Source organism: Sander lucioperca, chromosome 3 (genome assembly GCF_008315115.2).
Source record: "Sander lucioperca isolate FBNREF2018 chromosome 3, SLUC_FBN_1.2, whole genome shotgun sequence".
NCBI classification, from domain to species: Eukaryota; Metazoa; Chordata; class Actinopteri; order Perciformes; family Percidae; genus Sander; species Sander lucioperca.
The window spans coordinates 13,293,868-13,353,867 of NC_050175.1; the positions used below are offsets into that span (position 1 = coordinate 13,293,868).

Below are 60,000 nucleotides of genomic sequence, written 5' to 3' on the forward strand. Positions count from 1 at the left end.
TTTGGTTAAAACCTGCTTCTGCATTAATGACAAAATATATACGAAAGAGATGAAGTTAAGATTGTGAGCTGGATCCAAGCCCACAACACTCCATGATATCCAAGATCTGCAACACCTGCACACTCTGATAGCTTTGCAGCCATAAAAGAGAAGTGGAAAAGGAGTTGAGAGGTAAGGGTGAGGTTGGGTGATGGAAATTAATTTGGTGCAGAACCTTTTACCGGCTTGACAGTTTTGCAGCAGCCGGCCTTGGTTCATGCTGCTGTCTGTCATGTCTTTTGGAGGTTAGATAAGCCTTGCATCTCTAGCTCACTAACAGCCTCTGAATGATGGACAGGATGCTGTGATAAGCAGATATTACCACTTCTGCAGCTGCTGGGCTGCTTTCTAATGAATGGATGTAAAACAACCTCACATCCGTACATGGTACTTGCACAAAAATGGGCAATGACACCTTTTTCACAATTTATTTCCTTTCCTCTTTGTAAGGAAATCGCTTTACATCTCTATCAAAAAGACCCATTATCGTTGGTGCTTGAAACTGAGCTGCTGCAGAAAGTGGAATATGAATAAGCAGCTTGAGATGAAAGAAAGCAGGACCGCAGCCGACTAGATACAGCTGACCACAGGAAAGAATACTGTAACATATCTTATTCATTTATGATTGTCTGTAGACTCTGTGTCTTGACAGCTTGTGTCATTTGCTCAGAGGCCTCTAACAACCTAAATTATGTTTGTGTTTACCTGAAAAGGACCTCTTGTGGCCGTGTGAATTACAGTATGACTCTTTTCTGTTGGGACCAAAAGTAGGAACAGTGTGACACCAACACTCAACTTTTCAATGATGTAGTACACCAACATTATAGCTAGTTGTATTCTCATACTTCTCACACTGCAGGTCGAAGCAGTGACACATAAATGTTAAATAATTGCTAATTAATGGTCTCTTTTCTTTACGATTCTCTTTTTTTATGCCTATGTTAAATACATGCCACACAAAGAAACTTGTAGTCATTATACAGTATGGCATTGTTTGACTGAGGCATGAGTTGCGAAGTTATGGGAGTTATCTGATCTTGACAAAAAACGAAAAAATATATATTGTATCTATTTTAAATAAAGTCAAATTGTGTATGTTACCAATATTTTGTTGAGTTATTTTGACTTAATCAAATCAACCAAACATTAGTTAAAATGTTATGTTATTACCTGCTATGCATAATAAGAAAATAATGGAGATATCGTTTTTTTGTAAATTAACCCTAAACATAAATTAAGATACTATCTTGTTAGTGCGAGTAAAACAACAACTTTCCAATGTTTCAACCAGGGCATTAAAAATTGTCAAAATCAAAAGTCCTTTTGATAGAATACCTGAATAATTCAATCTAAATGTACTGTAGGCAACAACTTAAACACTTAGCTTTAGATTAAAATTAATATATAAGAGAACATCAGAATTTCAGGAAAGAAGTTAAAGGTGTTGTTGTTGGTCTATAATTATTTTTGTTTGCATTGTATGTTACAGCATACAAATTGCATTATCTAGTAGGCTTTTAGGTGACATCTCTAACAATGATGGTGAGGTTATGAATGAAAAAGTCACAGATAAGTTATTTCAACTTCTACAACCGTTACATTCTTTACAAGGCCAATGGTGAGGAGGTCGTGTTTCTAGAGACCATGAACCTCAGTGGCAATTTCCAAGAAAACGGAAAGATTGAGTGTGATAAAACAGGCTCACGAGCAAATTATATCATTTCACACTTGCAGATATTACTCTGTGCACACAAATTCCACAATCGAGAGCTGTACAGGCAGCTGCGAGCATGAAACAAAACATAGGTAGAAGCAAAGAATGGCACCTGCGTGTAAAAAACTAGAGCATCACATGCACAGAGCAGCCACCACGCGCCCGTGCTGCTCTCAAAGTTGATTTCTGGTCGCCCGAATGAAACTGACTTTTGACATTATGGGGGCAGAAACCAAGGGAGGCACTGGCCCTCCTATGATTGGTCAGTTTCAAGGCGATCTCACCCACAGAACTACCTAACGTTACTTTGATTGACAGCTATCGCAGCACCTGAGGTGAGGAGCAGAGAGTTCGCCTGGAGTTCGCTCAGTTGCTGCGAGCAAATCACTCCGCCCAAGTAGCAGAAGTAGCAGTGCTTCGCCTGAGAATATAGTTCCCAGTATACGGTTAGAAAATAGCTGTGTCTCATGTGACCTTGCTATTTGTACACGCTGTGACTATACAAATCACAACATGTAAATAGGAAAATTATTTTTTCACTTATTGGGAGCAGTAGGCTAGATGGAGCCAGTTACCTCCAGGATCTGTGCTAAGCGAGGCTAGTGGTGGGTGCGTCAGACAGAGATCTGACACGCACGGAGATGAGAAGGGTATGTATTTACTTATCTAACTCTGGGTGATACGGTGAATAAGCTAAAGTCCCAATAAGTTGGCATGTTCTTCTGCCGAATCTGAAACCGAATACCGAATCCTACTCCCATCCTCAGTCCATTAACACAGTAAACACATTAATGAAATAAATAATGTCCACAACAGTGTATTGTTGCCCTTTTCTGTTCTTCCTTTGCCGTACCTGAAGTTGCTGCATTTTGGCTGCTGTCTGTAGATTCCTTCATGCACAACTCGTATTCTTTCGGATGTTTCATACGCAAATGTTTTAACAGCGGCGATGTGTATTGTTTAGGGTCCTTGCCACCACGAGACAAATCAGCATTGCAAATTGAACATGTAGCTTGATTTGAATTGCCTTCTTTTGGCTGAAAGTACTGCCAAACAACACTTTTTCTTTGTCACAGCCTACTGCATTGAACGGTCCACCTACGTAAACACCTTCCCGTAATTAACGGCGGCGTCATTATGTCGACCAGCGTAGCGCGCGTAGTGCAAGCGTAGGGTCGGGTTCTGTGGAAAAAAATTCTCAAAAAGCCCAATATTTGGTCGAATCCGAAGCCGAATCCTGGATTCGGTGCATCCCTGAAATAAAGGACTGTATAAGTGTCTCTGATCATCAAAGCATGACTGGGTGGATCACATTGCTCAGGCACACATGTCGACATGTCTCATTGCCTGGGTTTAGTTCAGTGTGAATTTCATTATGGAAAATCTATTTTCTGTTAAGGGGTTAGATTAGGTCAGGCTGAATATCCAACCAGTGTGGATCAGCTCAAAAATGGGTTCGGAACAGTTTATGGCATGTCATCATAATAGCTGTCATTACCAGTATCATCACTGTCATAACGCCATTGACGCGAGCAGAATCGTCAAGTTATTTATTGTTATTTATTAAATGGAGTCAAATCATCAATTTCAGGACTGTGAAATGACGAATATATAATATAAAAGGAGATGATGCTGCTGCATGTGATCTGTCAGCCTGTTGTTGAGTCACAGGTGTATAGGCTGACACACAAGCCCTTTCAAGTGTGCCATTTTAATTGGAAAATGAGTTTCTCGCCAGACTGAAGCATTTGCAATTTTTCAAATTCTCAAAACAACCTGTTATGTTTTCCTGACATGTGACCTCTTGCAGTTGTGTGAATAATGGCAGCCCTTTCTTCAGTTGCAAAGGTGCAAGATGCATAATGTTTTAATATCATCTCAGAAAGACTTAGAAAGGAGATCAGTGTTGGATGTTTGGATGTATAAAGCATTTTGTTTTGACACAGATCATCCCACCCCCTAACAGTCAACTTTGGTTTCTTTTAACTGTGTAGGTGATCTTTCCTTAAAGTGGCCATATTATGCTCATTTTCAGGTTCATAATTGTATTTTTAGGTTGTACCAGAATAGGTTTACATGGTTTAATTTTCAAAAAACACCATATTTTTGTTGTACTGCACATTGCTGCAGCTCCTCTTTTCACCCTGTGTTCAGGTCTCTGTTTTAGCTACAGAGTGAGACCTCTCACTGCTGTAACATCTTTGTTACAGCACATGCGCAGTAGGTAGGTAAGATCACATCATCTAGCTAGCTGTTTGTTTCTACAACTTTAGTAGTACAAGGCAGGATTAGCCGGGAGACTTCTTCTAAACAAGGGCACACTTCCAACTTTGCGTGGAATACCTGCAGAATAGGGACATGTAAGTAGTTCTTTTGTATATTATGGTGAACTAGTGTGTTGTTGCAGTGTTTTGCCATTCAGAACGAGCTAGCATGCTAGCGCTAACATGCTACGGTTAGCCACTTCGTTTCGGCTAGTGACGTAAAAAGCTCTGCCGATTTTTAACAGCTCACCTGGAGACTGAAGGTAGGACACATTCAGAAATCCTTATCTCACTCAAAACAGCATGGATGTTTTTTTTCTCCAAGTTTGTATGTGTGTGGAAGCACCAGAGACACAAAATAACACCCCAAATCCCAGAAAAAGTGATTTTTTTCATAATATTGGCACTTTAACCTTAATCAAGTAGTTTTAGTTGCTTAAAAAGGTTCCGTGATAAATATTTTTTATATTTACAATGGATCAAATAACCACACGTAACTATGTCAAAGGGCTTACTCATACTGACAAACCCACAGAGAATTATCACCCGACTGCAGTTCTCCTCAGCTCAGTGTCTTTAAGTTCCGTTTTGGTTTTGCTGCCCACAACTTTATTGTTTTGCTTCACTCTCACTGCTCTCACCAGCTGTTTCCAGTGAAAAAGCTAAAAGAGCCAAATATTTCCAGAGTGGATGGACACCAAAAAGACCCAAACGGAGAGCGAGTATTGGACTTGCATTCCAAAAGTGGAAGTGTGTCAGTGTTGTCTTTACAACCTGTTTCAGCTGCCCTGAGTTGCTAAACAAATTATGTGCGAATGCATGTTTGAATTTAAAGTGGACATATTATGCTTTTCCGTATTTTCTGTCATATCTACAATGTTATAATGTCGGTATTTCATGTTAAACGTGGCCAAAACTTCAAATACTGAGGTAAACGTATTTTAGACAAATCCCTGTGAGCTAAAACTTTCAGATTTCCAACTGTTCTGAACGCTCCGTTTTTTTCTACTCTCAGCTAAGTGTTACGCAACTCTAAGCTGGCCTTCTATGATTGGTCATCTGCTCCAGGTAGGCAGGACTGGAATGATTTTTTTTAAGCTACTGCGTGTGTTAACATTGTCGTATGTAGCTACGTGCTAACGGCAGTAAAATATGTCATCTTGGCTGCCAGTGTTGTTAAATTCTATCCCAATTCCAGGTCACATTACTCCTGAAACATTTCCCGTCATGTAGCTAGTATTAGATTTAAAAGCCTTTATCTATCCTTTATTAGTGTCCACTGCTAACTATAGTAGCTACATGCTAACGGCAGTAAAAGATGTCATCTTGAGTGCCAATTTATTAAATTCTCCCCAATTTCAGGTCACAGTACTGCTGAAACATGTCAGATTGAATAGTGTTTGGTTCAGAAGCCTTTTGACGTTAGAAAGTGCTGCTTCGTTCCATTACAAACTAACGTTAGCCTAGTGCTAAATATTAAGTAGCTGCATGCTAATGCGAGATAGCTGTAATCTTGGCGGCCAATGCTGGTCATTTCTCCCCAATTTCGGCTCACTTTACTGCTGGGACGTGAAGCCTGGTGATTTTTCACGGTACAAACTCCTGCCTGAGCCCGTCTACGGAGAGCCTGTTCACTCCCTATTAAGCCCCATTGTACCAAATTTGGTTGCAGTTCCACCAGAGCTCCACTGGGGGCGAGTGCAAAATGAATGGGAGTCTATGGAGCTAGAAGGCTAAATTTGTCTCTTTCGCTAATTGTCGTTGAGAAATCTCAGATTTGATTGTAGTTTTTGCAAGTTCAACATGGGTTATAGGTCAAAAGTTGAATGAACAAGTACTTATGTCCTTTTCGATTTGTCCTTTCGATCGAGCAAGAAAAAAAGAAAGTCTTTTTTTTTAAACATTAAAGCATGTAAACATGTTCTAGTACAAACACAAAATATACGTATTATCCTGAAAATGCTATATAATAGTTGCCCTTTAAACATTAATAGAGGTAGCAAATAGCAAACAGCAATTTGGGGAATTACGCTAATACGCTTTCATGCATAGAGTTTGATGACAAGATTGATACCATTCTTATACCTGTCTGTTACATATTAGGCTACTGCCAGCAGCTGGTTAGCTTAGCTTATCATAGAAACTGGAAACAGGGGGAAACAGCTATCCTGGCATTGTCCTAAGGCAACAAAAAAAGCCTGCCAACACTTCTTAAAGGTATCTTAACAAGTATCTTCTATTGTCAGTCCATGCAAAATCAGAAGTGTAGGGAGTTATGTTCGGGACTATTTCTCGACAGGGAGCTGTTGCCAGGCAACCATCCATGACTCTAGGAAGTTGCTGCTCTCTGGCTTGCTAGACGTTTGACTTTCTTCAGCAGCTGGTTTAGTTTGGATCGCTGCTATTTTGTGCTGAGCTGGTAGCAGTCAAGCTTAAGTATATACTGTATATGAAGAATGAATGTAGAACTTAACATTTTTAGGCGACAAAAATGTTACAATCAACTTTCATGAATTGAGGAGGGTAGAAGTTGAAGCCAAAAACCAAGTTCTCTCACAAGATCAGTCCCATATTTACATTGCAATTTCAATTTGCAGCACTTTGTCTGTAAAATATCTGAATGACATGCAACTCACAATGCTGGAAGCCCGAGTCAGTTCTGAATTACTGTAAGTGTGTGGGAGGTGAGAAGCTGACTCTTTTGGGGTCAACTCTCCATCATGGGACATCATCACTGTGCCTCAAGCGTGTTCCTGGTTAGAGGTGACATTTTATTTCTTCATTATTGCCGCCTACACTTCCTCAACTGGATAGAAGGAGATTTAAGAAGATTAGAAGTGATGTTAACGTCTTGTGACATCCTATCCTCGACAGCATCACCCGGGGTGTAGGCCACAAATACGAGCTCCAGTGCAATTACTCTCACACAAATACACTTCTGGGAACCACAGTGTCAAAACACAGCAATGTGAACTATGATGAATAGGAGTTTTTGCAAAGCACAGGCTTGCACGCATTACCACACCAACCTACACTATTAATATATTGTATACAAGTACAAGTAATCAAACACACGGCAGTGGTAAATCACACTTCCCTAAAGGACATGTTTTATTTTGAATAAATAAAACATATTTGCACCACAGTTTATTGGCTTTATATTTAGCATCACATACCCACATTCAATTTTTAAACTAGTCTATTTTGAAATTATACTAAACTCGTGATGAGTTATGCTGTAGGAAATCACAGTTCTAAAGGCAAATGTCAGGACTGTCACTCTGTGACCTTACACAATGTAATGTATTTGAACGCAATACATGTAACCTAATCCTAAACTAAGTTGTAGGATTGACGTAGTTCCTTTGATTCATGATGCCTCCGCTGACTCACTTTAGTGACAAACTAAACTGTAATGCAGGTGCATGTTACAAAGTTTATGCCTACTCCTCAGACAGTTTGGTCATAATTATCCGATCAGCACAACTCGCTAGTTTTATTTCTCGCTCTCTTTTGTTGCACATGCTGTAAATTAAAAATGTAATGAATCATGATAACTTAATATTTTTGCCCACATTGGAATGATAGTTCGAAAAAGTAAAACTTTACAATACGGTACACTAAACGAGTGAGGAATGAATTAGGACTATAATATAAATCGTTAATGAGCAGTTCCTGAATAACTCTGAATCAAGGACTATATAGTAGATAAAAGTTACTAGAGACCCAATCACAAAGTTTGATTTTAATAGATATTTTTTTCCAGATAGACAACTCCTGCGTCCTGCACATACAATTTAACGGCACTGAGCAAACGGGCGAGGAACAATGTGATATACTCTCATATCTCTTTCATCTAAAATGCAGATTATTTAATGCTTTGCTGTCATATATCAACACTTTTCGCTAAAACTAGGTTGGAGACCTAATTTGCCTGTTGGGCCACAGACTTCAAAAACTGGGTGACACCACCCAAAACTAGCAGTCAGTTCGACCGTTGGCGAGATGTGGCTGTTCGTAACACTAGATTTGGTTAGCAAAAACGCTAGCAAAGCAACATTGTACAGAAAATAAGCACAGCAGAAATATTAGGTTGGGCACCAGTGTTTAACTATATATCTGTAAACGTTACAGTTAAAGCTCAAAATGACAACAGGAATAAACAAGTTTGCGAATTCACATATCTCCACAATTCAAATCAATGCCAGTTGTCTACTCGGAAGTGGGTTTTGTGCCACAGTGATTCGGACTATTGTTTTGAAGCCAACCATTGAGTCTCCATTCGACTGTTTAGGTCAGAGTTAGGGTAAAAAACCCTGTGCCACTTCCACAAAAAGGGAATCTGACCTTTGCTGAACATCTTTTTTGTCATATGATATTTAACTGAATATGAATAATGAACTGTCCAAACCAAATGCTACCATAAAAACACTGTTTCTCTCTCTTCACAATGATCTGTGAGTGTTTGCTCCACATTTAGGTCTCTCATGAGACATTACTTTGAAGTAGTGATGGTCAAATGAAGCTTCGTGAACCACTGTCTTTATTTTCTGAGCTCATTAGATGGCGCTCTCTGTTCAACAAAGGGTTGAAAACACACTGAATTGCATTCCTTTAACCTTTTTCTTTGAACAGAGAGCGCCATCTAGTGAGCTCAGAAAATAAAGACAGTGGTTCGCGAAGCTTCATTTGACCATCACTACTTTGAAGGTACTCTTAAACCTGATGAAAAATATGCTGTGGTAAATATAGCCAACTGATTTATTTAAAAAGACACAAAACCATAGTATTGACTTTTATCATCCCCCCCCCGTGGGCCGGCCCAGTGTTGTGTTATCCTGGAAATCAATATTTGACCCTTGGCCCAGTACTGTATCTCACATTCAGCATGACTTTGGGGGGTAATTCTATCTGCACAGCTGTTAATGTTAAAAGCTCCCTCTGCTGCGTGCACTCAAACTATAAAAGATAGAATCAGCAATGAGAAGTCTGGTTATTTTCAACCTTACAGCTTTGCTTAAGAGCATCCAGCAGGCCAACACAATCCTCTACAACTAAACTAAAGGTCAATTAAAACCCCAAACTGTCAACACAATGACACCAACACAAACATATGCCAGATTTTTATACTCATATTTGTGTACTCCACTTACCGAATCTGGTTTGCTATGCAGCACTATATCTGTTATATTCACTAGCGTTAGCAGTGGTTACAGGCTGTTCAAGTACTCCAGTGCTGTCTTCATGTCATAACAGATTTTTCTGATGTTAAATTTCACTGAACTTTAAACGATAAAAAACTAAACATTTATGACAACTTCTTTTGAGTTAAATGTAAGAAATATATGTGGGATTTTTTGCAGGCTATGACATCTCCTATCTGGCATTAATAAATTCCTTAGAGTGTCAACAAACAAATCAGTAAATATAACAGTAAAATCCATTGATGTCAGCAGTCTGAGGTATTTACACCAAACTGGATGTGAGCGTTCAAACCACCATTTAAAGGTACAATATGTAATATATTTACTGTAATAAATCCAAAAATGACCCCAATGTGTCATCAGATATTAAGGAAACATGCTAAGTTGAAATACTATCTTTTCTGACAACAATGCTAATGCCAGTATTTTCTCCTTTTGAAATTTCCGTTCCGTGACGGAATTTCTGTTTGTGTTTTGGCCTGTTTGTTGTTATCAACTGCCCAGTTTGTCAGCCAGGCTGGGTTGCCAGATATACCTGTAAAAACGTAAACCCAGCGCGCTACAGCTGTGAGGTTAATACAGCCATAAACGCAGCAAACAGACAAACAGGATCAATGGAGATGGATTTTACCCGACAAAAAAAACGGTTTCTAATAGTTGCGTGACCAGAGACGTAACAAACCCGTCTGGGTAAATATTGGAGATGTATTTGAAAGATGGAGACAGCTTAGAGCCCAAAAGGACACAGAGTTGGCTAATTTCCTCCTGAACAGGTAAGCATTAGCTTCAGGCTAATTTATCACAGCTACTAGGGACAGGCATTTTATGTCATTTCAACATTTGTGTAGCTACTCACATTGGATTATATAGCTAGAGTACCCGAGTTGGTTACTTGCAAAAACAATTGAGACACAGCCAGTGAAGTGATCCCGACTGGTCCTGGCTAACACCGCCATGCTAACCCTGCTAACTGCTAACGTTATCAGGACCAGGCAAGCAGCCACGGCTGTTTACAACGTGTAAGCAGCTGTAGCCGACAACGGTGAGTTATTTGAAGCCAAGAGAGGGGGGTAAATCGGAAAGCGAGGACCTTGAGTTTGCAGTGTGTTTAGCGATTGTTGCTGTAATTCTAAGCCAATAAAGTGTGTTCAGTCGGTTGGAAAAGTACGGCAAGGTAGTGGTATTTTTAGCGGTTCCTATCATAATTCTAAGCTGAGGAAGTGTGTCTGTCTGGCGTGTGGAGAGGATGGTGAGGTTGTGGGATTTTTAGCAGTTCCTACGGTAATTCTAAGCCGAAAAAGTGTGTCTGTCAGTTGGGTACAGAGCTCCACGTGAGCACAGGCTTTTATGACTGTCAATATAGCCAGCATCTAACGTTAGCTACTCCGCTGTGCTGTGAAGTAATGTCTGGCTATGTGAGACAAGCGTCTAGCAACATTGTTGTGGATGCTCCGGTATCAGCCTGGCAACCAACGTGAACTTCGAGTCTGGGGAGGAGGGGGCGGGGGAGACGACTCTCTCCAGTATTTTGAATTTGTACTGCAGTAACTATTTTAAACACTAGCTGTCAGTATTACATATTGCACCTTTAAGCAAGAGCAGCACCATTGTGTTACAGTAATGCAAAGCTGTACTGTGCAACTGTCACAATTTTGAACCAAATACCTGTAAATTGATTGTGATGAACGCCACATATGTGACTGTTGCAGATAGCTGGGATTGCCATTTATCATGAGAGAAAGTGAGAGTAAGTATGTGAATGAAATATAAATGTACAATTAAGTACAAGAAAGAAGCATTTTGTTACAGAGCAGAGTTGTAGTAACACTAGAGGCAGCACAGCATTTGCATAGTCAACGCTAATGCATACAGTATACACACACACACACATCATCTGCCTCACTAAATCAATGTGAAGAGGAAATGACTATTCATTCTCAAGTATCAATAATACCTCAAAACAGAGACACAAAGCTATCAATCTGTCCTTTCAATCACGAAGAGACTCTGAGAGGTGTCTACTGTGTGAAGGATTTACAGCTTTAGGTTCATTTGATAGAGAGGATTCTCTTAAAGCCTGAAACAGGTGGCATCGTCTGAAATTATTACTTTCATTCATCTGTAGCTTGTGGTATTTGGAATACTATGACAGAGATGAGGCCTACAAGTGAGAAGACCATTTGACAGGTTGGGAACAGAAATTATAATATGCATAGCCTTTACAGACTACTCTTTATGGGTAAAGGGAGGGGGAAATGGCAGTTTATTTGCCCATTACACCATCTCTCCTGTCAAATCAAAATAAATCTTCCAATCATACCTGAAACCAGTGAGCTCTGAAAATAAAGGCCAAGCGCTATCTTTATGAAACAAATCTTCCTCCCACTCTGATGTTAACTGTAAACATGATGTACACCAGCAAAAGCGATGAGAAAGATTTGATTATAGCATCTTTAAATTTATTCTAATCTTGACATTTTAGTGTGTGTTGCTCAGTTATCAAAGTACAACTCATTCCTGCATCTCGCTGATTTTAAGTGAAATGCTCAAAAGCAATGTAATTATAGGATAATTAATGCAGCAAATTTAGATATTACCTTATAATTTTGTGTGCAAAAAAAGAATCAGTGGAACCCTAAATGTTATTACACCATACAGTATAACAAGTGTTAAATCCTTTTCTTTTTTTTTCCTGCAGAAATAAAGTCTGCAGAACTGAATTCAACAAATCTACATTACCAATCTGTATCTATTTAAAAAAGGGACACTCCTATTTTACTCATCAAGATCAGTTGTATTAAATGACTACTAGTGAGCCATGTCTTGTGTGAATCTGGAGGGAGCTTTGTCATGTCTGAGAATGTTACTTAAAGCGACTATAATTTATATTTTGCTCCATATCGAGTTTCAGCTCATTGTCAACTATTGCCGGTTCACAGTAAGTGACATCTTCCATGTATCTTGGTTTAGGCTTTTGGACTAACACAGGCTTTGCATTTAATAATTTGTGGATGTGGAGTTTAAATTAAGTGGCTGTTGGCCAGCCTGTGTAACTCTAACAAAAAACTATTCTGCATTATGGAAAGTGTAGGAACCAGCATTCTTCTTGGAGCTTACCCACATGAGGAACTGCTGCATCGGTTTTGACATTTTCTTTTTCTAATCTCACCCTTGCCAGTCCACCCAGCTTCATGGAAGTTCAACACTAATTTGCTGGAATACCCCTTTAATCTATATCCTCAAGGATAGGATTTTTGTGAGCCTAAGCGAATTTCACTAATACCGTTAACCGTGTACAAATATGTTACTTGGTTAGTGTATATTTAAATCCAGCCTGTGCAAATATCAACTCGTATGAACAAGCAATAGATATATTTAACTGTAACCGACACCTACTCAATCCAGAAGTGCATTCTCCATTTGACCTCAGCTAAACACTACAAACAAAGTAAGAAAAGCTTCAGAAATAGGGCACATCCGTTGGGCATGGTAATCGATAACAATTACTTAAAGAAGACGGTATTGTACATGTGCAGCACACCACCGTCTGCATATCGAACGCCCACAAAGATCTAAAGGAGAAATAATCCAGGGACATTAATCCCACCATTCCTCTACAAGTGTGAGATGTTGAGTAATTTCAACAAACTGAGGATTTGCACTAAAACCTACAAACATGTACACATACAGCAGCACAGCCTACTGTAGTGTACACTTGCATGCTTAAAGGATTACGCACACACACATGCAGACACACACACACACACACACACACACACACACACACACACACACACACACACACACACACACACACACACACACACACACAAAAACACACACACACACACACACACACACACACACACACACACACACGGTTTACTGTAATCTGTGGCTAGTTGCCTCTGGCACTAATGAAGTCATGCTGCTTCTCCATCATGAAAACACTGAAAGACATAACACGAATATACCTCACACGTACACACAGAAATATTCACTGTATATATGTAAAGCCTTATTCCTCTTTAGTCCTCGTCTGATTTCTGTGTGTGTATTATATTTATATTTATTTATTATTATTTATTATATATTTATTTATTATTTACATCATGTCCACTTCTATCTTTACATGCATGCATAAGTGTGCCCGCTTGTATGCCCCAGCCTCCTGGGTTTGTGTGAGTAAATGTCCCGGAGGAGCATTCTGGCAGCAGATAACAACAGCTAAATTATTCTCACTCTTCCATCAATCCAAGGCAGAAAACGAGAGCTGAGAAAAACCTCATCCTCTGACTACGTTATCACAATGGGGTGGAAGTGTGGTGGAGCGGGAGGATTTCTGTCTTAATCCTTGACTTTTATGTGTGTGTGTGTGTGTGTGTGTGTGTGTGTGTGTGTGTGTGTGTGTGTGTAACATTGAAATGTATGCATTAATGTGTGCATATGGTATCAAGAGTGTGCCATTATGTATCAAAGGTATAAGGAGTGACTTAGACACGCACATACAGACATGCAAATACAGTATTTGTTCCCACATTATTTTTGTATTATGTGTGTAGGCACTCATGGCGGCTGTGTGGGTGTGTCTGAGTATTTAAATATGTGTGCGTACTATATGTGTGTCCATGTGTCTCTGCTACATGTGTAAAAAACTGTGTGTCTCCACATATGTGTGGTCAGGCTTGTTAATATTCTGCACAGTGTGCAGACAGCCTCCCGGTGCAACGACACCTGGTCATGCCTCAGAGCGTCAGGCCGCTGTGGGACACTCCCGACAGCCTGACACTGACACACAAACAGACATGCACACACACACACACACACACACACACACACACACACACACACACACACACACACACACACACACACACACACACACACACACACACCACCACCACCACCACCACCACGAGATCTTTGTCTTTGGTCTGGCTCCTTGGTCCAGATTTTTGGGCATTTTTCCATGAGATTAATACATTATCAAAATAGATCAGCTAACTGTTGCTCTGATATATATTTGTATCAACACATGAACCAGGGGTTTCATCCAACTTGAAGACTCCACTGAAAATCAGTCATTTATCAGCTATTCATCCCTGGTAGACTTGGCAAGTGGAGGTAAAGAACAATGACTGTGATCAACTTGAATTCATGTTGGTTTTAATATATATTTCAATGGTGATAAGGTTTTAAAAGGTGGAAGAATTGTTGTTTTAGCCGTTTACATTTACAGGTTGTGACTATGTTTTATTTGCGGCTAATTGAGTTACAGTCACATTTTAAGCCTACAGTGATTATTTGATACTAGAAAGCTAGGTTTTGGGTAGAGTATCACTTTCAGTATGTGCATGTATGCCACTTTATGTCATGACTAAATTGTTTGACATGGCCATTACATGCATTTTGTATGGCTTGCTTGCTATTGGAAGGAATTCAGCAGTGAATATTAAAAACTCATGTTCGTGAGAAGGTGACAATCTTGTACTACAGCAAAATTGTCAGCTACGCCTTCAGAACAGGTACATGTCGCTAATTCTAATTAATGACACTAATGTTACTCAGGCAAGTCAGTCCTGTCACTTGGAATAACCCAGGTAGAAGTTAGAATTAGCCTTCAGCCAACCACTGTTTACTTTGGTAATCGTGCAGACAATGTTTAGTTGATTTTAGTATTGATTTGAGATCAAATGATCCTTCAGATAAAGTGCAGACAGGAAATGAAAACTCTGCAGCTGCCACCACTCGCTGTGTGTTTGTATGACTAGGCTGACTCGAGAAATTAACTAAATTGTGCAATATGTTATAAATAACATTTCAATTTTATTTTATTTTTTTATTTTTTCCCCTTAAGTGTGTAGACTTCTGCAGAGAAAGAACAATAACATTACAGATGAAAGCATCCCCTCTCTCTTGACAACAGCACGTATGCCTCAGAAGTCATCTTCAGTTGGAGGGGGATTGACATTTAAAACAAAGGAAGGACATAATTAATATTCTCATCACTAAGAGAAAGTTTGCCAAGTTGCAGAGCATCAAAGAAGAATCAATCTGCACCTCCACTGTACGCATGCAGGTTCCAGGGCTCAGCTCCAATGTAATAAAATGGAGGAGGTATTTATCACCCGTGTCCTTGCTGTATACCCTCTGGTGCTCAGTCCCACACCAACAAATACAAGATAGCCCAGATGATCGCATCATGTTGTAAGGGCAAAAAACATTTCCTCTTTCACCGTTGTAGATTAAAATAAACTTTGTATGCTGTAATACACGTAATCTGTATTAATTATTGTGTTTTGCACTCTGAAATGTACAGTGATATCCAGTACTACAGATCTAAATAGCTGCATGATGTTAATGCTTATGATTGAAGAAGAGGAGGATGGACAACTGGACAGCTTGTGTATATACTGAACTCTCCGTACACACAAGTTAGGTCCCGGTCGGCACCTAGGAAATCAACCACAACATACTTTATTATAAACCTTATTCTTCCATTTTAAAACCCACTCGGAAGACTGCATTATGCATGCATTATGTACACAAGCGATGTATTTTTCATTAGTTTCAAGTATAATAGTCATAATGAAGAGGAGACAATAAGACAAGTCAATCAATTAAACCTATTGATGCCCAATCCAACTCAGTTTCAGAAGTCGGACTCCAACATTTAACAGATACATGTTTCAGTGAACAAAAAGGCCATTTCATGTGCTAAAACAAGCATGAATTCAACAATGACAGTTGTAGCCAAGTCCATGAATTTATTCTGAAAAAAAACACACAGACAGACGATAAGGACAGAAGAACATATGGGACAGGAGAAATAGAGTCTGCACACTAGATAATGCTCCCATGAAAACTATTTATTAAATAACCAACAAGGTAACGTTTGAAGCTCTTCCTGCTCTTCTTCAGACATGAGTTTACTCTGCACATGTCCAGCACAAGAACTGCAGGGGATTTTGATTTGTAATTTATCTCCAAACAAACTATGTTCCAACAGACACTGTACCTTGCGTTATAGATGAAGACGAGCAAACTTCAACATTCCATGCAATTACTCATCAGGACAAAGACCAAATTCAGCAGAAATATGACTACTACTGAGACCTGTGCTGTAGACAGCTGAACTTTTAATAGAAGGAAATATTGACATTCATACATCTATTCTGCCTACACCCTTTAATTCAGCTATTTTTCCTCACTCTCTCCATCCTCGTCGTAATTGCCTCTTTTTCTTCTACCTGCAGAAATAATCTTAATGCTAATTTGGAAACAATACTGCCCCAGGTTTTACTCATTATTGCTGTGTGTGTGTGTGTGTGTATGTGTGTGTGTGTGTGTGTGTGTGTGTGTGTGTCAACTTAATATGTACAGTATAGCAAAGAGATAGGGTAACACATCTAACCCAACACATCTGTAGTATTCAATATATGGCCTTTTAATGTTTGAATCAATATTGTATCATCCATTTTTACTCACCATCAAGAGCAATAAAATCAAATGGCATCTTGTATCTGTTAATAGGTATGTGGTAATATTGATATCTGTAATGTAGTACTACCGCGCTTGTGGAAACGATAACATGGTTATATATACTGGTTTAATTTGTTTGGTTCCAGAGGCAACAGCTAATGATGGTTAAAAGTATTTTAAAAGCTTTTTGGAAACGCATGCCAATGTTGACTCCAATGATTGTGAGTGACATTAACCTCAGAGGTCAAACTACCATATTAGGGATGAGTAACATAAATGTGTTTTTATTTTTTTAAAGACAAAATCTGCAGTATATCATACTTCATACTTAGCCAACTGAAATATTTTTTCTTTTTCTCTAATTAGAAGTAGAAAAAAGTCAAACTTTTATGTTATTAAAGTTAGACTTTTTTAATTACCCAAATTGTGTTATAATCAGAAATAGAGTGGCTTGTTACCAAATTGTAGTTGTGCATTTTGACACAATGGACAATGTATCAGGTTGGTGGGTGGGTGTGAGGCAGGTGACCCAGATGACAATTCAGGCTGACAAAAACAGTTCAGTCACTTTTGAAGAACTGAAGATGCATATATTTACAAGCAGCTGAAAAGGTTCCAGGTTTAGAGGCTGGCAAGACCAAGATATAAAGCAACATTGAGAATCTGGATAGAAATGAGTGGAAATGGGCTGATGATATACTGCAGGGCTGATGAGAGAAAGTGGAAACAGGTGAGCAGGTGGGCGGGAAAGGTCATGTGATGGGAATGGCTGGAAATGGGTTACTACAGGGCAAGAGGGAGTGGCTGGAAGTGGGAGTTAGGTGACAGGGACATGTGGAAAAGTCTGAGGGCATCTGGTGAATAGTTAAGCCTGGTTCACACGGGACAATTTTAAAATTGTCGGCCGATTTTCCAATCCTAAGAGACCCCACACACGGCGATAAAAAATCACGGGTCTAACAGTTTTGGTCGTACAGTGTGTGGTGCGCAGCACACGGAAAATCAACACATCACACACGAACCGATTTGACTCCCGAGCATTCCCAGGTCAGACGGGAAATCTCGCAAAATCCCTCGAGATCAAACGTGACTTCAGAGTAAACAATCATGGCGGACGAAGAGGCTGCAGTGGCGATAGTTTGTAGTTTGTTTTTAACCGAAAAAAAACGTTATCAAAAGATAATGCGATGGTCAAAGAAGTGGAGACAATGCGAGCATGGACTATACTTGCTATACTTATCTCCGACGTCCACCGGACTTTCTGGTGCGCCAGCTGTTTTGATTTTGTTTCCCGGTGCTTTCCTCGGCGCCTCGTCACCTCGCTTTCTGATTGGCTACACGCCACAGTCCACAGGCTGCTTGCTTGTTTGTCCCCGGGGGGACACCACACACGAGGAGAAATCGGGCCAAATAAATCCAACATGTTGGATATCCCCGATTTGAGATCGGAGCGGTCCCGACGTCCTTCCGAGCAGACGAGAGCAGTCTTAACACACCACACACGGCAGGAATATTTGATCAGATTATTTTACGATAATCGGAGCATCCTTAAGATTGTCGGAAGGGGTGAATCAGGGCTAAAATCGGCCTAATTATCCTGCCGTGTGAACCAGGCTTTAGAGAAATGAAGGAGCCTGGGGAAGTGGAAATGTGGCAAAAATGTAGGGACTAGGGATGAGCGAGTACAGCATTATCTGTATCTGTATCTGTTAACCATATGAATTATCTGTATCTGTATCTGTACTCGGACTGGGCGGGGCCTAACCCGGAAGTGGGCGGGATTTAACCCGGAAGTGGGTCGGTTTGTCTTGAAATGGGCGGGGCTTTAACCGGTATGTTATTTTAAGCATGCAATTGATATGGGTTGATCAGAAATTGTTATATTTATTGCTGATTAGAAAACTATTTACATGACAGCATCAGCATTGAGCTTCAGATCAATGGTTTTGATCACGATAACAAACAAACTATATACAGAACAAGAACAATGAATACAACACATGCGGTTGCAATTATGAAGTACAATGTAATGAACAAGAGTTTTCATACTCAACATAACTTTCTTTTTTTTAACTTTTAATTTTTTTATGATCAGTGTGATCAGTTTTTATTTCCACACCAGGTATGTGTGTGTGTGTGTGTGTGTGTGTGTGTGAGAGAGAGTAAGAGAGAGACAGAGAGAGAGAGAAAGAGAGAGAGAGGGGGCGGGGACTGTGTTCTACGGATCAAATAGTCCGACGCTGTTTTTCAGATCTGTTTAGAGCCAGCTGACGGTTTAAAAAAGAAAAAAAATCTCCGACAGGCAGAGACGCAACGCGAGTCGCATTCTACCAAGCACCACGTCTGAACAAACCCCACGTTTACCAGAACTCTACTGGTTAATAAGTAAGTACTACACTTATAAACCGAAGTAAAAAACAAACCTGAAGCTGAAAAAACCCTAAACGTTAACGGAAAAGACCGGCGAACCTGAGAGAGAGAGAGAGAGAGAGAGAGAGAGAGAGAGAGAGAGAGAGAGAGAGAGAGAGAGAGAGAGAGAGAGAGAGAGAGAGAGAGAGATGTTCTGTGTGTGTGTGAGTGAGCAGAGCGGGACACAACAACACAATACATCTGTATGTGTGTGTAGGGGAGGGGCGCTGTGACGACTAGCCTATCACAGAACGCAGACACAGTCAACTATCCAATGAGGACTTTTATTCAATCCGAGCACAGATATTGACTCGTATTACTCGTATAATACTCGTACTCGGCAAAAGTGCTTTATCCGTACCGGATACTCGTTTCAGCCGAGTATCCGGCTCAACTCTAGTAGGGACAGAGAGGCAGCAAATTTAGAGAGGCAAGTTTATTTGTACTGCATAGCACAAACAACAAGGTAATTAAATGTGGTTTACATAGGACATAAAATGCATTAAGAAGAGACACACAAGGCAATATAAAAATACACAATTAAAAGAGTAATATAAAATAGAAGGGGAAAAAAAGCTAAAACACAATATATAAATATATGAGACACTTTTACAATGTGTTTGATCCTTCTGCAAATCAAATGTGAAATTATAATTCAGGTGTCAGTGTCTACAAAGTCCTGTACGTATACTAACTGGGGACATGAGGAGACAGGTAGAAAGATACAGACAGAAACACAGGCAGACACATAGGTAGACAGAATCGGTTGTACAGTATTCACACACGGACAGAGACAACTGTCTCTGCCAATAGCTTCGCAAAGTAGAGTAGACTTCCCATCAGTTTAGTCCTAAGGGAGTGGAGAACAGAGAGCAAGAGAAAGACTTAGTGAAACAGAATGGGAAGAGACAATAACTCTGTCTCAGCTGATCAATACACTCTCAGAAGATCGATCATCATCGTCCCTATCAGCCACTAGATGAGCAACCTAAACCAAAGACTGTGATCACAAGCCCTGACTCAAGAGAGGCCTCAACCGTGACCCCTTTGATGACTCATTCTGGACCAGATACTGCAGTCTCCAATCCACTCAAGCATTTGGCAGAGGAGTCAGAGATACTTTCAGTAGGCAGAGTTGGAAAGAAATACCAACTACTGGCCAAATGCTGGTAAACGCAGTTAAAAATTGAGTCTATGATGTTTTTAATTAAAACACTTCAGATGGATCATGGATTTGATGTTTAGATTAATTATGGATTTTTTGGGTTTGTGGTATCTAGTGCTGTCCTGCTTGATAAAACACTGCTCTGTCCAATAAGTAGTGCTGCTACTTGACAGAGGCAACCACTGCCATACACAGGTAGAGCAAGAGGAGACATTGAGAAGGTTTACATGCACACCAATATTCCACTATTATTCCGAATATGACAATATATAAATCGACCGGAGTTTAAAATGCCAAAACAAAGGAAGCCCAAGGCAACGGATATCTAAATGAGTGAAATCCGGCGTATATCCCCGCGGCAATGGAGCAATCCCGGAAGTGGAACGTCAAGGATATAGCCAACAGTTTGCAAGCCTGCAGACCCGATAAGAAGGAGAAACACAACTACTTATGTATTATATTATTTTATAATATAATATATATACATAATATATTATAGTATTGTATTATGCAAATTATGTGCATGTACGTAGCCTAGAAATCTAGACGCACTTTAGTGGCGCAGCCAGGGTCAGTCTAGCAACTCTCCGTTGGCTTGCGAGCTGGAAAAACCAAACTCTGGCCGGGCCAATCATATAGAGTCGGTGGGCGCGCTTATGGCTGCTGGCGAACAGCGGTCTTTCGAATCGGTTTGGGCGTGACTCTGGAAGACTTGGAGTTAACCTTTTCTTTGAGAAAAGAACAAAGAACGGCACTAAAGTCAATTCTTAAAAAAGGAAGATGTGTTTGGAGTTTTGCCGAACGACAAAAGTTTAATCTATCAACTAGCTCCACTACCTTCTTCGTTGCTCTGGTTGGTTGTAGCGCTATCCTATTGGGTGTGGGGGGAATTTGACAGACAACTGTTTATCCCGCCCCTTGGATTGAGCCCTGCCAATGGTGAGTTCCCAGACCCAACATCTTGATGTGGGTCTGGCTTGTCAGGCAAGCATGTACGTGTAAACGTAATCATTGTGGAGGAGGATGACACGCAACCTGTGGATTATGTGTGCCGACTACTGTCTTTGTCTTACCCATGTGCTGAGGGGCTAAAGAGAAAATAGCGGATAGAGGTTCAATTCCACCTGCGGCTGATCATCATGAATCTGGTAATAGGCTGATTCTGAGTTTCTCCATCAAGTCCATCAAGTCGTTACTGTACGCCATCAAGTCTGTTTGTTTAGGCTCTTGAGAATTAAAGCTTGCTGTGATGCAAAATGGAGTCAGGAGTGGAGACAATGAAGGAGTCACCTGATCTGCTGACACATCAACAGCCCCAAAGGAATATCCATAATTAGCTTGAAGAAATGCTCTAAAAGCATTTTAATTAAATCAAAACAAAGATTCCACACAGGGATCTCCAATCTGCAAAGTAATAAATGGAGCTACTGTATAAGCTCACACACTCACACACACACACACACACACACACACACACACAGAACACGCATACATAATTTTGATTATGTTAGGTACACGTTTTGTTGATTTCTATAAAGATTCTCAGTCAGTTCATAGAATAGGTAGGTAAAGCTTTAGTGCGGAACTTTTTGATAGTAATGAATGTCCGTTACATTCAAGCCATTGCCAAATGAGTTGTTACAAAGCTAATTAAGACTATCAGCTCCACACAACTCTCTCTGTATTTCTCAGTATGGCTATGTTCAGGAGAGATTTTCCTGCGCTGGTCAAGCAAGGCTTGTATCATGTGGACGCGCCGACAGTTTTGTTGTCATTACTTAGAAATACTCATGGGGCGGCAGAATCTACGTACTATAGCTTTAAAAACTTATTTTGCAAAAAACTCGTAAACTCATAAATGTTTTTCATTTTTTAACATGTATTTAATGTGTTAAAGTGTGAAGTGTGATCATCCTCATCCTCTATCAGTCAACAGGATATTGCATTTAGATTTTGTTTTCTTTCAGTCTGACTCATTTTGAAATGATTCATGTAAAAATCTGGTGTATTTTAAAAGCTGAAGGAAGCTCATGCAGCTTGCCTTGATATACTTGGGTTTGTCCTTGTTTCCTCTAAATACTACAACAGAGGTGGCGAGTACAGATCTGGCATTATCCATAGAGTCACAATGGCCACATTTATGGAAAATATACCAGGTTAAAATATACTTTTCCTTTAAGGTCGGAGAACCCTGGTTCAGCATTGTTTAGATACATGTCATAAATCAATCGACTTATACAGGTGCAGGTCAAAATGCACCAGCTACACCTGTATTAAAGACTCTATTGTCAATGGTCAATGGGTCAAACACTGGGGAAATCTAAGGGCTAAATTTGGGACTGTCAGAGCCTATTTCTGCTCACTGAGCACATCTACTCACACTCATCGACATATCTACGCTTTCTCCTGGAACAGGCTTTCCTTTGTCCTCAAACAGTCATACATAAAACCACACAAACAAATATGCACATGTACACATACACACTAACACAACAGGACCCTGAAGTGCGGCTTTCCCATTGCCCCTGCCCACATAAAGTCGCATGTCAGCTCTGATTATCAGCACTGTTCGCTGCTTGCTTCAGGAGCTTCTATTTAAGATCTGTTTTTCCTCTTTGCAAGTGAGCACACAAACACAGGCTTTGCTTAGACTTGTCATTTTAATATTATCTGCTGAAATCTGTCCATATATCTGCGCCATAATAAATGCACTGCTGTGTCCACACACTTGGCCTGCAAGTGTCTGTTGAGTGTGCAGCTTCTGTGGTAATTTAAATGTGTCAACATAATGCATGCTTGGTTTTCCACCCATTTTTTAAGGTGTATTGTGTAAAATTCAGAGACTCACCATTTGTCACACCAGCAAAGTATGCTATCTTTATATGCTTCTGAACAGATAATAACTAATTGTTCTGTGTTGAGATAGCAAATGTGCCACTCTTTGAACAGCAAAAGAAAATGTTCCTTATTATTGATCTGATAAAGTACCTGTTTGTTCTACTACGCATCAACTGCAGTAATGAGACCCAGCAGTAAGGCAGGAGCAGACCGAGAAACCGAGACAGGCGTAAAGACACAGCGAGAGATAAAACAGCATGTGGCAGGAAGAGTGTATAAATGTGAAAGCAGTGACAAATGCACTTCATTTCTCTCCGGCACATCCCATGTTGCAGATAGTTCTCTGAGACAGGTACATGTGACAGTGGAGAAACAAACAGAGTAAGAGAGAGAGAGTCACACGGACAAGCTGAGTCCCAAAGGGGAGAAAGAGGAAGATAAAGAGCAAGAGTAAGATCTACAGAGAGAGAGAGAGAGAGAGAGAGAGAGAGAGAGAGAGAGAGAGAGAGAAATGGGTGAGCGCTGTGTGATTCATGGGGACTTTTACTGCTTCAGAAAGGTGTCACCTCCCATCACAGTCTAGAATCAGCTTGGTGTAGCACATACAGCAGCAGGTAATACTGCCTCCTCCTCACTTTATCTCGCCTTCTTCCTCTTTCACTCTCTCATCTGTCATCCTCTCCCTCTCAGAAATGCAGAAACACACACAAAAAATAGAAGACTGAATTTAACAGAGAGATCCCGTAAGTAAGACAACCTCAAAGATTGAGACCTGAAAAGCACCCCCTCCTGCTGTGTTCTCAAAGGAAAGACCATGAAGTGACAATAAAAAAAATAGCACTGACTGATGATTATAGAATAAACAAAGGCAGTGTGTGTAGCCGGTGCATCAAAAGTCAAGGACGAAGATTTAACCCTTTATTAAAAGAAATTGCCTTAAGGGCGAATTCAAAGGAATTCCAATTACTTTCACTGAGTGACAATATTGTACAACCCAACAATGGTGCACACCTCCATTGTTGACAATAATAGTTGAGAGATTCTAAGACATTGTTCAACTTTAATATACTGTACATATCTCTGGCCCAGCAAAATGAGGTTCTAGCCCTTAATGATAAAATCAATCCGGCTCTGGGCCTTAAGGGCAACAAACACACTGGCAGTGACATTTACCACAAGCTTATTGACCAGGAACAAAGTCACTCTCCACATTGAACTAGGCATGGGCTGGTTACTAGTCTCAAGGTATACCGCGGTTTGGGGCGACCTCTAGCTCACCCAGTAAAGGTAGTTACACACCAACCAGACAGCCGACCGTCGGCAGAAAAGGCAGTCGGACTGATCAGTCGGGTCCCCGAGGTCCAAAAAGTGCATACATATTGTACTAAAATAGTTCACCGAAACGTGTTTCTGAAAACATTTTAAGCGAGAAATAGGCCATGCAGTTGTTGAATCTGTCTTCATTTCAGATCGACAAAGGTTAGTTTAAAAGATTTTCGTCAGATTTTGAGCGGCTCATCCGTTCGCCATTTCCGGGTGAGTCCCGACTGCCCTGTCTCCGACTGAACATGTCGGGTCGGCCAAAATGAAGGCCGACGGCTCCTTGGACGGACGACGGCACGGAACACACGGAACAGACTCGAGTCACCGACCTCGCCAGACGGTCCGACGGCCGATAATTGGCTCTGTGTGTCAGCACCCTAAGAGCGTGTGCCCCAGAGTCCTTTGCAGCGGTGCGGGTTTGAGTCTGAACTGCTGTGTGTCACCCACCATCTCTCTCCCACCTTTCCTGTCTATCCACTGTGACTATCTAATAAAGGGAAAAAGCCCCAAAAAATAATCTTAAAAAAAAGGTATTCAGCGGTTTGAAAAAGGAAAAACATTTCCGTCATACCATTCCTAAGGTATGAGCTGTTTTTTATGAGTGGTCAAGGAGAGAAACTGCAGTTTAGTAATCCCTCTCCCTGCCAGTGTGCAGTGTGTTTAAAAATAAAATACATTGTGTTCAATGGAGAGAAAAAAAGGTTTTTTTAACCATACATTTAAAAAAATATATATACATTTTAAAGCTGTAATTGCAATACCGTGAAACCATGATATTTTTCCTGAAGGTTATCATACCATGCCTAAATTGGACCGGCCCGTGCACCCTTACCTTGGCCGTCCATTTCCTTATTATGAATGGCCATTATGCGATAAAGCATAACTTTTAAAAACATAATGATGCTTCCCAGCTCCTTAGGTCATCTGACCAAAGACTTTTAGGTGCCCTAGCATTTACACTGAAGACTAAAGGGACAACGCTTTTTCAATCAAATACCTCTTTAAAATAATCAAAACTAATCTTTTTTTTTTACTTTTACTGGAGTACATCTATTTAGCTTTGCTTTTACATCTACTGGAGTATAACTTGATTGATTTGTATCTAACTTACTAATACTGTGTAGATTTTTTAAGCTTTATTGGCCAGGTTTGCAGTACAACACTCACTTAACATATAAAGAATAAAAACAGAAATGATAGTAAGAAATATAAAAATGCTGTTAAGTGTACAGTATAACAATACAACACTATTTTGTAAACATAGCCATACTGAGAAATTCAGAGAGAGTTTTGTGGAGTTGATAGGGTTAATTAGCTTTCTATCAACTCATTTTACGTTTACACGTTTATTTATATAAAATAGTCACACACTATAGCTTAAATTTTTCTTTATTTCATTTTCACAATGTATGCTTCCCGTTTTCTTTCTACATTTATGGCCAGCATATTCTAAACACGGTCATAGAAAAGAGAAAAGGCTGTTCATTTCCAACACAGAATAAATAATAAACATTACAGTACTATGTGTGAATTCTCCTCCACACGGTTGCTGTTGTTTGTGGCTGCAGAGTTTCTTTAGGCTATATCTTTCACAGAGCGGTTAGGACCCAGAGAAATTAAAAGGCGTTAAATTACAACCTATCAACACTTATTAAATGATTACTCCTAAACCCTCGATGGTGTTTTAAGCCCCCAACGTCTCCTTCCAGGCAGCGCTGCGACTGTTGACTTCAAGGCACCTAACCCTAACCCTAACCCTAACCATTGCCTAATCCTAGTGCCTTCCAGGCAGCGCTGCCTGGAAGGAGACGTTGGGGGCTTAAAACATTGATAAACCTCTACTAAAGGGACTCTTTTTATCATGTTTATTGTACAGTGAGTTTATAGTTAAAGTTAAAGGACTGTCACTCATTTATTAGTTTCAATCAGAAACATATGCACAATAAGGTGCAGATTTTGTATCTCCAGAAATTTCTATTTGTTTTTGCAGTTTACCACCTTCCGTATGCTAATGCTGTTAGATGCTAACACTGTGTAACTGAGAAATATTTAGTCGTGATTCACTTTAACTGACGAGATAGTCTTGACAAACTTTCCTTCTCATTAAATATTTTGAATCGTTTTTAATCAACCTTGAAAATTACAGCAATTTATATTAGAGGCAGGTTTGTGAAAGAAATGTTGCGCCTCATTTCCTTCCATGTCTTTGACTGGGGGGGACACACATTGTTTATAATACATCAGAGTCCTGGGAGAGTATCACTTCAATCAATCAGAGGGTAAAGTCGAGCTTTATTATCAATGTTTTGTTAATGTTGCTTTGACCAAGGAAGATTTGTGACCTGTTAATAGGCAGAAAGTCAACATTTACACAGAACTCTATTTCTTTACCGTTCATTTTTCTATCATTACCTTTTAAGTATCACAGGAAGTCTGTACTTTTTACCTCTGTAGTGATTTTACATGTTTAAGGGTCTTTATTTACAGGAGTTTTATCTTTAGGTGTCATATTTTTGCAACACCTATGTGACCCTGGAACTGTAGTCGGCAGTGTTACAAGTAGCACTAATGTAAATGCTTATAGTCCTCTACTCCTAGAAATGGCACAGGAAAAGGCATTGCATTGATTATGTGAGTTCATGGTTTTACTGCCACAATAATTCATTAATTAATTACCTACAGCTCTTAATCGAACCAGTGCACTTTGGAAAAGTAATTTACTGACAAAGGAGGAGCAGTTTAAAAAGCAGACAATTCCCCTGAATGTTTCACCGCAGATTTAAGCAGGTAACAACCTGCAGAGCATATTGCATATTATTTTTATCATTTGCTACTACTTTCATTTAATTTTTTAATTATCCAAATGTATTTTCCTTCAGAGTGAGTGTGACCTTCAAAAAGCAGATGGTGGGACCTTTTTTTCCATTTATATGCAAGAAAGTATTTTACTATTATTCCTTAATTACATAGAGTATGTAAGAATCATCAAACTAAACTGTTCAAATGAAATGGGCCTGTGCCAGTTATATACAGTAGTAGGGGTGGGCGATATGACCTAAAATTTGTATCACGGTTAAGAAACATTCTTCATCCTACAACAAATAAAATCAATGATGGTGGCTTCACTGGATAAAGTGTTACTGTAACTGCTGATATTACAACAGTCTGATTTGCAGGCTCTAGCTTTCTTTTAATTCTCCCTATCATCCTAAACAGACTGAAATCTTCACTTACACAACACATCTATCTTAACTTGACATCAGAATCCTAGTATTTACAGGAGTTGCATTGAGATGCTGTCAAGATAGGGATACAAACAAGTATAAATATCCAAAAGAGATTTGAGTCTGACTTCTCTATATGGGAAATGTTTCCAAACCATACAGCACTGCACTGTAGGGTGTTTACGCATGTCCTGAAATTCACTAATGTCCTATTTAAATGTAATTTCTATTTTTTTTCTATTTAGATGTCAGGTAAATGTCACTGCTCTACTGTGTGTGTGAGGTGGATTATATTTTGTCATATATTACATTATGTTAGATTAGATCAGATACAATAAGATTAGCTGAAAACATAATTATCTCCATGACCTTAATGATCTCCATTGGGACGTTGCAGCAAAGATTATGATTAGTGCTGTTCTGACTGTATGTACAGTACAGTAGGTGCAGAGCAAAGACAGAATAAATCGAGTGTGTGTGTGTGTGTGTGTGTTTGTGTGTGTTTGGGTCGGGCATACACACTTGACATTTATGTCAGACTGAGAGATACCTAACTCATGTTCAATGGTTAATCATATGTGTGAAAAGCAAGATGTGGTGTGTGTCAACAAAGAAAAGGTTAACCTCCCCAACTGACTAACAGAAACAGGACAGAAACAGATGGATCACTACAGAGAGAGAGAGAGTGTGTGTGTGTGTGTGTGTGTGTGTGTGTGTGTGTGTGTGTGTGTGTGTGTGTGTGTGTGTGTGTGTGTGTTTATGCACACACACACACACACACACACACACACAGAAAACAAAACACAAATAACCTGGGGCTACGCATTTATTCCTGTTCCAACTATTTGTGACAAGGCTGAAGTGAGCCTTTTAATCAGGAGACCTCTCGTTGCTTAAAGGCATACAGTGAATAGTCTATTGCAATACATTTTGCTTGGGCATGCAGCAAACCTAAATCAAAACAAGGGTATGGCTTTGTAAATACAGTACAATCCTATGTGACTCAGGTTTGGAGATAATAAATCAAAAGCAGACGTTCGTATAAAAGATCAACAAATAGGTTGTAAATATATAACTGTGAGACATAAGAATAATAATTCATAGGATGCAATTATTTCATTTTCAGAGAAGATCACTTCATTTTTGTCACAGTTATGTTATTACAGTATTCCACTTTTAGGACGCATAATTTCATTGTTGTTACATTGTAAACATGTTTCTCAAGTGGTGCTGGTCAGTGTAAAGAATATATAGCTAGTGGTGTAACTTGTTTTTGTTAGTTAATCATGCGGTAGTCTATATTGACGATTCATTTAGGGGATTGCTCCGGTGCCGCCAGAAGATCCGCCAGATGTCCCTCATTTTCGACTGGATGTCCCTCACCTTCCGCTTTCTTTGTGTTGGCATTCTAAACTCCGGTCGATTTATGAGGACTATGGTTAACTGCTCATCAGATCTCTGTAGGGTAAATCCAGACAGCTAGCTAGACTATCAGTCCAATCTGAGTTTTCTGTTGTACGACTAAAACAAGTTCAGTCAGGACCACTGTCAAAATAGATTAATTCATCTGCGATTTGTATTTGGCGGTATGGCTCTGTTCTGGGGCCTCCCCACACTTCTACGTGCATATGTGGACAGCATATAGGAGAGCACACCTCCCTGCCCTTCCATGTGCATACATGGAAAGCCTTAAGCGGGGAGAGCAGCAGTGCAGGATCCCCATAGGGTACAGAACAGAGCAGCATCAATGACGGACACGACATTGATTAAGTCAGACAACACAAATTTAAAAGGAGGAGCTGGGGTCGAGGTGGGTTGCAAGCGTTAGCAGAGATGCAGCAAGGTAGGCTGGGAAAAACAGTTTAAATAGAGCGCGCTATTTGGAAATCCAATCAAAAGAGGGAATCAGCTGAGCCATCAGCTAGTGTGCTGGCTTAGGAACTATCAGCTATGAGCTGAGATAACAGCCGAGCTTGATTCAGTGACCTGCCAGAACTTACGCTATGCTTAATTTTTAAACGAGCACATGTTCCACCATAACAAGGTACCGTTGTTGCATCTAGCGCTTAGCACTACCCAAGGCGATTGTGAATGGTTTAAAGGATCGCCAATAAACCAATGCATGTTTTTCTCCTATTCCGGAATGCTTTGTGGACTAGCCAGACCTTCCTCCGCAGCGCTGTGGAGAGGTCTGGCAATGCGAGACTAATCGTGCGGTGATCTGTTGGTAATGCCTAGGGGATCCGGTAGGTGGGATAGTACCACTCTCTTGCCAACCTCGCCTCCCCCCACTATTTCCCCAGTTTATTTAGGGCACAATATAACCAGGTGAAAAAAAAACATGTAGCAGATAAAATAAATAAACTCCTGTAAACAAATTCTCTTTCCAGCTGTTCACACACATTTTGGACAGCAAGAAAGGATGTAGTTTTACCTTCTCTCTGAAAAGTACCTCACAGTATAAATGTTGGTGGTCTATTAGTCACGCATTTCTTTTAACGGGAAAATAGGTGCTGCTCCTGCTCACAGTGAAAGTTATGGTTAGATAATACTCTTTTGTGAAGGGAATATACTGTATTCTGAATACTGCCAAAAAGTTGCTTAGTTATTTTCTCACTGATAGAAATATGAGGGACCCTGAGGGTCGAAACACAACATTTCAGAAAACACAACAGGAATTCCAGAAAACACAACTACATTTGAGAAAACAACCTGACATTTCACAAAATACACATACAACGCATTGAGCTGAAAGACTCTATAAAGCCTCTCAGTGGATTCACTTGATTTTCTCTTTCTCTCTTTAGCAGAGGGGCTGAAGGTTTCTCAGACAAGGATGAATTCTGTGAAACGGAAACGGAAAATGTTTGTGAAGGCTGGCCTGTTTTGTCAGTACATCGTTTATCTCATCGCGTGCACTGAAAATTAAGTAATATGTTTACACATACGTATAAGGCAATATGTGGTCAAGGTTACAGGGATTAGCATTTTTTAAACTGTATTAATAATTTCACTTTAACTTTTTTAAAATTCATTCACAAAAAATAGGACAGAACAAGAAACCAAGGCAAAGCGCACAGTGGTTCTTCCAAATCCCTGCGCTGCAAGGAAAGAAATACGGACTCAGCAGGTGCCTGTGCTCTATCGGATTTATTTGGAGAGACATCGTCTCAGCCCAAAAGGCAGGGCTCTCCTGTGTCCCTGCAGGATCAGGCTGAGGATAAGGTCAATAAATACAAACAGGCAGAGCCATTGGGCCCTAGTGGGGATCCAGTCAGCTGGTGGAGAAAGCATCAAGCTGTTTTTGCTTATTTAACTTGAAATATACTCTGCAATACAGGTCCAAATGTAACAACAGAGAGAGTGTAGAAGACATAATGTATTGCTCTAACTTTCTGCCTAAATTGTACAAGTTCATTATAAAAACACCTACTGGCTGTCGCAATACAAAACTTCTTTTATTCCAAAATCAGTCATCTGACTAATTGATGCAAATTTTATAAAAAAAAACATTGTAAAAAATAACCAGTGTAAAATATCCCCCATCTTCAATCTTCCAAAAATGCAGTCTAAGCACCACCGCCATCATTTATTGTACATGATCATCATCGACTCCCATCATCACAGTATAGGCAAGGTAATTTTAACTACGATATAAATACAAGAGTTCTACACACAAATACGCATCATAATCAGACCCAGCAGTGTGATGAGGAGTGTGAGACATAGCTGCTTCCTGAGCCTCCAGTGTGTCAGGAGTGGGAGGGAGTTTACAGTTTACAAAGGCAATACCTTGTGCTGTTATGCACCCAGCACCCGGCCTGTACTATAAGCACCCTGGCCTGGGAAAACGCCCCGAGCAGTGGTGGGCAGAATGAAGCAGACAGGGCAATATTGCCCTCTGGTGGATAAGGAGGACAGCGTTTCAATTGAATCACAACTGTGGTCTTTTGTAACACAATCTCTTGCCGATTCTGGTCACGGTCAGCATAATAAATACTTGGGACTATTCTCTTGCCTTCCAAAGATGCCATTGCTTATACAAACCACATTGTTTACAGAGTACAGAGCTGGTTTAGTAGTATATTTCATGCTAAATTTGAAAACATTTGTGTATCCATATTATAAATAAATGAATGTATTAATCAGTAAATATGCCATAGAATGTGATATAGATAGCAAGATTATGATTGAGGTGATTGAATATTTGAATAGCTTTCTAGTGATGCTACTATTGCTTCTTCATGCTGATTTGAATTTCATAAATTATTGATTAACCTTGTATGTTGTGATGGTTTCCAGGGATTAAAGGACCCAAATGCAGGGAGAGGCAGGCAGGCAGGAGAAGGGTTGAGCTTGAGGATTTATTGATTGAACAAAAAACAGCAGCACAGAGGCTGGAAAAACTCAGGGAAAAAACTCACAGGAAAAAACTTACAAAACAACGCAGGGAAGAATCAAAAGCAAAGGCACCAGGCTTAGACACACTGACAAGGAACGAACAGACAGGGAGGAAACACAAACGGATGCAAAACGATCTGACAAGAGACAAGGGAAACACAAGGACTAAATACACTAGGTAATGAGGTAACGAGGGGCAGGTGACACAGCAGGTGAAACACATTAGGAGAGACAGGGTAATCAACAAAGGCGGGAAAACACAGGAAATAAAACTAGACAAGACAAGACAAAAAAACAGGACTATCAAAATAAAACAGGAAACAGAAATATACACAGGGAACATAAATATACACAGTCCAGAATACACAAAACAGGATAAATCTACACAACAGAACAGAAATATACCAAATAAATATACAAGACAGGAAACAGCAACAGAAAAATACAGTCAACAGAAATGTCCATAACCGTAAAAGTATTTATGTATTATACATACATGTATTATCATGTACATAACATCATAAATTGCTACAATTTGCCACGATCACAGTTCCTCTAACCCATCCTAAAGGGAATGACATGGCAACAGTAAGAAGAAATGAAAGAATTAAAAAAAGGATGTCCAGATTTGCTTCACTATTGCTTGTTTTTCTCTCTATCCTGTGCCTCACATTGCACTTACACCATCATCGACAGACCTGTTGTAATGCAGCTTCTTCGCATCATCATTAGCAAGCATTCTTTCCCACCCCCGGCTCTCAGTGCGTGATTACAATGGTTCTTTCTTTCACATTCCTATAAAGGCATACCACTGAGCTGGTAAACCCAACCTATCCCAATTCTAGCAGATAAACACAATCTGTGGCACATTTTATATTTACATTTATGATAATTGCCCAGAGCAGTTTGCAAAAAGAAAGCAGCTCATGGAGACAAAAACACAGGACATACCTCATGATGCACGTGTTCCTTTAATTACAGAAAAATCTTTGGAAACTGTTAATCGTTGCAATCCAATTCAATTTCAAATTATGAAAAGACATGAAAAAAGAATGTAGTACTGAAACACTTGCAAGTACATTTGCAGTTCAAATACAGCAGCAGACAGAACATCTCTTCATGACCAGTATTACTGTTGGTCATTATATCCAGCGGAGAGAGTGCTTGGTTCTGCAGTATAATAACCAGTGTTGCACTTTCCTTTGAGCTCCTCCAGCAATTACGCAAATGCTACTGCAGCAAGGCCAACGCTTCTGAGGCAAACATACAGTAACTTCAAATATAATAGTAATAATAATAATAATAATAATTTGTTTATTTAATATAGCACCTTTTACAGACACGATAACAGTAAAATGAACAAGCAAATAACAATGGCAAAAAAATTAATACAAGACCACCACTTGTAGCAAACATAAACCTAAAACATAGCAAATGTCCCCCTTTTATTTTTCTCATTAGTACAGTAGAGTGGTTACTGTAAATGGTTAATGACACCGTCCTCAGAGGCATTTACCTAGAGATCTAGTGACTGGGGATAGAGGGGGGTTCAATATCTTTAGCAGCTTACCCTGCACTCTGATCTCCCTGGTTGGGAGTGATAAGGTTTTTTTCCCCTTAGGGTATCACTGCAGTACCACATTATTATTCATTATAAAAAAAAGCAGTCATGATATTTAGAATTCAGCCATTACTCATAATACGCTCTACACTTGCCAAAACCCCAACAAAACAAATATCAACTGTTGTCTGGATACGCCATTCTGAACGTATTATTTTACTGTTTTGCTGTGTTTCCTCATGATAACCGTAGGTGGCACTAACATACTGCTTACTGCTGTTTGTTGCTTAGTGTACTTCCTCGTATATGGTAACTTGCATGTTGCTATAAACACTGAAACTCAGGAGCTGCTGAGTAAAACCTTTTTCATACCAGCAGCAGAGGTCTGAGTGGCTTGACAATTACTAATACCAGTCATTTTTAAGTCAGATGCCAGGGTATCTATCCTGGAGCAAACTATCAACTTGTTAATTTACCAGTTTTGCCCTGAACAATCATTTGCAGGCTAGACCAACCCTAAAAATAGCAAATAACCCAAAATGATCTTTGTCTTTTGAGTTTTACAAGAAAACCTACACTCACAGCCCAATATACTGAATAACAATTGTCATAGCATAAACAGATCATCAACTAAAATGCTTTGTTCTCTGCAATATTTTGCATACTTCTTCTTTTTGTAATGAGATCTATAGACATAGGCCTAGATTAATCAATCCTGTGCAAGAGCAGAGTAAAGTTAAAAGGTAAACCGTGGCTATACACACTGCAGGCGTACAGTTGCATTTACATTCTAATCTCATATACGCTGACATTTGCACAAGAAATTAATCATGCATGCAGAGAGCCATGTATATTCACAAAACCATCAGGGATCCATTCCCAGGGAGTCCTCAACATACAGGCAAGGTGCACACTTGAAGACAAGGCAGTCTCAGGCAAGATAATTACACACACACAGACTCACACACACACACACACACACACACACACACACACACACACACACACACACACACACACACACACACACACACACACACACACACACACACACACAGTCAATTACTCAAGTGCACTTTGTGTCAGTGCCTATGAGGCAAAGAAAAAATGTTTAACATAGACATTCACTGCATTACTAAATGTCTAGATTGTGATCATGTTATTTAGGCCTTTAACACCCTACAATTAGTATGATAAATAACAGCAGCAACTGTGGATATGTTTTATGTTATACATTAATCCAGAATTGTATTTTATTTATAAATTACAGTATCACACTTTTTTCAGGTGGGGCTTTTTTTACATTCAGTGTCCTGAAAAATAAGATAAGGTAAGATATGATAAGATAATATAAGATGAGATGAGATGACATGAGATAAGATAAGATAAACCTTTATTGATCCCAGTGGGGAAAGCTAAGATTTAGACATATGAGACAAAATAACAAAACAAATATGCAATTTGCATCTCAGTGGAGTAAGAAATGGAGCTATAAAGATAAGGGTTGGATTGAGATCAGAAATTAGGTGTTCGGTTGATTTGCACATATTCTGGTGAATGCAAGAGTGAAAAAACCCACTGCTTCCTGTAAAAACCTTTTCACTTAAAACTTGCAATTGACATGCAATTGCATTAGAATTTAAAGTGCTTGAATCAAGTATAATGTCTGACATTACTGAAATACGGAAATATCAGCAGGCTTTGTTAGTTATAGCTAACTGATATCTTAGCTTTGAAAACACAGGACAGGTTTTTTCAGACTTACTGTAAGAGCGCTTCCAGCACTTAGCTGTCCTACATGAACTCGAAATGCACTGCCCTGGCAGATAAATCAGCTAAAATAAAAGTTACAATAGTTAACGCAGTAGGTCTATAGCCTACATTTTTATAATCGGCTATTAACAGGCATCTTGACAAGTAGGAGTGCAACTTACATGATAAAAAAAAAATCAGAAGGACCTGAGGGAGGGAGGCACCTCCAGCAGCACACTCCTGCTGAGGCTGGCATTTAATTAAAAGAGAGAGAGCATGTTCTGCTCTTCAACTAAAAAGTCACTTACTTTTCAAAAAGGGCATATAGCCTATATGTGAGTCAGTACATATTCGTTTTACTCATCTGCTTTAGTACTGCTTTAAAGGTTTCTTACTCTTGAGGTCAGGGTACCAGGTAGAGTCGCTTGTTTTTGCGTTATCGTATCCTTTCTTGGGACATTTAAGCCTTTTAACTGTCATTGTTTCTTTATACATATTAATTGTGAGTATTGTGAAAATTGAACTGAATTGAGTGCATCAATGCACCAGACAGAACAGTGCACGACTAATGATGCAAACTCCTGCATACTCACATACATGAAACACTATAGCAGACATTTGTATGGCTTAGTAATACATCCGCTGATGTTTTTTGCATGTTTGCTGAAAGATACAGAGAAACAAGAGAACGTTTTTATGGAAGTCAAGGGAAGTTATGTATTATATACCTGAGTTATGTCATTTGTAAATATCATTGAGTTATACAAATGTTTTGTTTTTGTCAGAGGGGATTTGGGTTTTTTAAGTTTCTCCCAGTGTGTGATCATGGACACACCTCTAAAACAGCTGGAGATCATCATGTGATCATGATTTGTATTGTAGTTGTATTATAGCACTATGCACTTTATGCATGTCACTTTACTATGACGTGTCTTGAGAAAGGTCCCTGGTACCGAAACGTCGACAAATAAACCAAATGCAGACGTGAAAAGTGTGTGCGGGGAATTTTATTTTCTTTCTTTTTGAAACGGCTTAGTAATACCTTCATAAATTATAGTGTCTCTCTTTACTATAGTACTAATACCGTACAGTAGATGTTTGATGACGCCTCAAAATCCATGTCATCAGAAAATCTGTTTCCCCAACAGAGACAATTTCTCTCTCACAAACACTCTCTCTCTCTCTCTCTCTCTCTCTCACACACACACACACACACACACACACACACACACACACACACACACACACTCTTTCTCTCTCTCTCTCTCTCTCTCTTTCTCTCTCTCTCACACACATACACTCTCTCTCTCGCTCTCTCTCTCTCTCACTCTCTCTCTCTCTTTCTCGCTCTCTCTCTCTCTCTCTCTGATGGGGGTCCATTCACGACTGTACTTAGAGCTGTCCACGTGTGATTGGATCACTTAGGACATATTTTAAAATCGGGTGAAAGCAGGGTATCTCTCTCTCTCTCTCTCTCTCTCTCTCTCTCTCTCTCTCTCTCTCTCTCTCTCTCTCTCTCTCTCTCTCTCTCTCTCTTGTTGATGCCATTGTGCAGTCTGGCCACTAAGTGTAGCTGTAAGTCCACAGCTGAGTCAAACAGCAGCAAGGTAAAAGGCATGTATTCTGAAACTTACATTAAAGCCAAAGTTATCATCAGGGACACTTTGGGTCAGTGCAGTGCTGTGGTACAGAAATATGTTTCACAAAATATAATCATGAGCTGTTACAAAATGATTCAGTCATTTCTCAGTGCTACTCCTACTTTATATTCACACATCGACACATCTGTGAAACAAAATCAATGAGTCTTACGGAGTCGCTGAGCAGCTCCGCCACATTAGATGGGGGATAAATGCCTTCAGGGATGTAGTGCACCAAACATTTGAGGGGGCACAGTTTCACTCAAACCTGTCCATAAGGAATATCAAATACTGTAAACATAGACAATAAAGCAAAATGTGGGATTTGTAATTTGGATGCACTATTTGGATATTTCTGAACAAAAGACAGAATATGAAGATCAAGAAAATCTTGGAAAGAATATTAAATATTTGAGGCAGTTTGATTTTGCATGACATGAGTAAATTATTGCTAAAATGCACCTTAATGGCCTGTCTTAAAAGAAGGGAAACAGTATACAGCATACAGTATCTCAGTCCGTCCTCCTGGTCTTTTTAGTTAAAAAGGGATTCAAACCAGCAATTTTAGGTGACTAGATAACCTCCACAACCTGAAGAAAAACGATCATTAGTGAGTGTTGTGCTTTGACAATAGACTGTAAGTTGAGCATATTGTGGGCAGCTCACTGCAGAAGGAAAAAAGACCATTGCATTCGATTGTCCTGTGTGTTCTCATGTCTGTAGACACAATTATTCAACAAGCACTCGTAAGAAGGATCTTATTTTCTGCATGCAGTTATTTGTATATCTGTGACAAGAGAGGCAATACAGTACGAATTCAAGGCACACTGCTTTGTCATGCAAAAACTGTAAACGCCTTAATTCACATGGCTACATGATTTTAAAAAAAACAAGACAAAACATGTCAACTTCCAGCAAAGTAAGAAGAATTCAGATTTTCTTATGAATGATTTCTAATTTCTTAGTTTAATTCCATGTGTTATATTCAAACTGTTTTGTTAGTTCTTTTCTGTGCTGCTGTCACATGTTCAATTTCCCCATCTGGGATTTATAAAGTTGTATCTAAATTGAACCTTCAAATACTGTTACAATATTGGTAGTTTACAGTAATCTACAGTGTAGTGCATCATATCTTTTAGGATGATCATATGTCGTATACTGTATGTGTTTAGTAGACAAAAATCTTAATTTGTTAAGTCAAATAAATGTAATGAAGTAAAAAGTATAATATTGTCCTCTGTATTTAGTGGAGTGTAAGTATACAAGTATTCAATGAATATACTCAAGTAAAGTATCTGGATATTGTAAATTATTGTAAATATGTACTTGGTTACTTTCAACCAGTGTCAAATGCACACCGGTCTTCCTCAGGTTCATGACATTTCTCTATCGTGTTTAATATCTGTGTCTGTACTTTGGGATAATACACTGTTTCAGATGTATGCTGTGCAAAAAGCAAGAATAAGGTCTAGAATTAGACACATACATAGGCTTAAGATGGCATCCTTTTTAAGAGCAGTGAATTACTCTGACACACAGAAAAGGATGAAGAAGGAGGACAAGGGGAGGGAGGACGGAAACACTCTGTTTACTTTGCTTGATCAGACAGCCATATAGTCATTTAGTTGGTTCCTAATTGCTGAGTAATCGTCTGATTGTAACCATTTGCTGCTTGCAATCTGTGTGAGCAAGCAAATACTTTAATCAGGTTAATATCAAACAGTTGCCTGTAAAAACATGACATTTACAACAGAGCGCTATAACGCTGTGTAAGCCAATCAATAAGCACACATGCACTTATGCACACACGCACGCAAACAAGCACAATGCATGATTTAATGTCAGCTTCTCTGCATGGAGCCGAGCCAAACAGCAACACAACACACCCACTAACTCTTCTCTCCCACTCTCCATCTTTTCTTTCTCTGTCTCTTTGTCTGTCTTGTAATTTCCCTAAATGTGAGAAATATTCATATCTAAATGTCAAGTGTGCGAATGAGGTCCAAATTGCCCGATTTATTTATGACGGTAGTTCATTAAAATTATTGTTTTGAAGGAAAGCAATAATTTAATTATTGATTGACCTATTTACAGTTGTGAAACTTTTGGGTTATTATTTTACACGTTACATAATATTACAGAACTCAAAGTAGTTTTTTTTCTAGAGTGATAACCACAAGCCGTAGTGAGTGACCAAGTCAGATGTTTAATTCCTTTTAATTTACTTTATAATTTTTACTTTCTTGCCTTGTAAATCAGTGCGAGTGCGTAGTGAAGTTTGATGTTGAGTGCTCAAACTTTTGGAAAGCAGTGCCATGTAGGATGCTGAATCCCAAAAAAATTAATACAACCAATAATCCTCACTAACAGAAGTGTAGGCTAATTTCTTATTGACATGATGACATATGTATTTGTTTTAAAGATGTAAACACAATGCTGGTGAGCTGTACGGCTACAGTGTCAATTTGTTTTTACAAATATCACATTTTTGTCAGTCAACAATAAGACTGTTTTCAAGATTTAATGAAATTCATTCAAGTAGAGCTCTTGAATCATCTTTTTCCTGAATGAAAGTTTTATTTTCTGCATGCAGTTATTTGTATATGTGTGACAACAAGAGAAGCAATACAACACAAATTCAAGGCACACTGCTTTGTCATGCAAAACAAAAGCCTTAATTCACATGGCTACATGATTAAAAACCAAGACAAAACATGTAAACTTCCAGCAAAGTAAGGGGTTTTCAGATTTCTTATGAATAATTTCTAATTTTTGTTAGATCTATTCTGTGCTGCTGATGTTAAATTTCCCCATCTGGGATTGATAAAGTTCTAAATTCAATGTTCAAATACTGTTACAACATTGGTAGGTAACAGTAATCCACAGTGTAGTGCATCATATTTTTTAAGATGATCATATGTTGTTTGTGTTTTGTACAATCTTAATTTGTTAAGTAATAGCTATCAAATAAATGTAATGAAGTAAAAAGGTATAATTTTCCTCTGCATTTAGTGGAGTGTAAAAGTATAAAGTAAGTAAGTATAAAATGAATATACTCAAGTACCTGGATATTGTAAATTAGTACATGTACTTAGATACTTTTTCATAAACATAGTTCATACGGCTAAATATTCCTTACATCCTACACCTGGAAACTGCCAAGTGCATGTGTTCATTGGCCCCTCATATGTTGGCCGTTGAGCAAATCCACTGGAGACATTTTAGGTTTGATCACTTGCTCAACAGCATCTCAGTGGTAGCTGTGTGTAAGGGGGGAGGATGTTTTTGACCGAGCTTTCTAATCAGTTTTAACCAGCCATTTGTAAGATCGTAAACCACTTGTTTCTTCACCACCAGCCACCTTTTCAACCCCTACATTTCTCCCACCACTAATAAGTGCTAAATACCCTTCTGTTTCAGTATTTCTCTGACTGTATTCAAGCACCACTTTAGTATACTCCAGATATAGCCTATGCTATTACATTATTGACTGACATGGCATTGAGGCTCCCTGGATTATCAATCAATCAATCATGTGTTTCAGTCTGTTTGACAAACAGCAGCTCCTTTCATGTCATTAACTTTCCCTGCTGGTTATTGGATCAGCAAACACACTGTAGTGTGCATATTCCGCTAGAGCACCATCATTAAATCATACACTTAGCCCTCAACCCACGGATGACTCAACCTATCAGGTAAAACGCGGCATTGTAAAGTTCTGTGGGTTTAAATCAGTGCTTTATGGTGGTAAAACATTGGACGTATTGCTTTTCAGTCTGTTTTTCTCCACCTTTATCTTTTGTCTGCCAACAGACTCCTACAGCTGCATAATGGAGCAGTGTTTCTCTGTGGTCAATGGATACAGTACATCTGTTTTCTTTATTTGTTTATTTCCTTCTTTCCTTTTTTGATTGATTGCCTGCTTCTCCCTTCTGTGGCCAGTCTTTGCAAGTTCGGTTTTGAGGTAGGTTACATGAGCTAGCCTTTACTAAGAGTTTATCTTGACTGCACCTTTACTAACTGGAGTAGTGGAGTCTTTAAATTATTCACAGAAAATGTTTTTTTAAAGGGGCTGTTGGGTTATAAAAGTATCTGTAATTGTGATTTTATGATCAATTCACAAAGTGGGGCTTCTTTTTCTTCACTTTCCTATTGATTCTTTTGTCAAAAACAGCCTTAACCAATCTTTGCAGAATGGTGCAGTCTCAGATGCATAATAAAACACACACTTAAAGGCCCTAACACACCAAGTCGACCACCGGCCGTCGGTCCAAGTTGCCGACAGTGAGCGCCCTTGTTTGTGCGGTGTGTCCCGCACCGTCGCCACACGTCAGCCTTTGTCTGCCTTGTTTTGGTTGAACCAGCGACTGCCGTCGGCTAAATAGCCAATTCATCTGATAGGCTGTTCGGCTTGAAAACAAGAGTGAGGAAAGCAAACAAACAACTGTGCGAGGCCTCACAAGGCATCCATTCATCTCATCTGATCAATCCAATACACATAGAGCTGTCAAAACTGGTCAGAAATGACATTTGAATGTGTCCATAAGATGGCAAACGTACAACGAGATATATATATAACTACTTGTGTTGGTATATTTATTTCGTTATAACATGTCTTTTAACAGATCTCTACATATTTACACATTACAAAATAAACTAACGTTAACAAACTATTAGGCTATCCTATACCGTGATATATAATATAATATACAATATAATATATAGCAAGCAAGCTAGCTTACTAGCAATTAGTAAAATATAACAACTTAATGTTTTATTCACACACTCTTGTCACATCGTAGGAAAGCCCATAGACCTTTTTCACGGCAGACATGTTGACATGTCATAGTAGGAAAAGCACCGACTCACTGAAATAGCTTACTGGGACACTTACGGTTATCAATTTCAGCTGTGCTTTTCCTACTATGACAAGTCAAAATGTCTGCTGTGAAAAAGGTCCATTGCTATCGCCACATGAGTGACAATTTTGTTTGGCTAATTTTCTGTAACCAGTGTAGGATAAAGGCATGTTGGGTGGGAGCATAGGCGCCGATTTATGTTTTCCTCAGTGGGCGCTCACGGGCGCACGCCCTTTAAAAAAAAAAGTAGTCAAAAAATGTTTGCAATGTTGCATTTCAGAACCTTAGGAAATGGACAGCGGCCGACATGAACACACACGCCTATTGACTCGATAATAAATCTTTCACCTCAGGACAACGCCACTTCTCACAAATACAGATAGGATTGGAGATGAACACGTAACCGCGATCACCTTCGTGGGAAATTAAGAATCAATTCCACCTGTCTAGTAGCCTAGGCACACTATGACAAACGCTCCACTTAGCACCAAATGCAATGTTTAATTTTAAATGAATGCAGCCTACTGGCAGTCTGGCACTGGGTGTTCAGTGTCAGCGCCTATGGGTGGGAGGGTGTCTTCCCGATGGGTAGGGAAGCAGAGGGGCCGTAGGTTCTGCTCTGTTCTGTTCTGCCACTGCTGATTCAAGCAAACGCTGTTTATTGTGGGTATCATAGCAACGTTTTTATCCGGTTTCCCTTTATGAATGACGAATAGATTACTGACCCCTGCTGGTATGGAGAGTTATTTCCTCTCACGCTGTATGTGGTACTTGGCCATCGGCTGTAGTCTGTGTGGTGTGTTCCAGTGCTAATTTTTGACCTTTTTCTAAACATAACCAAGTAGTTTTTGTGCCTATACCTAACCAACTGCGACCATTTCACAAAGTGTTGAAAACCACAACCATCGGTTTGGTTTGAGGGGGGGCTCAAATTATTGGCAGTTGTTATTTAAAAAGACACTTGTTTGTTACAACAACAAAAAAGAACTGACTTAAATGATGGACCTTTTCAATTATAACATGACTACAGTTAGTAAAAGTATTTTACTTGATCCCCAGGTTCTCAAATGCTCTGTGAACTTGAGCTTTTAAGGTTAGCCCCATACATAAAATTATAACTAATTCACAATGCCATGCACAACACATATACAATATACTGTGCTGTACTTATTATTGAATGAAACATTTGTTTTTAATGAGTTATTAGTCTACTCCAACGTAAAGAAAATGCCTCTGATAAAATAGGCCTACATTACACAATGTAGAATTGTTGCTTGACATTATCAAAATGAAATAAGCAAATGCTTCACCTGCAGCTGGCCTGCTGCCAGTTTTAATCCAGCTCTGCAAAGTTGCAGTTCTTTTAACTGCTTCTTTGAGCTCTGTCGTATTTGTTGTGAATGCATACTTAAGCACACACATTAGGCTATACATTTTTTTTTAATACAAAGTTTATTGCATTTAAAGTGACCATATGTAACTTTTTAATGTTTCTGAAGCTCTGTCATTTTTCATACAATGGTCTTAAATTACCTATAACAGCAAACGAGACTAACAGAAAAAAGAACGCCATTGTTATATAGTTTTTAGTAAGGCCTCTGCCCGGGTTTGATTTTTCCAGCGCCACAGTAACACATTTCGATGGGTCACAGATTTCTTTGCAACACCGGAAAGCCTGTGTTAGTATCCAGCCTTTTATAGCCAGGTAAAGGAAGCAGGAGATTTCTTTACATAGACATAATTGTATTTTAATGTTTTTTTAGAAGTTATCTGTTGTAGTTATGGCTGATACCGGGGCAGGACCATTACAGAAAAGAAGGAAATTAAACGAAGAACAACGAAAAGCTACTGTAAACAATGTCTAATCTAGCACGAGTTAATATTAATATGGTTAACAGCCCAAACCATCTCATCCCTGGGCCTCTCTCTTCGTTACAGAGCGCACAGTTAACGGACGTAACGTAGCTACGTTAGCCTGCTGCTTCTACATAGGCTGTTGTTAGCTTTGGTTGAAAATGTAGCATGATACGTTAATATAAGGCAATGCTGAGTGACGTGATGCAAACATCACAAGCTGAAGCTGCACATTATTCAAAGCTCAAGTGGATTTTTGTTACTATTCACAGGCCATTTGTCATTATCTCCATAACTTCAAAAACTCAAATGAGGGCAGAAGGGTTTTCTGTCTCTTTCATAACTTCTAAACTGTTACTGGCCTGGCGGGTCCGTCTGTGAGAATATAAACAAAGTCACGTGACTGGGGACAGAGGGCATCGCTGAGGGCAAAATAAAAAGTTAATTTTAGCTCTTTCTCCAGAGGGGCAGCTGAGCCAATAAGGGCAAATGGGCTGTTGCCCGGGCAACAACAGCCCGTACCTGTGCAAGTCCCTGTAATATGTTCATGATGACGTAGTATGAAGAGCGACAATGGTAGCAAGTAGTTTTAAAGACCGATAATCCGCAGAAGGATGCAGGTTGGGGTGGTGGATGGGTCAAACAACACAGGTCTTTAACCCAGGAGACCAAGGTTTGTGTCCAGCGTGTCACTTAAACATAGGCTACATTTTGTAACCCCACCCACGATCTTTCCCTAACCTTAAATAAGTGGTTTTACGTTGAAAAATGACACCAAGGGGTCCCGACCCAGAGCGTTAAAAAGTGACGCCAAGGGGCACCTGGGTAGCTCACCTGGTGGGGAGTTCTCGCCGCAGCGGCCGCGGGTTCAGTTCCAGCCTGCAGCCCTTTGCTGCATTCATCCTCTCTCTCCCCTTTAAGTCATATCAAATAAAGGCCTAAAATTGCCAAAAAAATTACCTTAAAAAAAAGTGACGCCAACGGGACCGGACCAAGCGTCAGTATTTGATGAGTTCGGAGTGAGAATGTGAGGACTCCCTTTAAAATTCTGATGAACACAGCAGTTTTTGTGAAGATCTGCATCCTTTAATCATGACAAACTTCTTGAAAAATAGGCATTGTCGCATTACAACATAAATGGATATTATACTATTATGGATAACACAAAGTACACTTGCATTTAATAAAGATCAACTGTTGACACATACGTATCAAATCCATGCAATGTACTGATCCCACTGAGCAATAATGCATACCTATCATCGTAATTTAGACAGTCGTTACAAGACAAAAACGCTGTGAAGTATGCATGTTAATTTAAATAAAAATATTGTTTGATAACACTTGTGCTCACTCTTATTACTGTAATAATTTGGATACATCAAGTAGGCGCAAAAAATAGTTTTTTTAATGTTATGAAGTTTTTGAGTGCAAACTTGAACAGTTACACCCCAGTTTGACTATCTCGTCACAGCTGCTTCCTTTTGATTTTGACACTTTTGCTCAGACTGTGAATAAAGCAGAGAGAAAAATACTCTGACACTGTAGACATTCTAGATATATCTCCCATTGTAAGATAAATAAATAAATAAGTAGATTAAAAAAAAAAAGAAAAGAAAAAGAAAACGGCTCCCGGTGTAAATGCTGCAATTTGCCTCTCAGCTGGTGGAGGCAGCTTTGACAACGGCTAAACAGCTCTGAGGCACAAAAACAATCAATACAGATCCTCTGCTCCATCCCGAGCCCACCTGCTCTCTGCTCCGAGTCCCACACAGGGAGGCAACCCCCACCTCCACCACCACTGTACATGTGCACAAACAAAGACACACATATAAATATGCAAACACACACACAGCCTTCCTATGTCACACACCAGAGTTTTAAACATGACACAGATGAAACGCCTCACCTAGTCATCATGTCTCACTTTGTCTATTGTAAATTAATAAAATTAACTTTTCTTCACTTCCATATACACAAGGCTGATGTTTGAGTCTTAGCATGCACACTAGGTGGTCCCACTGTTCCAAACCTCACTTCCTCACATTGCTCCTGTTATTTGTGTGTGTTACTCCCGTTCAACGCCCACTTCCAGGATTACGATGCAGCTCGCCATCAGACAATCAAGCAGGCGCCATGACACGCAGATTCCTCCCTCACAGTTGGGCTATACACTTTGACTCCTCTTTTTCATATTGCAGTGTTGTTGATGCACCCATGTTCATACTCAAGGTCCATTTGATGCATGTGTCAGGCGTGAGGTGGAGGTTTAACTGATTACATCAAACTCCAGTGTGGTAAAAGAGCACAAAGGTGTCAATCTGGGCCCTGTGATGGGAGATCAGTGGAACAGTAATGCAATGGTAGTGAGTTATTAAATGAATAAAGAGGCAGAGCTGCCGAAGAGTATTGATTTTTCACAGCTCCCTGAGGCTCTGAGGGCTTTCAAGGCAGGAGAAGGACACGCACACACACACACACACACACACACACACACACACACACACACACACACACACACACACACACACACACACACAAACACACAGGCGTGGACACACATGTATGCACACATATACAGACACACATACAGACGCAGAGAGAAAGGTTTAAGAGTGAAAAGGATAATGGCCCCAGCAGTTGCAGTCTCACTTAAAACACAGTTTGGGCTCTCAAGGTTTCCCACCGGTCACCGATCGCCGATAAAAGGACTCATTCGGAACCAGCTGGGTTTTGTTCTCTTTTGCTCGCCTCAGCTGTAATGCGTGCACTCAACGTTTTGCACAATGCTAGCCACACTCACACACATGCTTTACTGGATGCAGAGAAGCAATATCTGTGTTTGTAGCAGCTTCCTTCGCCACCTGGGGCTCGGTGTAGGGAAGAAAAAATCTGTTAAAAACCTCTTAATCATAAAAAGATGAAGCTTAACAGGTTTAACAAAAGCTCCAGTGTGATGAATTGCCTTATCTGATTAAGCTGAGCGATTTACCCTGAAGCTGAATGAATACCAGGAGAACCTGCCTCCAGTCAGAGTATCGAAATACTATTTTGCTTTGCTAATTCTCAAAAATACACATTATTGGTGTATTATCTTGATTGAAGCAAAAATCAATGATTTGCCTAATCCTGCTCGTAATAAGGCACAAGCACGCATGGTTAAGTCTTAACTGCCTGAAGTTGAAGTTAGCTCTCTGCAGTCATTTTGGTCGACCACACTGAAAATACACAAACCGCAGCTTCTTTGTGTGTCATTTTGATGAATGCCTGGGGCATTTTCACAGAGTGCGAATGTGAGAAAGCTGAGATCCATCTTGATTTCAGGAGTCCATCGGAGTCCATGAGGGGAGGGTCAATGTCCATCTGTTAGCTTGATGTGACACAAAAGGAAAGACAGACTACTGACCTCATACTTGGACTGTTTGTGTGTGTGTGTGTGTGTGTGTGTGTGTGTGTGTGTGTGTGTGTGTGTGTGTGTTTATTTCTACATAGATCCAACAGTAAAGAGGCATGTATCGCTGTCTCCCCTCCTCTTTTCTTTTCATAGACTCTTACATATTCTTGTAAAGACCTCCCTCAGCATGCACAGACATTCAAAGAGATTCAGCCTTTGTAATGAGTCCTGAAGGGCATCTTGATTGCAGCAACATGAAATAAAATGCTGGCAATTGCTGGCGTCTTGTCTCTATGAGATGTTTGAGCTCTGTCTTATTGATGAAAACCTTTTCACAGTAATGGCCCTAAAGGTTTCTTTGTTCTTTGCCAATGACGGCAGGTGCACACAGGTCTTTCAACAACTCCTGCGTCTTTGTACTTTGGCGGGTGACAGAAACATGTGTATTCACTGACTGATATTATGAGGATAAAATCCTGTTGAAACCTTGTAAAAGGAGAATTCATACTCATTCTGCCCTTCTGAAGCAATTAACACTTTTGTAAGTGGGTTACAGGCTAAACCATTGCTTTCCATTTGGCCTTGGCTAGATGTATTTTCTGAGTTTAAGGTTAAGAGAGGAGGCCTAGGGGCAGAAATATGTGTCAAAAGATTCTGAATTTGAATAATTTATATTTAAATTTGTTTTGCTCAACTTGAATAATGCATTATAACAAAAACTGAATCTGAATAGCATCATTTGAAATTGAATTTATTAGTTTGGAACTTACAATAAACGTGAAACTGAATAATATAACGAAATAGTTTGATTCATCGTTTGATCGAAATTCAACTCTCTATACTTTCACATTCAGTTCACATGATTCAGATTCAGTTCTTGCAATTCAATTTCATTTTACTGAGACACAAATCTGGTCGTCGAGAAAGAGCAATCGAGTGCAGACTCACAGAACTCCCAGTCCAAATAGCCAAAGATGCTCTAATTACAAGCCTATGTTTTAATAGTTTGTTTATTGGATACACTCTTAAATCCAAAGTGGCAGAAAGGAAGGTCTGTCTTAACTAAATATGACAGCAATAGTAGCTTGGAAATTGATGAATTTCATTGAATTGGAATCCAGGTCCAAACTAACTATTTCAAAGTATGCTGTTTCATTCAGTTTTTCAATGCAAATATTCAAGTAAAACAATACAAATATAAATTATTCAAATTCAGTTTCTAGTGACACATATTTCTGCCCATAGAGGCTTTTGTTTGAGTCTTGACAATGAGGCTGTAATGGAGTGTCATTTAGGTGAAATGTGAACTGAAGACAGAGGAGGCAGACGTGTTTCTGATATGATGAGTCTTATAAAGTAGAATCAGCGACAGACTAGTCTATTGGGCATCTAAACCCAAAAGAATAACCTCAGGTAAAAGGCTGAATGTCACTGATATTATAAGCGCGAAACTTAAAAACAATTTTGTATCGAGCTGTGACTGTGAGTGATAAAACAGTTTTTTAGCAGTGCAGTGGATGGAATTTTAGCTATTTACATTTCACAGCCCAAAAATAACAATGTACAGAAATGTATGCTGTGCAGGATTTATAGAAGTGGAAAGCATCCAGCCAGACAGAAGCAAATCAGGACAGAGAGGAGAGGAGAGACAAATAGACGGCAGCTAGGACAGACAAAAATCCCAGTTGCACCCGGCTCCGCTGGCTGAGCACATTCCCACCATTCAGACTGCAGGGAAATCAATAGTTTTCTTCCTCACATACAAATTAATTTTTTCAAGGTGGACTTGTGTCATGCTGAAAGATTCAACATTTTTACATTTGGAAGGAGAATGGCCTGTTAAACCTTAAATGATGAATGATGAACAACAATAGCATTATGTGCCCTGAGCCCGATGTTTACTTTGTGTCCTTATACTTTTATCTGTTAAACATTTGGCACAGTTTCTAGTACATGTATCTCCATGCAGATTTCCAGCTGGATAATTTTTAAAACTGGATAATTCTCAAACTGGATTTCAAGACAAAGCACTTTCACCAAATCAAGACATGTACTTTTAGTTTGATCGTTTAATATCTTTCAGTGCAGCTTATTCATCATCATACAACTTTTTTGAAAATGAATTAACTGTTGCTGTCATTTTTCAACGCGCACGTGGGCAATGATGGAGACACATGGAGAGGCGTGATTGGGAGGAACGGCCTCCCTGATCTAAACCAGAGTGGTTGTTTGTTGTTGGACTTCTGTGCTAGTCATGGATTGTCTATAACGAACACCATGTTCGAACATAGGGATGCTCATAAGCAGGGCATGAAGTTAACTTTTTTGACCACCAGCCACTGTGGCAGGTGGATTTTTAAATCCACCTGCCACAGGGACTTTTTAACAGCCACTTCTTTTTTGCGTCATAAAGGGGAAAACAGGAATTGCTGTGACTCTATGATCCTGTCCTGTCCTATTGATGGTAGCCCGCCTTGATAATCCTGCATAGGGGCCCGGTGTTGGCTCGTTATGCCACTGCATATAAGAGATGAGATGACTGACAAAATCAGGAGTAGCCTACGCACACCACAACAACAACAAAACACTGGTGAATGCGCACCATAACACATGAATGTTTTTTGTATAGTTCTTAAAAATAAAAAAAATAAATAAAAAGGAAACTTGTTTTGGGGAGAATAATACTTATTACTATTAATTAATTACTCTAGGCTGAGATTTTCTAGGAACTTTACCAAAAAGGCTCAGGATGCTGCAAATGTTGGTAAAATATGAAAAAGGCTGGTGGATTTAAGACACAAAATAATTTATTGGATAAATCAAATATGAACATATCTGTCATTGTCATTGGCTTGTTGATCTTTACATTGTTTAGTTAATTTCCTATCCTGGCCTGGGACACACATTCATACAGTTTAATAACGTACTTATTGGACTTTAACTTATCATTGCACTTACAATAACGTAGCTGTCCTCAATTTAGGTCATCCTGTACGTCTCATCTGCGTTTTTTCCTGCATCCACCGTGTGCGTTTGTGTGTGTGTCTGTGCGTGCGTGCGTGTGTTTGTGTGTCTGTGTGTGTGTTTGTGTGTGCGCGTCAGTCGCGGGGGAAACGGAGCAGCCCCGCCCGCTGCAGAGAGCCGACAATTTGAAACAGCAGCGCTAACTTTAGAGTGAAAAATCGTTACAGCGTACATTGATGTTAAAATGTCTACAGGTTGGCAGGACAGTCTGAAATGTTTTGCACGGTCTTTCGCTGTACGTTTTGTTTGTAATGTGAGATGTTCGAGTCACATACATGTCTCGTCTTCATATCAGAAACTAGGAAATGAATTTGACCCGTTCTCACTCCCGCTTGGTCAGTGGCTGCACGTGGGATGCTGGGATTGTGTGAGTAATGAAAATGCGATAGGGGGCCCAGGCTGTCAATCAATGTCTTCCAGTGATGCGGGCCCCTGATTGGACCAGGCCCGTAAGCAACCGTGTACCCTGCTTACCGATAGTTACGAGTCTGAATCACTCAATTCTCATTGGCTACCCGCCAATGTGGCAGGTAGATTGACAGTTTCACCCGCCAATCACAAAAGTTACCTGCATTTGGCGGGTGGGCGGGTGCCAATTTCATGCCCTGCTCATAAGTGTACTTGGTACCAGATCACCCTAGGCCAAAGGTCAATGATCGATTTTATAATCGTTTCATCTGATCTGAGGCCGTATGTTTTGGACACTCGGGTGAAGAGAGGGGCAGAGCTGTCAACTGATCACCATCTGGTGGTGAGTTGGGTCAGAGGGTGGGGGAAGACTCTGGACAGACCTGGTAAACCCAAACGGGTAGTGCGGGTGAACTGGGAACGTCTGGAGGAGGCCCCTGTCCGACAGACTTTCAACTCACACCTCCGGCGGAGCTTTTCGTGCATCCCTGTGGAGGCTGGGGGCATTGAACCCGAGTGGACAATGTTCAAAGTTTCCATTGCTGAAGCTGCGGCGGGGAGCTGTGGTCTTAGGGTCTTAGGTGCCTCAAGGGGCGGCAACCCACGAACACCGTGGTGGACACCGGTGGTCAGGGAAGCCGTCCGACTGAAGAAGGAGTCTTTCTGGGATATGTTATCCCAGGGGACTCCGGAGGCAGTTGCAAGGTACCGAAGGGCCCGAAGGGCTGCAGCCTCTGCCGTGAAAGAGGCAAAGCAGCGGGTGTGGGAGAAGTTCGGAGAAGACATGGAGAAGGACTTTCGGTCGGCACCAAGGTGCTTCTGGAAAACCGTTCGCCACCTCAGGAGGGGGAAGCGGGGAACCATCCAAGCTGTGTACAGTAAGGATGGGACGCTGCTGACCTCAACTGAGGAGGTAATAGGGCGGTGGAAGGAGCACTTTGAGGAACTCCTAAATCCGACTAATACGCCCTCTATGGTAGAGGCAGAGCTGGAGGATGATGGGGGATTGTCGTCAATTTCCCTGGTGGAAGTTGCTGAGGTAGTTAAACAACTCCACAGTGGCAAAGCCCCAGGGATTGATGAGATCCGTCCAGATGGGTGTGGAGGGGTTGTCTTGGTTGACACGCCTCTTCAACATTGCGTGGAAGTCGGGGACGGTGCCTAAGGAGTGGCAGACCGGGGTGGTGGTTCCCCTTTTCAAAAAGGGGGACCAGAGGGTGTGTGCCAATTACAGGGGTATCACACTTCTCAGCCTCCCCGGTAAAGTCTACTCCAAGGTGCTGGAAAGGAGGGTTCGGTCGATAGTCGAACCTCAGTTTGAAGAGGAACAATGCGGATTCCGTCCTGGTCGTGGAACAATGGACCAGATCTTTACTCTCGCAAGGATCCTGGAGGGAGCCTGGGAGTATGCCCAACCGGTCTACATGTGCTTTGTGGATCTGGAGAAGGCGTATGACCGGGTCCCCCGGGAGACACTGTGGGAGGTGCTGCGGGAGTACGGGGTGAGGGGGTCCCTTCTCAGGGCCATCCAATCTCTGTACGACCAAAGCGAGAGCTGTGTCCGGGTTCTCGGCAGTAAGTCGGACTCGTTTCAGGTAAGAGTTGGCCTCCGCCAGGGCTGCGCTTTGTCACCAATCCTGTTTGTAGTATTTATGGACAGGATATCGAGGCGTAGTCGGGGTGGAGAGGGGTTGCAGTTTGGTGAGCTGGGGATCTCATCGCTGCTTTTTGCAGATGATGTGGTCCTGATGGCATCGTCGGCCTGTGACCTTCAGCACTCACTGGATCGGTTCGCAGCCGAGTGTGAAGCGGCTGGGATGAGGATCAGCACCTCTAAATCTGAGGCCATGGTTCTCAGCAGGAAACCGATAGAGTGACTTCTCCAGGTAGGGAATGAGTCTTTACCCCAAGTGAAGGAGTTCAAGTACCTTGGAGTCTTGTTCGCGAGTGAGGGAACAATGGAGCGGGAGATTGGTCGGAGAATCGGCGCAGCGGGTGCGGTATTACACTCAATTTATCGCACCGTTGTGACGAAAAGAGAGCTGAGCCAGAAGGCAAAGCTCTCAATCTACCGGTCAGTTTTCGTTCCTACCCTCACCTATGGTCATGAAGGCTGGGTCATGACCGAAAGAACGAGATCCAGGGTACAAGCGGCCGAAATGGGTTTCCTCAGGAGGGTGGCTGGCGTCTCCCTTAGAGATAGGGTGAGAAGCTGAGTCATCCGTGAGGAGCTCGGAGTAGAGCCGTTAATGTGGCTCGGGAAAGGGAAGTTTGGGGTCCCCTGCTGGAGCTGCTACCCCCGCGACCCGTTACCGGATAAGCGGAAGAAGATGGATGGATGGATGGATGGATGTCATTTTTCAAGCAAAAATACCAAATATCTACATGTTCCAACTTTTCAAATGTGAGGATCTGCTGCTATTTTAATCTCATATGTCATGTAATAGTAAATGAAATATCTGTGGGTTTTGGACTGTTGTTTTCGGACAAAAACAGCAATTTGAAGATGTCACTTTGAGTTCTTGGAAACTGTGATGAGTAATTTTTACTATTGACATTTTACAAACTAAATGATGAATTGGGAAAATAATCTGCAGATTAATCGATACTGAAATTAAGTTGCAACCTTAACGTTGCAACCTTAAGATCTATAAATTCAATTTACTCTAAAATCACAGTAATCATGTGTTGTGCGTATCTAAGTCTCCCACTTTTACTATGTTTCTAAACGTGTCCTCATTTATGAATAGACGCTTTACTTTGGTCATTTATATCAATCCAAGCATCATTTGGATATGTGAATTATTGTTCAAATGATTTCATCTGAGGCAAAATCGCCATTTCAGCAGAAAGATCAGAGGGAATGACTCAAACAGGTGGGGTCTGTTTAGTAGCCTAATCCTAATTTTCTGACATTTAGGAAATGTACATTAGTCCAAATGGCTCACATTGACAAATGACCTAACACCACAACACTGACTAACCTTAATTTTGACTGATTTTTTATCACAGCCTACAATCTCGAGGTTGTCAGGGGAGATTCCTCAGTCTTGACCGATCTGGTATACCCGCTGCCAGCATGTATTGCTTTGTTGTTTAGACAGTAATTACAGACAACAGAGCGAGCTGTATCCACAGGTGCTGTATATCTAACAACACAGAGGAATTAATGCAGTTAGCATGGGCCACTGTAGCACTGTCTCCTGCTGAGAGTGTAACCCAACAGGCCTTTAATGCAGAGTGGAGCTGTGAGGAGTGCCAGCCTACGGTGAGCTGATTCAATCCTCCCCTCCTGCCTGTTTTAACACAGGATCCTTTAATGCAGCCCTAACAACATTTGGGGAGTATTTTTAAACAAAATGAAATTGCAGAGGCGCCACCTCCGTCTGCCCCGGTGTGGCGTGGGATATAGTTCCCCCAGTCGAGCATGCTCAGAGAGGCTGCAGGAATTTAAACTCCTACTAATGAAGATGGGGGGAGTGCTGTTTCTCCACTATAGGATTACATTGTCATTCAGCACTATAATGCAGAGTCCTACATGGCAGGGGGTTTCATACAGTGTGGCACAAAGGCACACGCATGGGCGTGTCTTGAGGATTTGTTCAAATATCAAGTTGCATTTGATTTCATTACAATCTGATTTAATTAGATTATGATTATGTAGTCAATGCAATATGTCAAGTTGATGAGGCTGTGGCAAGTGACATTTTCAACGATCAATTATTTGTTTTCATGTTTTTCGGTTTATCTACTTTACTAAGATATATTGAAGCAGCATACAGTTTACACTACACATTATGCCCTCCAAGTCATCAGGGGACCACTGCACCCATTTGTAGTGTTTTTTGTGTTTGACTCCGCATGCACACATGTTCGTGCACATATGTCATGTGTGTGGGTGTGTGTGTGTGTGTGTGTGTGTGTGTGTGTGTGTGTGTGTGTGTGTGTGTGCTTGCTATGCGTCTGGATATGTGTCTCATGTCGTGGCAGCTGTAGCCTCTGAATGTTTGATGTGACCACTGGTGTGAGGAGAGGATCTGGAGTCTCGAGGTCAAGAGGGTGTGCTTTGACATACTGCGGAGAGAGAGGCACAGACGAGGGAGACTCCTTGATGTTTGTCCTGTCGATAGCTTTTCTCAAGGGAATATTTTGTCTGAATGTGTATGGTGCTTCCATCTCACTGGGCTACAGTTTGTCTGTGTGGCCTGCTGATATACGGTGGCGTAGCCCCTAAACTGCTTATGTTTGGTCAGAGATGGGAAGTAACGAAGTACAAATACTTCGTTACTGTACTCAAGTAGATTTTTCAGATATTTTTACTTTACTATATTTTACTTTATACTTTTATTCCTTACATTTTAACATGAATATCGGTACTTTCTACTCCTTACATTTTACAAAATTGGCTCATTACTTTAGTTTTGTACAAGAGGTCGTCATGTCGGAGAATAGCACAGACACGCGCCTCACCGTGAGTGGGCGCGCGCGACACACGGAGCAAAAAGAAAAAGAGACTAGCTGTCCGGAGGATAATCAGTTGAGATTGTGTGTGTACACTTAAGAACTGTAAGTCGTATAACTTATGTTGTCAGTTCATTTAAGCCTGTTGTTGTATTGGTCTATAGTTCTTGCAAATTTAAAATAAGTTAGCTAGTGATTTTGTTGTTTGTGTTCTTCACCTGTTAGCTAGGTTGCACGTTGCTTGATCTTAATAAAGCATCAAAAGAGAGAAGTTGTCTCCGTCCGTGTTTTAACAGACACACCTGGGGCGAAGTTGGAAACCAGAATCAGCTTTAAAGTGCCCATATTATGAAAAAAACACTTTTCTGGGATTTGGGGTGTTATGTTGTGTCTCTGGTGCTTCCACACACATACAAACTACAAAACTCCATCCATGCTGTTTAGAGTGAGATATGGTTTCTGAATGTGTCCTGCCTTCAGTCTCTGGGTGAGCTGTTCAAAATCGGCACGGCTTGTGACATCACAAGCCGAAACAAGCAGGCTAACCGCAACCATTAGCTCGTAGCGTTAGCATGCTAATGCTAACGCTAGCATGCTAACGCTAGCATGCTACCTCGTTCTCAATAGCAAAGCACTGCTACAACACCACACAAGTTCACCATAATCTACAAAAGAACTACTTACATGTGCGCCCTCATTTAGAAGTCTCCCAGCTAATCCTGCCTTGTAACTGACCGAAGTTGTAGAAACAGCCTTTCTTTTACTGTCTATGGAGCTAGCTACATCTGAGCTACTGGGCATGTGCGAGTGCAATCAAAGATAGTACAGAAGAAGAAGAAGAAAAGAGGTCTCACTCTGTAGCTAAAACAGAGACCAGCTGAAAAGAGAATCTGCAGCAGTGAGAGAGAGCGGTGCAATACAACAAAAATATGGTGTTTTTTGAAAATTAAACCATGTAAACCTATTCTGGTACAACATTAAAATACAATTATGAACCTGAAAATGAGCATAATATGGCTGCTTTAAATACAGTCCAAATTTAGTCGTTACTAACAAGTTTCAAATAATTTCACTGGAGTTACCGTTATTTTCGCGTCATCAATACCACATTCAATCTAATTGGATGGGAATATACTGTACGTTGCACTTGACACACCACTACAAGACGACTCGACAGATTCGGCGGCATTCTGCATTCATACGCGGCAAATCATTGTGGCTTGATGGTGGTAACGTTAGCACATAGTATGGATGGCGACATGATTGAAAATGAAGAAATTGGCAGACAAGCAGCAAGACATCCAGGCCTTATCTGAGAGAGATGTTTGAGATAGTAGGCATCAAGAATGACTCCTGGCCAATGTGCTGCGCAACTCTTAAAGTATGGGGAACTTCTTAATTAATGTCTGTTTAGTAATTCATATTTTTTCCTTTATTTTCTTTCCAGAAGCCATATCATATTTGAGCACACACACGTACATGTAGATTCCTTTAAATGTTAAGGGGAAGATTAAAAAAGAGAAACTGGATCTGTGAATTCTTACAGAATCACAACTGAATTCATAAATAGCTACTCAGTCAGAATCTTATTAACCTGGAGTCCCAGTCTCTGTCACAATAATCATATATGTGATGTTTTAGGTATATTGGCAGACATCCATTTAAAATGTAGGCAATGACATATAAAGAGCCTTTTTTCCATGTCCACTGAAGTTTCTCAGCTTGCACTCTAGTAACATTTGTGTGGTCCAGGTAGCTTTGCATAAAAAATGGTTGTCATTCGCAAAGCTACTTTTACTTTTATACTTTAAGTAAATTTCCAAGCATGTACTTTGTTACTTTTACTTGAGTAAATAAGTTAAATCAGTACTTCTACTTTTACCAGAGTATTTTTTAACACAAGTATCTGTACTTCTACTTGAGTACGGGAAGTGAGTACTTTTGCCATCTCTGTGTTTGGTGTCTTGAATAGTTCAGCAGTTGGAGTGTTGAACTAATGCAGTGGGAAGCACACGTGTCAAAATCTGGGGATTCAAGTGAATGTTACATATCCTTGTGTAATATAGGATTGGTTGTCTTTTGTCACAGTGTGTTTGTGGAAAAACATAACAGTTCTGGGCAGGTAGCCCAGTGAAGACTGCAATGTTATTGTGCAGCACAGTGTCAATACATAGGGGGAGCTTCTGTATGGCTCTATAGGTTCCTCTGGGTGACACTGTTGTCACCCAGTTTCACAAATGTCCCCACGCTTTGTCATGACACACACTCACATGGACATGAACACACATACACCGAGGCTGCTCTTTCACCACTAATATGGAAAGCCAGGAAACAAATTTCAAAAGTTATGTTGTCTTTCTATTTTCTTTTTGTTTTGAAAAATATGTCACCCTCACATTTAAAACAGAGCTCAGGGTAACAGGCAAAAGGGATTTGAAACTGCATGTGCACTTTAGATCAGTCGGCTGTGGAGGCTCTGTTTTGATTTTAGCCCATATTGACTCCTGGGTAGCAGGGGGTGGAATTACACATGGTTTAGGGGTGGGTGAAAGGTTTGCAACATTCTAAGTTATTGGATTCAGTTTTAAAGAGAAAATAATATATAATTGAGCTAAAACGGTCAGCAGCTGGCTCACCAACAGAGAACTGAGCTGACCACTGTATGTTAATGTGCTGAAAGACAAAGATTTCTTTAGACATCTCAATGTCCATTTCTGCATGTGGTGTGAAAAACCAATTCTCTCAACACAGAGTCAAAGTATCATTCAATATTAGTAACATACCAACAACTTATCAACCACTCAATACTGTTACTGATCATTTCTCTGAGTCTCTTTCCTAAGAGGTTTTCCAGGTGTTGTGTGTTTGGGTTCATGTGTGTGTGAGCATGTGAGAGAGAGAGAGAGAGAGAGAGAGAGAGAGAGAGAGAGAGAGGGGAAGAGGTGTAGTAATCCATTAAACAGGCCCTCCATCTACGGATTAGGTTAGGCCATCAGGAGATGGCTCCTTCACTCTGAGAGAGGGCCAAGGTGTGGGTCAAGCATTTAGTAATAAGCTCAACTGTCCTATAGTGACATGTAACCAAGGTTACTAGGCTGACCCTGTCCTAGCAACACCTCTCCAAGTCACACAGGATGCTGGTGACACTTGTGCATGTCCACACACACACACACACACACACACACACACACACACACACAAACACACACACACACACACACACACATACACACACACACACACACATACACACACACACACACACACACACACATACACACACACACACACACACACACACACACACACACACAGAGGGGTCATTGCACATTTCCCCACTACTGTAACACTATCTTTCTACTTCTCTTTCTGTTTCCATGCTTTCCCGAAATCTCGGGCTTGTCCCGACAAGACCCCATCCATCCTCTCGCGGGATGACGGTACATTTTCATGTGGCCTATTTGACACTCAGCAAAATAAAAGCCTTCAACTTAAGAGCACTGCCAGAGGTCAGTTCAGGTGTCCGATATCAACTGTGATATAATTGCAGGGTCATCTCTCTTCAGGATGGTCAGAGGGACTTTAGCCTCGACCACTAGCTTCGGGGACCAGCGATTTCAGCGTTGAGGCCCCGCAGAATGCTGATGCAACATTTGTCTGAGGCATGTTCTGGTCCACATGATGGATGACATGCGCTGATGCACAGCACAGGCTCTAAGTGATTGGGGAAGATTGAAGACACCCAATTCACTTACAGTAGCTTTGCTCTCCATTCCATAACTAGGCAATCAGTGCGATGGGCATGTGTACAATGTACAAGTATTTGCTGGATATCCCAGATTTACTTTTATTGCTGCTGCACTTATCGCTGAGCTTTACTCTGCAGCTTTGCTGTGCCATCAGAGTCATGTGTGTTGAGTTTAATTTGGAAATCATATAGTGTTGCTGGAGTTTAGGCCTCTTCAGGCTATTTCCCGTCTACATACATCTTGGAAGTAGGTTTGTAAAATCAGCAGTAGTCAGGTGCACAAGGCATTGGACTGGGCTATTACTCAATATCTACGTAAATGGGTGCACGAGGATTATTAATTAATATTAAAAAGAAGCTACTGTAACCTGCTGTGTTTGCTACAAGTCACTGTTTGCTCCTGTTTGCATATAGGACAACCCCAGGTTCAGTGAGTTAGCATTTCAATAATGTTCGATAACCTTTACAGGTTTTCACCCCAAAATAGAGTGACACCGAGATCAAAAAGTGGCTAATGGCATGCCACTGTGGACCAGAGGCATAAGGCGATCCCCTTGCAGCTTATGTCGCTCACTACTGCGGCATGTGCTGGTAGCTGATGGTATGCCACTGTGGTACAGCGGAACAAACCGATCCCCTGGTGGCAAAGGCTGCTCACTACGGCTCAACCTCTAATACTAACTTTGAGTACATCAGCAAGAATATATGAAATTATTTTACTGTTTGTCACCGACAGTTGCCTACCACTGAGTACATAGGTCCCTCATGTGAGGAGGGCCCAAAAAGATGCTAGAAAGAATAACTGTGGATGCGGGGAGGGGGGGCCCAAAGAGAATGCTTTTGCACAGGGCCCAGAATTTTGTGCTACGCCCCCGGCTGTCGTGAGTGCCATGTGCCGCCAGGGGATCGGTTTATGCCTCTGTATCACTGTGGCAGGCAATCAGCCACTTTTCGATCTTGGCGCTGCTGCCAAAATTTGTGCATTTTTAAAAGGTGCAGATTTGGGTCCCCCACACCAAAATTTGTTGAATTTGCTAATTTTCACCACACTTTACAATAAACAACATACCGTGCACTTAAAAAAAAACACTTCCAGTGATAGAAAGTCAGGAGTTACATGGTGAAAAAAGAAAACCTGATTATGCACCCAGTATTTTTTTAATCTAATTTAGATTTAGTTCACCAATGATCTAAAATGACTTACTAATCACTTTTTTTAACCATATATTTGAATAT

At 40.4% G+C, this 60,000-nt stretch overlaps 1 long non-coding RNA gene across 1 annotated transcript; it reads left to right on the forward strand.

Moving 5' to 3' along the window:
* The first annotated feature begins 26,404 nt into the window (after nt 1–26,404).
* Nucleotides 26,405–44,278, forward strand: LOC116037622. Its single transcript, XR_004101905.1, has 3 exons — nt 26,405–26,418; nt 36,827–36,830; nt 44,181–44,278. It is a non-coding gene; the product is annotated as an uncharacterized LOC116037622 (long non-coding RNA).
* Nucleotides 44,279–60,000: the final 15,722 nt, after the last annotated feature.